This window comes from Phoenix dactylifera, chromosome 11, assembly GCF_009389715.1.
Source record: "Phoenix dactylifera cultivar Barhee BC4 chromosome 11, palm_55x_up_171113_PBpolish2nd_filt_p, whole genome shotgun sequence".
Lineage (NCBI taxonomy): Eukaryota > Viridiplantae > Streptophyta > Magnoliopsida > Arecales > Arecaceae > Phoenix > Phoenix dactylifera.
The window spans coordinates 3,575,232-3,644,209 of NC_052402.1; the positions used below are offsets into that span (position 1 = coordinate 3,575,232).

The 68,978-nt window shown below is 38.6% G+C and overlaps 7 protein-coding genes across 11 annotated transcripts; 5 read left to right on the top strand and 2 right to left on the bottom strand.

Annotated features, from left to right (window-relative positions):
• Window positions 1-4,434: 4,434 nt before the first annotated feature.
• Window positions 4,435-7,145, top strand: LOC120112322 (protein disulfide isomerase-like 5-4). 2 transcript variants are annotated; one of them, XM_039131293.1, is made up of 7 exons: window positions 4,435-4,648; window positions 5,412-5,478; window positions 5,656-5,802; window positions 6,198-6,359; window positions 6,433-6,510; window positions 6,594-6,782; window positions 6,889-7,145. In XM_039131293.1, exons 3-6 carry the CDS (start codon window positions 5,659-5,661, stop codon window positions 6,669-6,671), a joined length of 462 nt encoding a protein of 153 aa, XP_038987221.1. In that variant the 5' UTR covers window positions 4,435-4,648; window positions 5,412-5,478; window positions 5,656-5,658; the 3' UTR covers window positions 6,672-6,782; window positions 6,889-7,145. The 2 variants fall into 2 exon arrangements, with proteins under 2 accessions (XP_038987221.1, XP_038987222.1); XM_039131294.1 differs by having other exon boundaries at window positions 6,433-6,480.
• Window positions 7,146-12,251: 5,106 nt separating this feature from the next.
• Window positions 12,252-14,262, top strand: LOC103720896 (acyl transferase 5-like). Its single transcript, XM_008810860.4, has 2 exons — window positions 12,252-12,775; window positions 13,253-14,262. Exons 1-2 carry the CDS (start codon window positions 12,365-12,367, stop codon window positions 14,093-14,095), a joined length of 1,254 nt encoding a protein of 417 aa, XP_008809082.2. The 5' UTR covers window positions 12,252-12,364; the 3' UTR covers window positions 14,096-14,262.
• A 1,847-nt stretch (window positions 14,263-16,109) lies between these two features.
• LOC103720903 (acyl transferase 5-like) lies at window positions 16,110-18,472 on the top strand. Its single transcript, XM_008810873.4, has 2 exons — window positions 16,110-16,756; window positions 17,402-18,472. The coding sequence occupies exons 1-2, from the start codon at window positions 16,352-16,354 to the stop codon at window positions 18,245-18,247; spliced, it is 1,251 nt and encodes a 416-aa protein (XP_008809095.2). The 5' UTR covers window positions 16,110-16,351; the 3' UTR covers window positions 18,248-18,472.
• Window positions 18,473-18,629: 157 nt separating this feature from the next.
• Window positions 18,630-27,973, bottom strand: LOC103720913 (psbP domain-containing protein 5, chloroplastic). Of its 2 annotated transcripts, XM_008810883.4 has the most exons (11): window positions 27,826-27,973; window positions 27,577-27,743; window positions 26,499-26,619; window positions 24,726-24,775; window positions 24,491-24,558; window positions 23,341-23,439; window positions 22,226-22,285; window positions 22,057-22,116; window positions 21,780-21,834; window positions 21,374-21,423; window positions 18,630-18,879 (listed from the first exon to the last, which is right to left on the bottom strand). In XM_008810883.4, the coding sequence occupies exons 1-11, from the start codon at window positions 27,903-27,905 to the stop codon at window positions 18,781-18,783; spliced, it is 909 nt and encodes a 302-aa protein (XP_008809105.2). In that variant the 5' UTR covers window positions 27,906-27,973; the 3' UTR covers window positions 18,630-18,780. The 2 variants fall into 2 exon arrangements, with proteins under 2 accessions (XP_008809105.2, XP_026665947.2); XM_026810146.2 differs by lacking the exon at window positions 27,826-27,973 and having other exon boundaries at window positions 27,621-27,743.
• A 310-nt stretch (window positions 27,974-28,283) lies between these two features.
• LOC103720927 (dnaJ homolog subfamily B member 1-like) lies at window positions 28,284-32,051 on the top strand. 2 transcript variants are annotated; one of them, XM_039131295.1, is made up of 3 exons: window positions 28,284-29,088; window positions 29,688-30,106; window positions 31,371-32,029. In XM_039131295.1, the coding sequence occupies exons 1-3, from the start codon at window positions 28,924-28,926 to the stop codon at window positions 31,423-31,425; spliced, it is 639 nt and encodes a 212-aa protein (XP_038987223.1). In that variant the 5' UTR covers window positions 28,284-28,923; the 3' UTR covers window positions 31,426-32,029. The 2 variants fall into 2 exon arrangements, with proteins under 2 accessions (XP_038987223.1, XP_008809124.1); XM_008810902.4 differs by having other exon boundaries at window positions 28,296-29,088; window positions 31,390-32,051.
• Window positions 32,052-34,264: 2,213 nt separating this feature from the next.
• LOC103720936 (centromere protein C) lies at window positions 34,265-43,498 on the bottom strand. Its single transcript, XM_008810911.3, has 12 exons — window positions 43,262-43,498; window positions 42,480-42,667; window positions 42,015-42,103; window positions 41,803-41,905; window positions 40,615-40,838; window positions 39,867-40,534; window positions 39,596-39,790; window positions 39,460-39,511; window positions 38,843-38,925; window positions 35,399-35,513; window positions 35,176-35,283; window positions 34,265-34,652 (listed from the first exon to the last, which is right to left on the bottom strand). The coding sequence occupies exons 1-12, from the start codon at window positions 43,418-43,420 to the stop codon at window positions 34,537-34,539; spliced, it is 2,100 nt and encodes a 699-aa protein (XP_008809133.2). The 5' UTR covers window positions 43,421-43,498; the 3' UTR covers window positions 34,265-34,536.
• A 2,584-nt stretch (window positions 43,499-46,082) lies between these two features.
• On the top strand, window positions 46,083-66,748 carry LOC103720943 (N-terminal acetyltransferase A complex auxiliary subunit NAA15-like). 2 transcript variants are annotated; one of them, XM_008810923.4, is made up of 26 exons: window positions 46,084-46,241; window positions 48,387-48,465; window positions 50,476-50,558; window positions 50,660-50,809; window positions 51,214-51,329; window positions 54,500-54,605; window positions 56,669-56,740; window positions 56,944-57,059; window positions 58,351-58,483; window positions 59,406-59,483; window positions 59,648-59,701; window positions 59,814-59,884; window positions 60,889-60,943; window positions 61,045-61,140; window positions 62,023-62,151; window positions 62,267-62,349; window positions 62,432-62,662; window positions 63,536-63,668; window positions 63,751-63,861; window positions 64,145-64,276; window positions 64,922-64,978; window positions 65,063-65,160; window positions 65,273-65,331; window positions 65,409-65,520; window positions 65,614-65,714; window positions 65,854-66,748. In XM_008810923.4, the coding sequence occupies exons 1-26, from the start codon at window positions 46,191-46,193 to the stop codon at window positions 66,051-66,053; spliced, it is 2,706 nt and encodes a 901-aa protein (XP_008809145.3). In that variant the 5' UTR covers window positions 46,084-46,190; the 3' UTR covers window positions 66,054-66,748. The 2 variants fall into 2 exon arrangements, with proteins under 2 accessions (XP_038987225.1, XP_008809145.3); XM_039131297.1 differs by having other exon boundaries at window positions 46,083-46,241; window positions 64,922-65,160.
• Window positions 66,749-68,978: the final 2,230 nt, after the last annotated feature.

Below are 68,978 nucleotides of genomic sequence, written 5' to 3' on the forward strand. Positions count from 1 at the left end.
CCCCCCCCTCCTCTTCCTTCACGAGCCGATTCCACGCACCCTACCACCCTCCTTCCTCATCGGGCCCAAACCACCCGCACACCCCTCTCAAAGCCCACCCTCACTCCGGCCCGCCCACCCTGCTTTCTCTGCTGCGGGCCCCTAACCCGCAGGCCTTTTGGGCCCAATTTCAACAGGCCCTTTCTTGCGCAAGCCCACCAACCAGAATTGATCAGGCCCATAAGTTGCAGAGATCAGACCCACCGAGTTGCTGTGCTCAGACCCGATTTGCGCTATTTGCATCTGATCGTCACCCCAACCCAGGTCAGGTTTCTTCCTTACTGCAAATTTTATTTGTTTGTCTAAATTTAGAATTAATTAACTCTTATGTGCTCTATTGATATTGCTTCCTAAAATTCAACACATCCACTCCAAACAACCCCAAAACCCTAGTAGTGGCCTGTCTTTGTTATTAATTGTAGGGCTACCTAATCTTTGGAAGTTCTTTGAGGCTCTGTGCAATCCTGCAACACACTGAAAACTAGTACTATTTGACTGCAACTACTTATCTGAATTTGTTACGTAATTCAAAGCCAATTTCAATTGCTTGAGTTAGCTTCCGATTATATTGAGTATCTACTTTGCAATTTTGAATTCATTTCATGCATTAGGTCTACTTAGGAACATTTATAGTTGGTCGGATCATACATTTTGACATTCATTTTATGCATCTACGTAGTGGTCGTGACGCATCTCATCCTGAGTCCCAATTAGGCATGGATTCCAAAATCGAAGCCCTATTAAAAGCTATCCAAGACACTAATGCTCAAGTCCAAAACACTAATGCCCAAGTCCAAAAAACTAATGCTCAAGTCCAAAATACCAATGCCCAAGTCCAAGCAAACAACTTTGATAATAGGCATGTTCCAGGTCACCATTATGCCTACCCTCGCCCTAGAGGACCAGGTCCCTTTCCTAATATGAATAGAGGTTACCGACAAAACGTAGAACCCAGAGCTCTTCGTGACCCTGATGAAGACGTAATGAGAGGCATTAGGGTGGAAGCCCCCACTTTTGACGGTCGTCTTGACCCGAAAGTCTTCTCCGATTGGTTACACGAAATGGACCACTTCTTTGAGTGGTACAATCTGTCTGAGAACAAAAAAGTTCGATTCGCTAGAATGAAACTCCTTGGTCGAGCTAAGCTGTTTTGGCAAAACACTGAACAACTATTAGCTAGGAGACATCAACATGAAATAACTGATTGGGTAGAGATGAAAGAGAGACTTAAAGAAAAATACCTGCCCCTTAACTACCAAGACGATCTCCTAAACCGATGGAACACTAAGTCCACATTTGTAAGGCGCCCTGACACACGGAGCACTCCCACCGGCCTTAATTCCTTAGGGTCCAAACCTTCTGTAGGGTCCACTACTCATAGGCCCCCTCCTATTGCCCATGTCACAGGCCGAGACACTAATGGCAAGGGAATGCTTGGTGAGCCTCCCAAACCACATTCCAAAATTCGGTGTTACAAATGCCAAGGTTTTGGTCACGTTACCTCCCAATGTGCGAACAAATTTTTCGTTATTGCTCAGCAAGAGCAGGGAGGTGACATAGATGACTTAGAGGAGCAAATCTATGAACCAAACCTCGATGACATTCAGGACATTGAGGAAGAGTGTGATGACAAACCTGAAACCCTAGGATGCACCCACACTCCACCTAGCTCGCTTGCACAGTCAGATAACGAGTCTTACCAGTCTACCATGAGTGTAGTTGGATATGCCCTCGCACAACCCATCGAAATTGATATTAGGATTTCTGAGCCTGCATATGCATTTACACAACACATTCATAAGTTGTATCAGGAAATCCATAAGGGCATTCATGCATGTACTGCTCAGTATAAGATGCAAGCTGATTTCCGTGCTAAAGAATTTCAAACTTGGGGTTACGTAATGATCCATCTTAAGGAATTGCAGTCTCTTAGTATTGGACCATTCAGGGTGTTGCACAAGGATGGCACTGACGCCTATGCCATTGACTTTCCATTTGATTTCGGTCATAGCCTTACTATTAATATTAAAGATTTGGTTGCAATCCCTGATGACTCTTTTGCTGCACACTCTCCTGCGCCTGATGTTTATCCTATTATTGATTCCATGCCATCTTCGTTTCCTTTTACCCCCCATCGAGCACAAAAAGAGTATATTGATTCTATTTTAGCCGAGCAAATAGTTTTTACCAGTGATGGAGGCATCCAACATTTCCTGGTTCGTTGGCGAGGACGACCAAGGTCCGGCTACACTTGGATTCAGCGCGAGGAGATACCGCCGATTGACCCGGACTTGTTGGAGTACTACCGGGGCTTTACCGAGCCGCTTTCGTTGAGGTCGACTTCTTTCCACCCGAGGAGAGTTGGTGCGGACACCAGTGCCAGGTCAGCCGGTCGCCACAGGATCCAGCCAGCTCAGCGGGTTCCAGCCGATTCAGCCAGCCTGATTTTATTTTAGATTGATTTATTTTATGTTGATTGGGTTTATTTGCATATTGTCATTTGGGTTTATTTGCATATTGTCATTTTAGGAGCTTTTTGAAATTATTTTATTTGTAGGGGTTATTTGTTATTTTGTGACCCTATATATATGGGTCCATCCTGTGTTTAGGGTTTAATGAATTAATGCATGAAAATTAGTCTTCTTCTTCTTCCTCCTCCTCTTCTCCTCTTTCCCTTCTTCTTCCCCTCTTCTTCTCCTCTTTTCTCTCTGTATTTCAATCCGTACTTCCGTCCTGCATCATCAGTGCTCACCAAGCTGACTTCGCTAAGTATATGTTGCGGCCTCCAAGCGAGCCCGACCTCGCCCATGGCCAGATCCCCGCGCGCATACACGCGCATGCCTACGCCCGCATACGCGGCCGTACATTACAATCTTATCGCGCCATGCTTTATTTACTGGCCAGTCCACGACATGTCGACCAGAGGCCATACCTTGCTGCCAAGGGCCATACCCTGCCACCTCTGTCAACGCTATGCCGTTCACAAGAACGGCCTACACCGTGTGCCTCAAACAAACTCTGGCTACACGCCACCTGGCCAAGGCCATCTCCTCCCATGATGAGGACGGGCCATATCTCCACCACCTGTGCATCTCTGTGAGGACTATAAATAGCCCACATCAGGTAATGTCTGAGATTTTTTGGACCAACTAAGATCCACTCTAACTTAAGCATCGGAGGGCCCTCACCGAAATCCATCGGTGAGGCTTTGTGCAGCTATGCCGGCGCACGGGAGATGCCACTCTTTTTACGGCCACTACCAGAAAACACGCGTATAGTGACGGAAAATTAGTGACGGACCGTTATCAGTTACTATTTGTGACGGATTAGTGACCGACAGAAATTTGGTCACCGTGGTGTAAACTTAGTGACCGTTTAGTGACAGACCGGTCACAGAATGCGCGGGTAGGATGGGCGCCAAACCTTAGTGACCATCATAGTGACGAGGTATCTGTCAGCAATATGATAACCAAAATTGCAACCAGACAGTGACAAATGCAGCCGTCACAAATATAGTAACCCTAGTATTTATAAATTTTTAAAAGATTATTTTTGGCAGTAACAGATTATTGACAAAAATTTCTGTCACCAAATTTAATTTTTAATTCCAAAAATATTAAAAATATTATTTTTGAGTAAACCTAAATTAAAAGAAAAGATAAAAGGAGGAATATCCAAAATGAAACTAAGTGTGCCCGCCGTTCCGCCCAAATTTCTTCGATAATCCAAATTCCAATCACTCTCTATAAAACTCAAATTTCTTCTTCTCATTTTAAAATCTCATGGTGTCGGCCATGACCCATTTGCACCCCTATTGCAAGTTTTCTGCTTTATAGAATTTTTTTATCATGCTTTATATATATATTTTTTTTTTTTTTTGCTGAGAACGGGTGCTTCATACAGTACGGGTATGAATACACCCAATAAGATCAAAATACAAAATCTCGCGGAAATCATGCTTTATAGTTCAAAAATATTTTTGCCTTGCAAGTCCCGTCCAATCAGCCTTATAAATAAAAAATAATTTGATATGAAATTTGGCTTGCAAACCGATTTAGCCCAAATCAGCCTTAGATATACAATTTGGCTTGCAAACCGACTTAACAAAAACCCTAACCTTTCCCTTCCCTTCCCTTCCCCTCCCTCGCTGAGAGCCGCCGCCGCCGCACCCACCCCCCCCACTCCCTCGCCCCCCCTCCCTCGCTGAGAGCCGTCGCCGCCCTCCCTCGCTGAGAGCCGTCGCCGCCCTCCCTCGCTGAGAGCCGCCGCCGCACCCCCTCGCTGAGAGCCGCCGCCGCACCCCCCCTCCCTCGCTGAGAGCCGCCGCTGCCTCCCCTCCCTCGCTGAGAGCCGCCGCCGCCGGCCCCCCTCCCTCGCTGAGAGCCGCCGCTGCCTCCCCTCCCTCGCTGAGAGCCGCCGCCGCCGGCCCCCCTCCCTCGCTGAGAGCCGCCGCCGCCGCCGCCCCCGCCCCCCCTTTTCCCTCGCTGAGAGCCTGATAGCCGCCTCCTCTCGGTGTCGTCGCCTCTTCAACGACCGGCCGGCGGCTCTTCGCGTCCTTCTCCCCCGGACGGCAACCTCCGCGGCTCCGGTCACCGACTCACAGTCACCGGTAAGAGTTTTCTCCTCCTCCTCCTCCTCTTCAAGCTCGATCCCGGTAGATTTTGCCCAAGCCCGGAGAGAGAGAGAGAGAGAGAGAGGTGGTGGGGCAGCGAGAGAGCTCGGAACAGTAGGTCTCCCAAAAATAAGGGTTCAATGTAACAGGTATCAGGGAGAGAATATTATTTAGTTTTAGTCATACATTGAATTATCTTAAGCATGCTCAAATTCTATATGTTTCTTTTCAACCCTCCTTTAGCACGACCATCTATTTTGATCCCTTAAATGGAGGAATATTTAGCCTGAGATATTTTTATTTTTTAATATGCCTCACCTCTGCTTCTAGAACTCCTATTGTTTGAAAAGAAATTGTGCTAAAATTCCTCTATATGAGCCTTATGCAACATAGATATTTAAAAATCCTATTAATGAAGGAAGAAACAAGTGAGCACTGAGTAAATACTTGATGTTACGGGCAACCTAGTCCTCTGAGCTTCGTGCATAAGTAAAATTTGCCTGCAAATTTGTTTTATGTACTTTTGATATGTTTAAAATTGTCTTAGTTGCTTTTAATTGTTGTCGTTCATGCTTATAAAATTTCAATTACTACATTTTCTACGAGGCTGAATTAGCTTTTGTTGATGTTGTCAATTAACTTCTGCTGTCTTCCATTTTCCTGGGCTAGCAAGTAGTCTTTTAGAATGTTAATGGTCATGTTGTTATATCTTATTTGCTGTTTAGTTAAATAACTGTGATTACTATATCATCTGCCACAGGGAAAATCATGGCCACCATGAACATGAATCTTATTATGGAGAACGGGACACAGAAAGTTTAGTTGTGGTATGCTTATTGTTTCGATTTAAATTTGATGTGCAGTAATTAATCATCGGCACTGTCATTGCACATCATTGCCTTATAGTGTACTCGTCTATCATAAGAGTTAGGCATATGCATTGTCACTTTATTTGTTAGCCCTGTTAACTGGTTTAACTGCTTGTTTGGAGTTCTTAATTTTAGGCAATGGAAACTCTGGTTGCACCTGTTCCAAGAGAGTTCCATAAACTAGCATTGGATGACAAATCTGGTCAAACCATCGATACAGCAAAACGGCCTGCGCCATTGACTAGTGGGTGTAGAATAGAAGGTTTTGTGCTTGTCAAAAAGGTAAAATAAGCTTCTGCATTGAATTCATTCACCATTTTGAGTTTGCAGAATCTTCTATGATGTTAATGCAAATGTTACTGTAAGTCTCGGAACCATTTCTATGTACTTAAAATTTTTTGATTGATCAGATACCTTGTTACTGTTTGATGCTCCATCATGATATCAGTAGTTGACGCTTAGTTTAGCATTAGCAGCACGAACACCAAGCCATAACTTATTTTCGAGGAATTGGACAGGAAGTGAAATATTGACTTCCTATATTTACACTGTTTTGATGTTTCTAATGTTAATCACCTGTCAGATAGCAATGAACAGGAGTTACCTATTTGTACCATGCCGATTATGAAACAGAGGCTGTGAAGAGAGATCTAAATGTACCCTCTTTGGATTTGCAGATTGAGCATTACCTTCAATTGGTAAAGACTGAGATAGCATCAAGAAAATCTTCTCGGGAGTTTAAATTGCTAGAGGAGTATGAGTATACAGCCCACAGTAGTTTGGTGCACAGTCTGCGTATTCCTGCTGCCAAATTCCATTTTGAGCCCTCTCCTATGCAGGCTGGTTTCTGACACTTGGATACACATTTACCAAATTCAAAATCTGTGAGCTCATCGTTATTTTGAATTTCAGGTCTTGGTAACTGAAGTTCCAAAATCCTTCTCGCACTTCATTACAAATGTATGTGCTATCATTGGAGGCATTTTTATGGTTTGCACTCGATCTCTTTAAATGATATCTTCGGTTTTGTACTGCCAAATGCGTATGAAAAATTTGACCTTATTGGCTTTCAGGTGTCTGGAATATTGGATTCTATCCTGCACAATACGATCCGGCTTATGAGAAAGGTTGAATTAGGAAAACAATTTTGATGGGCAAAGGTGAAATATTGGTTGTACAACGGGTCCAAAGTTTTGCTCATTCCCCTAGTTAGCAATTCCATTTTGAATGCTTTCACTCATAAGAGAAGTGAAGTTGTCATGGTAAGTATAATTTTTTTATAATTCATAAATATTATTGAGCTTGCTCATGTTTATCTCTTGTTTGATCCACCATAATGTTTTTCTCTTCTTTTAAATCAACTTGCAGGCAAAGTATTCAGCTGAATACTCCAAAAAATATGGTGATGCCTCCACCTCAGATGCTCCTCCACGTGATTATGACTTGTGGTTTGACGCAACTGATGTCCCAACTCATGGCCATGTCTATGGCTTTAGTCCCCTAGAGGATCTCACTGGAATTATTGGGCAATCATCATCTGCTTCCACCTCTACAGGTCAAGCTCCAGAGCTGTACACTCATGAAGACCTTCTACGTATTCTTGAGCAGGAAAAGAAAAAATGGCAAGAGGAGGTTCTTCAAAAGATGAGAGAAGAGATTGGCTTTGGACCAAGGCATGCAGATCGGGAGAGTAATGGTGATTCTGATTCTGCTGATCATGCTTCATTATAATTGTTTTTGCCTTAGATGATAGGTCTTTGCATTCCTAGGAGGAATGAAATCTCTGTTGATCTTTATGACATATTTTTAGACTTTGATTTTGATGGATTCAGGACATGTTGATGCCAATTTTGAATGACATTTAAAATGACTTTTGCGTAATGTTGAATGCCTTTGCTATTAATGATATTACTATTATTATTATTATGTGCCAATCAATGTACCAAATGTACCAGGTTATTAGATTGTGATCGGTGACCAAATTTTGGTTACTAAATTGTTTACCAAGTATTGTGACGGATTTTGGTCAATAAAAATTGATTTTGCTCAGCGCGTTTGTAACCAATTAGTGACCGTAAACTTATCACTAGGTCAGTGACGGAATTAATGACAAATGTAGTGACAAAATGTGTGACCATGTCTGTGACGACTAAATCTGTCACTAAAGGTCGTGACAGATTAGTGACCAAACTTGTGACCGCATTCTGTGACAAAATCAGTGACGAAGTTGCCTTCGTCACTAACTCCGCAACTGGATAGTGACGGGAAATACATAATTTCTTAAATATTTAATTCTTGAATTTGTAACGGCTTAGTGACGGCGGTTCTGTCACGGAGGTTAGTGACGGAAATCGCCGCCGTCACGGAGAATTTAGCGACGCGTGTTTTTGTAACGAAGTCAGTGACGGGAGCTCCGGTCACAAATTCCATATTAGTAACCGGAAACACGGTATAGTGACGGAAATCTCCGTCACTATACGCGTGTTTTCTGGTAGTGGGCCCGCCCGGCGGCTCCTCCAGTGTGGTCACCCTCAGGCCAGATTTCAACCACAATAATATGAATAAGAGCAAAAGAGCAATGCTATGGTAACTAAGAAAATCGCTTTAAAAGGTCACTCAACCGTCCAACATTCATGTTGCTGGCACAATGCAAATACCGAGCGAGCAAGACCAGCCGAGTGCCTTGTGGAGTCACCTTTAAAAGTCACTGGAGCTTTTTTTTTTGCCGCACTAGTTGATATAGGTTTGATACTAAAGTTTCTCTGTCATTAATCCAGAACTTTCTAAAACCATTTAGGCCACTGAGTGTGCATGATGACCGTCGTCAATTTTGTTTTGAAACCGACACTGTTTACTTTATTTCCCACCGTTCTAGTTCTTTAAGATATTTTGGGTTGGGAGGAGTTGAGTTCTAAAATAAAATGTGCAACTCTGGTTGCCGTTAAATTCTGAACTGAGGCTGGGATGTTGCTCGGCTTACTCCGAAATTGGCGATAACTAAAGTGAATAAGGTTGGATAAGACCAATGTGAGAAAGAACCGGTCACCTTCGAGACCAACCTACAAGAAGTCTATTTGCCAGAAAATTTTTGGTAGAGGACCATTCAATGCTTAAGTCAGAATAATAAAGCAACAGTGGGAAAGGCAGAGTGCAAAGATGTGGAGCGGGCTCTAAGGGGGCATTTGGTAACCCCAACAGGATCACCACAGTGATCTAAGATTTCCGGTGATCCGAATGCTGGGGTGATTTGATCCCTGGTGATCTAAGATCAATGTATTTGGTAGGCCATAGTCCAGTGATTAAAAATCTCCGGATATCCATAAGTAACTTGTTTGGTATAGTATAGAGATCCAAGATCACTGACCACATAATACCACAAATACCCTTGATATATTTTAGATGATTTTTTTATGTATTTTTAATTCTCATGAATTAAAAATGGAAGTCAAAATTACTAATTTTTATAATAACTCCGTAATTTTGTCACATATTCTACTTTTAGTAGCCCCTTATCATATATTTATTAATCATATAAAATATATTATAATAAAATATTAATATATTTATCAATATATTAATTATTAATATATTCTATAAAAATATATTTATTACTCCTATAAATTATTAATCTTATAAAAATATGTTATTTTCATTATAGAATTAATATTTTTATTTATACTTATAATAGATTTTTTAATACTAATCATTATTTTGATTAAAAAATAAGGTAAATAGAAGTAATATAGTAATATATTAAAATATTTTCATTATATAAATATAAAAATAATAATATATTTCTACTAGAATTTAAAATTATCCTTCAATAATAATAGGATAATAATATGATTAGTAATATATTACAATATAATATATATCATTAATATAATATATAATATCAACATAATATATATATAATATTGACATAATAGATTGATGGTATATTGATATATCAATTTTTCTGCTAACTTGAGGGGTATTTTTGTCTTTAACTTTCAACCCAGGATCACTGCCCTGGGGTGATCTTGGATTTCCGACCTCAAGGACGGGTATCCCATTACCGAGTTGGAGGATGATTTGAGGAGTGGAGGTGATTTAAGATCATCGCCACGTAGGATCACCATGGTGCAACCAAACGCAGTGATTTCATCACCTCCACCCACATCACCCTTGATCCTACGACTATCACCCCATACCAAATGCCCCCTAACAATAGTAGAGCTGTTGTGCTGGACGAAGGATGGGAGGGAGGCGCCGATGGAGCTTGCTTTTCCCTTTTTTTTTAATTAGAGTAAATTATAAAAACCTCCCTTAGATTAGGAGTAAATTATATTTACACCCAATAGTATGAAAAATCTACGCTTACCCCTTTAAGATTTATTTTTATCTAATACTTTAGCCCATAACTTAACGGAACATTAGTCAAACTGTTAACTTTTAAAGGAACCCAAGTACTATGTCAAAAAGAAATTTAAAATGACCAAAATAACTTTACCATAGTCTTCCTAAAGTTTACGTTTATTACACTTACACCCAATATTTTGTAAAATCTATAGTTATGTCCAATTAAATTGATAGCAGTAGTGAAACTATTTATCTATTATAGAAAGTCAAAAATACCTTTAAAAGTCACTACAACATTTTTATTGCCGCACTAGTTAATATAGGTTTGATACTAAAGTTTCTCTTTATTATTAATTCAGAACTTTCTAAAACCATTTAGGCCACTGAGTGTGCATGATGACCGTCCTCAATTTCGTTTTGAAACCGACATTGTTTACTTTATTGCCCACCGTTCTAATTCTTTTAAGATACTTTGGGATGGGAGGAGTTGAGTTCTAAAATAAAATGAGCTACTCCGGTTGCTGTTAAATTTTGAACTGAGGCTGGGATGCTGCTCGGCTTACTCCGAGCCGGTGACAATCGAAGTCAATGAGGTCGGATAAGACCAATGTGAGAAAGGACTGGTCACCTTCGAGACCAACCTATAAAAAGTCTACTTGGTAGAAAATTTTTGGTGGAGGACCCTCCAATACTTAAGTCAAAATAATTGAGCAACAGTGTGAAAGACAGAGTGCAAAGATGTGGAGCAAGCTCTGCTAGTGGTAGAGCTGTTGTGCTGAACGAAGGATGGGAGGGAGGCGCCGGTGGAGCTTGCTTTTCCCTTCCTTTTTTTTTAATTAGAGTAAATTACAAAAACCTTCCTTAGATTAGAAGTAAATTATATTTACATTCAATAGTATGAAAAATCTGTGCTTACCTTCTTGAGATTTATTTTTATCCAATACTTTAGCCCATAACTTAACAGAACATTAGTCAAACTGTTAACTTTTAATGGAACCCAAGTACTACGTCAAAAAGAAGTTTAAAATGACCAAAATAACCTTACAATAGTCTTCCTAAAGTTTAGATTTATTATACTTATACTCAATATTTTGTAAAACCTATAATTACGCCTAGTTAAATTGACAGCAATAGTGAAACCATTTATCTATTATAAAAAGTTAAAATTACCCCGACAAGAAAATAAGGCTCTTCTTTCACTTTTTCGACTCCTTGATCTCTTCAAAGTCTTCTGTTTTTAAGAGTCTTCTTCACTTTGAGATTGAGTGGCTAAGGTTTCTTTCTCGCTTCACCACGCACCATGAGCGTCCTTTCCAACGAGCGATTGACAACAAACTTCCTTCCTAATCAGCATCCGGCGATGAGTATCCTTAATTTCGACCAGCATTCGGCAATGAGCGTTCTTTTTTATCATATTTTGTTCTCACTCCCCAGCCCACCATGTCACAGAGATTAGAGATGCGAGTGTTTCATTTGTTAATTCTAAGTTCTCTTTGTCCGATATTGTAGACATTATTCCTTAACCTTGTCGCTTTGGATAAGGATTCTTATGTCTACATATAGAATTATGATAGCTCCAGCAGCCTATCATCAAAAGGATCCAAATCAATATATGCGTGAGAATTCTTCTTTTTGGAGAGTGCATCAGTTACGGCTCCACAACCTGGCTTGGATCATGAATAAGTTAGCTCAAGCGACAAAACTTTTGATACTAGTTCTCTACAGCAGAAAATTTTAGAGGCATCCACTTATCTAAAAGATCTAAATTACTTTTTTCTTGGTACATAGCTCTTTTCTGATGATTTATTAAGATCAAACTTCAGACCCATGACGCCTCATAGTTGTTCTTCTCCTTGGATAGATGTTATAATATTACTTAAGTTGTTCTTCTCCTTGGTTATTTTCTAAATATTTTCTAATGTGGCATTTAGGCCATTTAAGTTAACGATTTGGCTATTATTTTGTTTAGTTACAAGTTAAAATATTGGATAAAAATAAACTTTAGAAAAATTAGAATAGGTTTTTCAAATAATTGGATGTAAGTATATTTTATTCTTAATTTTAGAAAGTTTTTTTTTTAATTTACTCATCACTTAAAGATATTCTTGATTTTTTACATTAGATAAAATAATTTACTATCGTTAACTTAATTTAACTACATATAAGTGTAAATTTTATAAATTATTAAATATAAATATAATAAACATAAATTTTTAAAAAATATAATTTATTTTTTTTAAATATAATATATGACGCTTTTGATCGAACTTATCCGTGCTTGGGTTGGTGCCCCGGGTCCAACTAATAATTTCTCCATCTCTGTGACGTGCTAGCGACGTGACAACTGCAACCTAGCTCACCTTGGAATACTTAATGCGCCAATGCGCATCCCAGACCCACACTGCATCGATCTCTATAAACGCACCAAAAGCACTAGCATCTCCCACATCAAACAAAAGAAGAAAGGAAAACTCGAAACCATTCCCAGAATCCCACCACCGTGATGAGCTTCTCCGTGACAAAGTTGGCTCCGGCCATAGTCGGCCCCTGCGAGCCCACCCCGTCGGCCAGCCTTCCCCTATCCCCCATCGATCGGGCCCCGGGCATGAGGCGCTTGATCGACTTGTTCCTCGTGTTCGGCCAGCCTGCTCAGGACCCAGCAAAGGTCGTGCGGGAAGCCTTGTCCAGGGCTTTGGTCTCCTACTACCCCGTAGCCGGGCGGTTCGCGGTGTCCGATAATGGCGAGCTCGCCGTGGCTTGCACCGGCGACGGCATATGGTTCGTCGAGGCGTCGGCGGATTGCAGCCTTAAAGATGTTAACAATCTCGAACGCCCTTTCATGATCCCAAAGGAAGAGCTCATTCCATGTCCTCCACCTCAGGTCAGCCAAGAGGATGTGTTCTTAATGTTGCAGGTACGCTAGCTCTCCCTTTGTTCCCCACCTTTCTTTTTTTTCCTTGAGTATTTACTCGTTTATTTTTCCTCTTGATGTAAAATGGTAAGCTTACATGCTTCTAGACTAGACAGGGATGGCCAACCTAACACGCCTGGTTGTCCTCTATTCTGTCTATTAGTATTGAAGATTGCTTGTCTTTCCTTTCACATGGGGCAGCAAATGGTGGACCTGCCCATTCGAGGTCTGATTAAATTGATTAGAAAGTTGGATCCAGCCTCACATGATAAGACTTCTTTTTCTTTTTAATATTGGCCGGGAAATTGCCTGCCCGCAGACTACCATAATAAAAACAAAAACGGTTGTTTGGTCCAACTCGCTAACACGATCGAAGGGACATAGGAAATATTATGCTATTGTTACCAAGACTGCTTGGACTTTCATACACGCATCTCTTTTTTTCTTTTCTTTTCTTTTTTTTAATCTTTTGATGATCAGGTTACCCAATTCAGCTGTGGAGGATATGTGGTCGGCATCAGATTCAATCATGCAATTTTTGATGGTGTCGGCGTAGCTCAATTCCTGAAAGCAATCGCGGAGCTGGCCAAAGGTCTTGCACGGCCCACCGTCGAGCCAATCTGGTGCAGGGAGGCCATTCCTGACCCTCCAAAGCTCGTGCCGCAGGGGCCTCCACCAGTCTTCCAACCTTTAGCCCTGGAGCAAAGTATATTAGATATATCCCTAGACCGCATCGACCGGATCAAGAGCCAATTCACAAGCGAGACGGGCCAAAAGTGCTCCACGTTCGACGCTGTGGGTGCAGTGCTGTGGCATTGCCGGACACGAGCGATTAATTTGGAGCCCCAGGCCGATGCCCACCTAGCTTTTCCGGTGAGCACCCGTCGCTTGCTGCAAGAGGTGCTGCCCAAGGAGGAAGGCTATTATGGCAATTGCGTCTATCCAATGGCAATCACAGCGCCCGGTGAGAAGATAAAGAAGGCATCCGTTGTTGAGATTGTGAGTCTGATTAGAGAGGCTAAAGAGAGTGTGCCGACCAAGTTTTCGAGATGGGTGAAGGGAGACCCCAGGGAGGGGCCATGCATGGTGCCGCTGGAGTATGGATCGCTTTGCGTGACGGATTGGAGTCGGGTGGGGTTCTATGAGGTGGACTTTGGGTGGGGCGGACCCATCCAAGTTGCTCCACTGACTGAGGATGACCTCATCCCTTGGTGCATCTTGCTCCAGTCCCCTGCGCCCATGCGAGGTGTGCGGCTGCTGCTGCGATGCCTCCTCAAGGAACACTTGGAAGCATTCCATGATCAAATGAGCAGCCTGGTCTAGCAAGATTTTCGCTCGTTTAAACCTTCACTGGAGAAAAATTAAATGGAGAGCTTGTAATACTCGATCCTCGTGCTTTGCTTTTAGATATTGTTGTCATAGCTATCAAGCCTTACCGTAATTAATTTGGAACAGCTCTATAAATTCTATTACTTGCATGCTTTCCTGCTTGGAACTACCTCTAGAATTACAAATTACGGCAAACCAAACTGCCAAAGCCAGCATGCTCGAACGTATGGCCTATGATGCGAAGCAGGTAGTAAGTGTAGATATTTGCAGGACAGCCGCTTGATCTTTCTTTAGCTGATTTCCTTGGATGCGTGTTCTAGATCTACGACTATTCCAGCATTGCGCCATTACCCCCACGGCCCCACCTACAAAAATGGTCGGACCCACCGTGCAAGGCCTAGTCCAACGACCCGCAAGCTGATTGGTTAAAGGAGAACACAGCCTGCGGATGGCCAAGAAATATCAGCCGCCCGCCACCCTACTCTGTCGGTGCCAGCTGGTGGAGGAGACCTTTTTTTTCCTTGATAAGACTCAAACATGTATTGTTCGCCATATATATATATATATATATATATATATATATATATACAAAAATATTTTTTTTAAAGTTGATATCAAAATTATAAAATTTTTAAAAAATAATTTTATATGTTTTGTTGATCGCAAAAAAATAATATATTTGAGAACAGGTTGAGTATTTATTTTCTAAAAAATTATATAAAATATCTGTTATGTTTTCGATAAAAAAAAAATTTTATCCCATTCTATCTAAAAGCTTAGAGATATATTTGGTAAAAAAAATATCTAAATTTCTAGCCAGCCGAAATTGGGCTTTTTCATATCCTACGAATATGTAAATCTTATTTCCCATATAAATGCTATTTGTCCACGTTTCTCTTTGGAAAACTCCACTAAAAATGAAACTTTTCTTCATTTTTCTACTAACCATATTTTTTCTCTTCCTTTTCCACAAACCAAACAAATTTTTATTCTTTTTTCAACCTACAACTGGCACATGCATGTCTTCTATCAGAAAATAGACAATCGTTAAAAAATAAACGCCAATTATGACTTGCTTGTGAACTATCTTGTTTAACGGCCATCTATCTCTTGATAACAGCTAGCGATAATTGCGCAACGTTCTGCGGTGACCCCATAAGTACCACAGAAGATCCATGCTCTTTGTCAACCAGGATCCTCAGCAAATATTTATGGACTGTCTTATTTCATGACTATCTATTTCTTAATAGCGACCATCTACGCCTGCTGCGCCATCGCACATGCACTATAGGGGATTTGTGCTTCACACCTTAGCAACTCTGCCACGTTCGGACCGTTGCACGATATCAAGGCAAAGTTGCTTCTCATCTACATAAAGAATCACTGAGCAAAATCCGGGTCATGAACGTGCCTTCTAAGGCCTGCCGGCCTTAGAATAGTATGGCCAGTAAGAATAGCGAAATAAGGAAAACAAAAGGGCCTATATAAGGCTTTGGCTCAGATTGATCTACACCCAATCAGATTTTAATGGGTGACGGTTACCTACTCCTAACGGACAAAGTGAACCTTTTTAATTCAATCTTTTATTTTTTAATTAAGAATTAATCAATTTTTTTGGGGTAGTATTTAAACTTACGACCAGTCAATTAACAGCTCAGCTGTATCCAAATTCTACGTGGTCAGAAAATTGAATTTATATACAACGAGCACGGGCCGACCACCCTTTTTCCCATCCCCGATTGGCCCGACTTGTGGAATTTTCCTTTGCGCCTCAATCGTTCATATAGTGATACATGCTCGAACGTGCCTTGCAAGGTAGAGGGTAGTTGACGGAATCGCACCTAAAATTTTCGTCCTGCTTTGATTGCAAGGCCAGCTGTTTATTATCAGGCCCATCAACCATTAGCTGGATGCTTGTCTTCTTCTGGGCCCTTTTTTTTTTTTTTTTGATTTGTGCTACTCCTTCTAGAGTAGAGAGATGGCAATTTGCTAATGGATCCAAGGTCGCATATATTAATTAATGTGCATACAGAGTCATGCGTCCACCCCCTGTCCTACTCTTTGCCTTGATGCCCCCTTCAAAACCGCTCCACTCCGTTTCCTAACTCGCAAAAGTCCAACCAAACATATTGAAATCCAGCAAGTAGACATCTATCTTCCCCTCTCATACCAATCTTTAGAAGAAGGCACAGACACTTCACGCCGACAGAGAACACGAGAAGGAGCGGAGCATTTTCTTTTTTCCCAAGCATGAGCTACAGCGTGACCAGGTTGGCTCAGGGACTGGTCGTCCCCCGCGAGCCAACACCAACCGGCAATCTTCCCCTCTCTTCGATCGATCAAACTCCGGGGTTGAGGGATGTCATGGTCGACTCCATCCATGTTTTCGGCCTTGGGGTGGAGCCGGCGAAGGTAATAAGAGATGCGCTGTCCAAGGCCCTGGTCCCCTACTACCCTATCGCCGGCCGATTTGTGAAGCATGACGATGGCGAGATGGAGGTTGCTTGCACCGGGGAAGGCGCATGGTTCGTCGAGGCCACGGCTGATTTCAGGCTCGAAGATGTCAACAATCTCGAACGGCCTCTCGTCGTCCCCAAGGAAGAGTTTCTTCCGAGCTATCCTCCCGACCAGGAGGGGTTAATTTTCATGATGCAGGTACGATGCTCCCTTTCCCATCTGCATGTGTTTATTAAGGGATTTTGACAACTCGATAGCCCCATGTAAGGGATTCTGAAGCCCGGCTTTTCTTTCTAGAGAACTAATTAGAATCAAACCATGATCTCTGGCATATGCGCAAGAGGGTACCACACCGAGTTGCTTGGTTTCACCGTTGTTCATGCTTCTATTTTAGAATTTAGATAGATACATGCCTCCGATCTGTACCTCAAGAGTCAAGATAGAATGCAGTACCACCAAAGGTTATATTCTCTTTGATCGAGAAATTAACTTTTTGTTTTTTTTTAATTGGCTAGTAGTGCTAATCTATGCGCACCCGTCCCTCGAAGCAATCACTTTCCTCAAAAAAAAAAAAAAAAAAAAAAATCTAGAAAAGCCTGGTCTTTCAAACATTATCGTTGTTTGTATTGGCTCCACTTGCGGTGATGCTCCTAGGTGGGGAGCGTTGCTTTAATTGCACCGCTGATCGGACTGTAGTGTCACATGTCATCCTGACAAATTAGTCAGGATAAGTCACATCGGAATGATCCATTTGCAAGGCCTTACCACCACTTATTTACCGGAAAAAAAAAGGGGCTCCCAAATCCAGTTGGAATATCATGCGGTTTTCTTCCCCAAATCCAGGTTACACAATTCCGTTGCGGTGGATTTTCGGTGGGCATCGTGTCCAGCCACGCAATGTCGGATGGCCTCGGAGCAGCCCAGTTCGTCAACGCGGTAGCGGAGATGGCCAGAGGGCTTCCAAGTCCCACGATCGAGCCCATCTGGTGCCGAGACGCCATCCCCAAGTTGAATCCAGCCAAGCTCCCTTCCGGGCCGCCGCCAACCTTGACAGCCTTCGACTTCCAGTATTCCATATCGGACATCTCCTTGGACACCATCAACGAGCTCAAGAACCAGTTTACCAGCGAGACGGGTCAAAGATGCTCCACCTTCGATGTGATCACCGCGATGGTGTGGCGAGCCCGAACTCGAGCCATCGGGTTGGAGCCGCACCTCGACGTCAACCTTGGTTTCGCCGCGGACACCCGTCACTTGTTGCGCCATCTGCTGCCCAAGGAAAAAGGTTACTACGGAAATTGCGTGTTTCCCATGTCCATCACGGCGTCCAGCGGGAAGATCGCGGGGTCGTCGCTCGTGGAGATCGTGGGTCTCGTGAGAGAAGCTAAGGCGATGCTGCCCACCAAATTCTCGAAATGGATGGCGGGCGACAACGAGGACGACCCCTATAAGGTGCCCTTCGACTACGGGACATTTATCGTTGCAGATTGGAACAGGGTCGGATTTTACGAGGTAGACTACGGATGGGGAGAGCCGGCGCATATCGTGCCGTTCAATGACAGTAGATTTATCGGGTCGTGCATCGTGCTCAGGCCTCCTAAACCTAAGCAGGGTGTCAGGCTGATGATGCTTTGTGTCGTCGAGGAACACGGGACGGCCTTCAATGATCAAATTATGAATTTAGCTTAAGATCCCTCCTCTTAATAATGCTCTTGAGACAGTTCCTCTTGGATAACAATAAACCGAGTTGCCGTTCTATTGGTCATCGATCAAGTATCTTGTCATTTTATTCTCTTTTTTTTTTTTGAGAAAAAGAAGAATGCTGTATCAACAGGTGGTTTGTATCATTATCTTTTACGGTCTTGTGATTCTCTATAGCAGATCATAAATATATAATCTAATATCGATTTGGTAGGTTCGTAAATCATGGATGGCCGTACTCGTGGACAGATGCCGCCACCTCACGACTCTCTCGAGATGGGTCGGCAGCTCTGCAAGACAGGCAGTTAGCATATTGGCTTTATGAATCCTTTACCTTCTTTATTCGGGACCGCCAATCTCAAGTCAAAAATTTAAGCATAAAAGGTTCATTTCATTGAGGTAATGTGATATGAGAAAATAAATTTCAAAAAATGCATCGCACCAGGTCATGCTACCAAGACCAAGACCAATTCCAACAATCATCAAAATGGCATTTTTGGACAAAATATAAGAAGCTTACATCACCAAAATCTCCATGGATCCTTGTATGGAGGGACATAATTTTCGGAAGGGACGAGAAGGCGAAAAGATGCCACGGTTTTCTCTAGGAAAGGTCCCATCTGCATTCCAACAACCAAACATGCTTTCTAGTCAGCAGCTGGAGATTGTTATTTTTTCACATCATGCAAATATACCATGTCAATAATGAAAATAACCGCATCATTCAACCTGCCAAAGATGGTAAAGTTTAATTTGCAACTCCGTACCCATATTTTACCTTTCAGTCTCTTCTGTAGGAAGTGTCAGAAATTCAACACACACAGAAGAGCCTCATGACAGATGAATCAGTAGTCATCTCACTTGAGCAATGAAAACCGTAAAAATAGTTACCAAACAGAAAATCAGGAAGCAACAAACTGCTCTTCCTCTATGAAGTATGCTTCCCTAAACACCAGATCCAATTGAAAAGTGAAACCATATTGACACAATTTATCCAATATCTCCTTGCAATAGAATCAAACTCATCCAGAGGAAAAACGAAAACTGAGGGCATCTATTATATTGCATGATCATGTTGTCATGATTCAGAAACTACAATAAGCCCACAAATTGCTAATCTTCTCAGAATCTGCCACACAGTTTTAACAGAACTTCCATCTGATAAAGCCCTTAACTTGCGCTTCAAAATTTACACGGCATTTCAGTGGAAAAATAGTATCTAGCCACGGTTAGAGCTGTTGGTTATAAATAGTTGTATATTCATATTTTGATGTATTAATGTCAAATTATGGGTTGTAGCTTGTGTATACATTCAAAACTGCCTGCCATTATTGGATTAATTAATCCCAATCTATCAGTTGGAACCAAATAATTAAACTCAAACGAGTCCTAATATGAACTGATTTGTATATCACGGGGACTTATTAAATGACCATAGAGATTGGTGTGTATGAACATGTATCCAACTAGCACGAATTCTGATGTATCATTTTGCAGTTAGTGAAGACAGTCAATTCATGCATGCACTGAGAGGAGCACACAGAGATGACATAGCATGTCGTTGAATATATGGAGAATGGGTTCGGTAGGCATATAAGCTGAAGGTCATCTTTAATGAATATTGGAGGTCAATCGGATGTTTACATGCATGTGTTGTTTGGAGTATAAGTAGTAGTGACAAAAATAGAAACAAAATATGGTTGCAAGATCAAGTCTTCTGCTAGAGTATGGCATGGCTGCAACATGTGAGCTTCCATACTCCATAGACTTTTTTGTTGGTAAACAAAGTACACATAGCTCCCGGCAAGGAACTACATAAGCTTTTTCCATAGAGAGCATCTTTCTAGTTGAGGTACCAATATATTGTGATAACTGATAAGCTTTAGAGTAAGGCAGCAACTCAAACCACAATAAGAGAAAAAATATAGAAGTGGCTTGTCATTCCACTTGTTAAAAAGTTGAGGATAAGGAAGTTTGCACTCCACACACTAAGTCAAAGATCTACTTGTAGAAATAAGCCATAGAGAACATAACTGGTAAAGTGTTATACCAAGATCGCTTGTCATGATGTCCAGCTTCAGCTCAAGAGATTATGTTGAGGACAGTCCGATTTAGTGCATTAAAATTCATGCAAATATGAGTTATTTGGCTGGTCTCATGTATGTGCATTTATATTCAGGTTATTGTTCCTTTTCTAATGATAAATTTGTGATTGAGATAAAATTTGAGGGCTCCCATCAACATAACCATAGCCACCAAGCCTTGTCCCAATTACTTAAGTGGGCTTTACAAAATCTTATTAACCAGTTGTTCCTATGAAGGGCTACCTCCATTGCTATTGCAAAGCTTTTACAAATTCTTTCTCCCCAGTTCCATTTGTGGTCAAGTCTTTCCATGTCTTTTATAACACTTTTACATGATTTTGAGCACCTAGTTTACTCAGATCTTTGTTTCATAGGTCTGCATCAACATATTACTGTTGATATTGCAGTCCAGACAATGACAGAAAGTATTTGGATACTTTGACTGAGTAACTGTTGCTTCAATGGATATAAAAGCTGCAAGGATTGAGCATTGAGTTCATGTCCTCTCTTTCTATTATCAAACTCATATTGGATAGGCACTTAAAAATGGTACAAGAGTAAAATCATACTGCTGTTACTCTTTCTATTTTCTCCTTCAGCATCTGTTCACCCCATTATTTTAAAGTAATTTAACCAAAGTGTACATGGCATTTTCATCAACTATCAATCAAGATGCATTTGTAGGTTGGAGAGAGATCTTGTAACAACTCCTTGAGACTGAACCCATGGATCTAAGAAACTTGGTGGTTTCCCACTATGAGTAGTAAAACCAATACCAAGATGAATGGAAACTTGGACACATGCTCTAACAACCATATTTAATGAAATGAAACATTAATTCAAAATGTATTGCATAATATCAGTTCACTCAAGCAATACAGGCATATCTACCTATTAGAAAGATAACTCTTTTCAGCAGGATAGTGGCAAGAACTAGTTTTATTCAAATGGATAAGAATTTGCAGCTAAGAAGATAGTAAAGGATGGTAAAGAACAAGATTATATGGGGAACTGATATAGAAGAGCTTACATTTTCCCACTGCTTGCTAAGTGTTGAAGCATTCAAAGAGTACAGATAGCCTGGAGGAAATGAGGAGCATCATTTTAAATACCATAATAACGCACAAAAGATTGCACCTGAGAATTTACTGGAGCTTTTTAAAATTAAAAAAATGCTGAAAGCATTAGAACTTGAAACTCATAAGCTTTTTCTTAGTTATCTCTTACAAGGAAGGCCCGTGATTATAAAAAAACTTCAAATGGGTAAAAGCATGCCATTGCAGGCACATCTCATCAGAATTCAGCAAACACCAAAATTTAGTGTTACATGGCAAACACAATTAATGATAACCATCAAGCCTTATGCCAACTATTTTTTGTAGACAATAGTTAACACTATATTACAAAGTTCAAAATATTGAGAATTAAATCAATACCATCTCGTTCAGCAGTTGAAGCTACATTGTGCCGGTAAAGGTTTGGTTCTTGCACCTGCAAAAAAATTATGGGATCATCAAAAATGCCATAAAAGCCTTCTCAAAGCACAAGCAAGGGAATAGTTGATTCTAATTGACTGTAGCCAAACAATGAGCATTTTTGGAAAAGGACCATAAGCATTTGTATTTCCATATATCCAAAGTTCATGACAGAATCATATTAAATTTCTAATTATCTATTTCTATTTTTTCCTATAAACAGATGTCAGAAACTTACAGATTTTGTTGGTGATCTTCGAACAAGGTATTCGTAATACCAATATGGTTCACCACCAATCTACAAAAAGCACTTAGTAGGTTCGCATCATTATAACTAGCAGAAGCAATAGCTATAAAAAAGAAATCCAAATTAGCTCGCAAGTGGAACAACACAAGGCAGAGCTTACTTTCATAGAATGTGCATCAAGAACTGAACTCTCAGCCATACGCTGGCCTGTTGTTACGCGCTGCACAAGAATTTCCTTGATGTCAGAAGTGCAGCACATACAGCACACATAAATCTCTCCTTGTTCTTCACCTCAACTTTTAATGAGACTGTGCCATTACGCTTTTATTTAATATGTATAAGAGAACAGTTATAAATATGGATGTAACTCACATATGTGTACTAAACCTGGTGGTCTTAACCTCTCATCTGCAAGCCACATAACTTCATACGAGTTTATCTATGATCATGCTTGTCTGCATGCATATATGGCTGTAAATGAATATGGGTGCATAAACATGCGGCTATTTTCCAAATACACACATGACGATTTATGAGATAAGGCTTTAGGTTCATATGCGTGCACCTACAATCAATGTTCTAAAAATCTTAGTGCTTAACAAAAGGTATCATCAGGGTTGATCTTTTTGCAAATATAACTAGGATCATTAGTTACAAGAAAGAGTTGATGAGTGATACTTTTGAAGGTGACTCCAATTGATATTGCTTGAGAGAAAAGGGTTTACGAACCATAAAAACTTATTGGCGATACAACGAATGTAGGAATAGTTGCAAGTTATTGCAAGCCACATTTATTATGGTCATTAACAAAGGAAGCAAAGCTCAACCAAGATAATGATGTTGCTACCCACACTGGACAAAGTGGAAAAGTTTCTTCACTAAATATTGTTTTGACAAAATTCAGCTCTGCAATTAGATGTATATATGCTATTACCCCTAATACCCGATGTGCAATCAAAGTCCATTTTCAATCACATAATGCTTGATTCATATATTTTCCAAATTATAAATTCCAATTTATATATAAAGCTTAATTCATAGAATGACATCATGCATCATAAGACTTCTTTTTAGCCAACCTGAACTGCTGAAGATTAATTTGACTTGGTGGAAATGGGACTTTGTCAGGAACTTTAGGTTCAAATCATGTTGTAGAAATTAACAGCTTTCAGAAACTATGCATATACTTTTTCTGATGCAGTTCCTTTCTGTAGGGATATATTATGCTACAGCATTTTTACATCAAGTAAATGACGGAGTGGAGGAAGTACATACCAATGCAGACTTGTCAGATAAAACAGAATCAGCAACATCTTTTGCTTCCCATGTATTCTTGTCATTTGGAGTTAAAAAGCGGGAATTGGGAGGACCAATCTGCATCAAAAACATTAAAGGTGCAAAGATCAAACTGGAAAGTTGAACAGGCATTTGAATTCATTCAACAGAGATCCTCCACTTGTTATGGTCATTTGACTTGGTGGACTATGGCCCCGTTTGGCAAAGTTGTTGGAAGTAGAGTTTTTTTGAAGTAGAGCTTTTATAAAAAGTTATTTGCTGTTTGGTAACTATATTTCTAAAGTGCTGTGAGACTTTAATATGTGTTTGGCAAACAAATTGAGAAAGTACTTTTCGTATGACAAAATAACTATAAAGGACATTGCATAGTATTATACAATAGAGCATAGTAATATATAATATGTATTAATACATAAATATATAATATAGTATAATATTACTGTAATGTAATATAATATTATTATAATATAGTAATGTAATATTGTATATTATAGCATAATAATATAACATAATTTGATATTATATAACATAATATATCAATGTATTATGACATAATGTAATATAATATTATATTTATAGTATAATACAATAATAAAGGTATAAAATATTATAATTACTATTATTATATATTAATATTATCATTTTCTGTAATTATTATATTTTATCATGGGTATTTTGGTCCAAAAAAGAAAAAAATTTATAACTCAAAACAGCTTTCCTACGGAGCCTAAAAATGCTTTTCCGGAGAATTGGAGTTTCTCCCAAAAAGTTGTTTTAGCTTTCCCAAAAAGCTAAAACAACTTTCTGATTTTTTTACCAAACACCTCTATTCTATCTAAAAGTGCTTTTGGAGGGCCAGACTTTCTGACCCACTTACTGGCCCTCCAAAAGCTCTGCCAAACGGGGCCTATGACAAAATCAGTTGAGTCTCACAACACAAGAAGATCTATACCTTGCTGAAACTTCTTGGAAAAAGGAAAAAACATAACTGGGTTTAGTTGTTAGCATCTTTCAGGTGCTTGTCTTCCTGTCAGTGCAATAGGACCAAACTGATACAGTAGGATCCCAATCCATATAAATTGCATTTCTCAATTTTTGCCTAGTGCCCGTGTAGTTATTTTAAAATTACCGAGACTGAGATGACAAGGTTATCGATCATGTCAACGCGCTCAGACACAATGCGTTGTCGTGCATCAGCTGTATAAAATGCAGTCATTTAATCAGAGACTGCTTCATTTTGTGCCTTAAATCATTGAAGAACCAGAGAAGCAAATATTAAAACTCATCCAGTAATTGCTTCAAAATTTCTAAAATTGCACATAAGATGCTTTCATAACTCTTCTAAATCAAAATAAGTTACTTACGTGATAGTGGTGCGGCAGATGAGTATCTTTCCGGCTTTCTGGATTCCACCCTTTGGACAGATGAAGTAAGTCAGGTTTCACAAAGTTCAAACAGGAAAATTTTCAAATTTTTTACTTTAAAATACATTTCTGGATTGGAAAAGCTTGCAAACTTTATGGGGTTTGGTTTAATGGTATAGAAAAACAATGGCTGCAAAATATTATTGGAAAAGATAAAAGAAGAATATTAAAGTAACGGGAAGGCAGCATATCCTGTGTGCCCCAATCATATGAATAACATTTCATTTACTCAAAAGTATCCAAAGGTGTCCATTAAGAAATAACCTAATGTTAATTAAAATGACATTAGAGCAAAAGGATAAAATTAATGGCAACCAAAATATCACCAGAAGCAAAGGGTACAAAAAGCGCTAACTATGGTAATAGTTATAAGTGAGAATGAACTACAAAATTTTAGAAGAAAAGAAATAACAGTAGTCAAGGAAGGGTAATATGCCAAAAACATAAAGTTAGACATGTGCTGACCAAGAGAGCATCCCAGTTCTCTCTCCAGGAAATATCGAGGTGGAACAGCAGAGAAAAATAAATTACTTCAAACAATGAAAAACAAAGAAAATCCATGAAATGAGAAATAGTTTATGGTCGGATCGAAAAAGAAAGAATCTGAAGGGACCAGGCATCTGTACTATTTAAGATTACAAATACCTTAAACACATTAACAAACTCTCATAATGCATACATCAAATTCAGCACGCTTAGTTGCAGACAAATCACGGAAATTTGTTTGAATACAAAAACCAAAAAGTGAGGTGAATGAGATATGAATTATTTGAAGTATCTTCTGTTTCCAGAAAACTTTAGATAATTCGATAGATCTTTGAAGAGGATCTAAGAGGAAGAACAAAATACTACTAAAGCACTCTAATATCACTATTTTCATGACAATTATGATGCTCAAAAGACCCAAAGGGCATTTTGAACTAATAGGAAAATAATTCAAATCTTAAAATTGGAGCATGCAAAAGTTGAACAGATTAATCTAATAGTTACATGGAATACAGGCCACGGGTTTACCTCACATACAGCAAAATAAGTAGAGCCTGAGACACATCAAAACAGTAAGAAAATGCATGTTCATTGGTAGTCATCTCTAAAGTCATTTGCAAAATCAGAGATTCTCAAGAAGGGGGTATAAGCTGATGGAGATGAAAAAATCTTAGTGGGTTCATAAGGATTTTTTTTTTTGCACGTACAAGAGGCAATCAACATAGCACAGAAAGCATGGCATGGAAGCAACCTAAGTTAGAAACATGCATAAACCGCAAAATGTAAGAAACAAAAAGTATTTGCACTCAACTTTTAGTATTCAGATAAAAGAGTAGTGTGGGTACTCTTTGGTATAAATCCTAAACCGGCATAGATGAATTTGGATGGGGACGAATTATTGGATGATTAGGAAACAAGATTGATGGATTTGATCTGTGGTATTAGAAAGAGAAGATATGGCGATTAATTTGGCACAAAAACAAAAGAACCAAAATGTCAAAAATTTACAAGATGCAACAATTTGGAGGATTCTTCTCTTTCATGAACCTGCTAGTGTTTGTGAATTGAATGGTTCATGAATGCAATTGAAAACATGGATCCATTTGTTGCTAATATTTGACATAGAGCTATTCTAAACACCTTAGATTTTGCATTCTTGAGATAATTATTGAGTGTAGTATGGAAATATAAAGTTTTGCAAACTACCACAGAACTTGCAAGATTTACCATTTAAAAGCAAACTTCTTTGCAGGCAATTCCACAGGGTACTGAAAAGAGTATGCATTTATGTCATCGACTAGTAAAGCCATCTTTACATCTTCACCCAGCTCAACCACAGCTTGCAAATCTACAAAAATATAAAAGATACAATGAAAAATGAACAAGTTTATGTCAAACAAGTGAAACAAAGTTAAAGCATATAAAAAACACGTGAAAGAATTTGTGAAAATCATGTTCAACAAATTCCACGAACTATGCATTTCCTTCTTAACAGATGAACAACTCATTAGTTTACCAATCACCATGAACTGCAGCCCTTGTTAATGTCTACTTCTAACTGTAATTTGGATTCAAGCTCTGCAGAAGCTAATTCGCACTACCTTAAACCATCTTACGAAGACCAAACATGACTTGAGACATATAGCCGTAAAAAGATAAGGTCCTCTCAAAGGGCAAAACATCCAACACAATGTCTTCAAGAGAAATTACAATGACAAACATGTTCTTGTTCTAATAACCACAATATTTTAAAGTGACAATGATTTCTATTTCTTTTTGATGTAAAGTTTTGTAGGTTCACTACATTAGGAAATTATTAGCCTCTTATGTCAGAGTAAGTTCAAAACATTCCTTAAGCCAACACTATACTGACTTTGTCTTCTTATATTTTGGAAGATGATAGTACCAATAAAATCCCCTATCCCAACTGTTGGTTTCTTGTGATAATTTTCCAACATAACAAATTAGCCGAAGCTCCAATATTAAAATCATTGCTAAATTCCTTTCAGAAACCTTCCAGCCTATGATCCAATTCTAAATAAAACCTAATTCACAGACCTCACAACAAGAAACAGATTTAAATTCAAGAAACTCTCAAATCTTGGATATAGCTATCCTAGATCCAAGAACAAATCTTACATATTTCTGAACCATCATATACACGTCTTACATTCAAGAAACCAAGAAGACCAATCCCCCCCTTCCTTACATAAAGAATTCATAATAGATGAAACATATACAAATATAGAAAAAGGCAAGAAACAGAAAAGGGAAAAATATTAGACTGATGTAAGCTCAATATTACCAGAAGTTGGAAGAATAAGAGCAAACGAAGTTGAGAGGCCATACAGCACCAATTCCCTTCTCTGAACGCTTTCTATCGAAATAGGCAGCAAAGAAGCGGAAACAACTAGACGGCTTCTCCTCAAAGATCGACGTGTTCCCCTGTTCAAAGAACTCTGGATACAACCCCTGCCGAGATAAAGATCAAGAAACTTGGTACGAGTGTGAGAGAGAAGGAGAGAAAGAGAGAAAGTTTTCTCGAGAAACGCACCTATTTGTAGGGGTATTGGAGGGGAGAGGAGATGAGGAATGGGAGAGGGAGGGAGGAGGGGAGAGAAGAGCCACTGCCATTCCCCTTCTCACTTTTTCTCAGGGCGGTGGCCTCTGGGGAACTCTTCGGGGATAGCGATATCCACTCGACTTCGGGATAGGAAGTCGATCACCGTATACGGGATAGGTTACCGTGTGAGTCTAATACATGATAGAGCATTGTACTTTCAATCTCTGAGTGATTCCACAAGGTGGACGGCAGATCTGACGGTCCGCATATAATTATGCGATCCAAGCGTTTGCATGTCAAACTCGCCGAAAGCTTATCTTTAATCCCCGTGAGTGCAGCCGCATAAACCACGACCAACGCGCGCCGGGTCAATCGGGTCGGATCGCTTGTACCCGGAAAACAAAAAGCGGGGTCGGATCGCGATGCCAAACTCTTGTTTTTTGAAATGAACACCCATGGAGTTTAAAAAGGAATGAAGCTAGTTGTCAAATTATACGGAAGAGCGGGCGTATCTCTATCAGAAAAGTAACGGCTATTCTATGCGCGCGCTTACCGTCCGTCGAGGCGCGTACCGGAGGGAGTGGGCTATTGATTGCTTTAAATCAACCTCGTCTTCCTTTCTTCGCTCCAAAACCTTCGTTTTGTCTTCTCCGTCTAAGCCTGGAGAATTTGTAAATTATGACTTTGTCACAAGAAAAAATTTTAGAGCTATTCATTTTTAAAGTTTTACGAGTAATTTTTATTAGAAAGATCGTAAATTTAGGTGTATATAGAATTTTTATGATCGGAGGTTTCGGTCTGATCGAATTTTCTTTTTGTTAATACCGCTTTCTTTTTATCTTTTGGTGAAAATTGAGGAGTTTTCGGCGCAGTCGGTGAGGATAGATTCCGTGGATTGGTTTGCTTCTTCTTTGGATTTTTCCAAGAATTTCGATAGTAGGCAATGAGATTGGAGATCTTCCGACGTTGACCAATTTATTTTGGAAGAAGAGGAGCTCATAGGAGAGAAGCGAGAGGGAATAGGGTTAGGGTTGTTAGGATTTGGTTCCATTTTTCTATCTGTGGGGTTTTTGAGGTTTGGGGATCGGGATGGGAGTGGATTACTACAACATCTTGAAGGTGAACCGGCACGCGACCGATGAGGATCTGAAGAAAGCGTACCGGAAATTGGCGATGACGTGGCACCCCGACAAGAATCCGACCAACAAGAAGGAAGCTGAGGCTAAATTTAAACAGATCTCCGAAGCCTATGAGGCAAGTCATTTGATTCCTTCCTCCCTCCGTTTTGGTCTCAGTCTTTTTTAATCTGATTGTTTCATGAGTAATAAAAAATGGAGTGTGTAATGTCTAAATGTGGTTCTTTTTCCAAGTTCTCATTTTTAATATCTCTTTTCTGATGTCTTTTCAAAGACTTTGCGATTTCTTCCAGATATTGATGGGAATTCTTTATATTCTGAGAAAAGGGGGGAAAATGGAAGGACGAATCAACAATCTGAGATGTTTTAGTGGGTTTTTTTCCTCAATTTATTTTCTCTTTGTTGGAACCCTGCAATGCATAAAAACAAAGTGAATTTTGCTGGTTTCAAGGCATTTGTTTTTGGTTCCAAAAGCTTCTGGTTTGCATCTTGGTAGCATTGGGTGAACAGTTCTTTTCTAGAAGTAATTCTCTGTTTGTTCATGTGAATATTTAAGATTAATTTTGGAAATTTTGGTTATTCGAGGTCAAAAAGAAACCAAATTGAATCACCTCTCCCCTTGGAAGAAATTAATTGTTTGCACTAATTCAGACAAGAAATTCCAGATGGTATTTTGGATGATCATGTGTTGCTCAATTCTTAATGGTTTTAGTGCAGGTCTTAAGCGATCCTCAAAAAAGGGCAATCTACGATCAGCATGGAGAAGAGGGCTTGAAGGGCATGCCCCCTCCTGGTTCTGCAGGTGGAGCTGCTAATGGTCCTGGTGACTTCCAGTTCAATCCCCGGAATGCAGAAGATATATTTGCTGAATTCTTTGGGAGTAGCCCATTCAGTTTTGGGTCCATGGGGCGTGCAAAGTCCATGAGGTTTCAATCAGAAGGCCCTGGCCTCTTTGGAGGTTTCGGTGGGCCAGAAAGTGTCTTCCGGTCATACTCTGACGGTGTCGGAGTTGGCGGGGGAGGTCAGGCTCGGAAAGCGCTGGCTGTGGAGAGCAAGTTGACGTGCAGTCTTGAAGAGCTTTACAGTGGGTCGACAAGGAAGATGAAGATATCACGGAATGTCATGGATGTGAATGGGTAAAATTCTTTCTTGTCCATCCGACATCCATTTGTGTCCTTATGATCTCGTCTTTCTCATCTGTTAATTGTGTTTTGTGTAAATGCTTGCATTTTGCCTTGTATCTGCAATTTGACTGCCTGAATAAAAGTATCTAACACGGTTCGATTGAATTATTCATTCTGCACTTTCATTTCACACTCTATTTTCGATTACATTTGTATCTGCTATCAAATATGTGATTCTCAGTGTGTCTGACTCTTTGCTGCACCTTAGTTAATACATGGTTAGTACATGCAAACATGAAGCATGCACAATAAATTGCAAACTTACCTCATGGAAGATCGGTGTTTGATTTTTCCTTTTTATTTGCTGGCAACTCATAGAACTGCCGGCCATGAATCAGCATTCCGAGCCTCTTGTCTTTTTAAACTAATTTGACCACTTATTTAATCAAAAATTTTGTGGCTGAAACTTTCTGTGCTATTATTATTTCTAAGCTTGTAAGTAGACTAAAACCTGAAATTTGTAAGATGGTCCGAAGCTTGATTCACATTTCAAATAGCCTGGGGGGTTCCTCTTTGCTCAGTGCACCTGCATTAGAGCTGCCAGTCTCGTGCAGCCCGGCAGTTTGGATGTAGGATAAATACTTTTTTTAGTGTGGAAAAGACAATATTTTTTTAGTTTAGAGTTCTTTGTAGCAGTTCATGGTTATGCAGAATAACAAGAAAAGCTACATTCTTCATTTATATCACTTGATCCCTTCATTGAAAACTGATAAGGTACCCTATGAAATTTTTTGAAAATTTTGGAAAGTGGTAGCTTTGCTTCAGTATGATCATCAGTTATCGATACCTTTGTTGTCAATTTGCAATCATAATTTGCATGTACTATGACTTTGACTGCTAATTAGCGGAGCAAAGTCGTCGTATTTTATTATATTTTCTCATATTGGTGGGATGACTTTAGAATCATGTTCTCTTTTCACTGGAATGTGCCTGTAAAATGAAAATTCTTATAGGTTGAGATTTTCCTTTCAGCATGTTCTTTATAATTGTAGAGCATATGCAGAATGATTGGTTGGGTCCAACTTGCAATTACCAATGGTTGATCATGTGCTGGAAATGCATCAGGCTTGCACCTTCATCTAGTGAATTACTTCCAAATGTTGTCGGAAAAATTAATAAAAATCGTCAATTTTGGTCTATTCAATCACTAGCTCTTACGCTTATTGGATTAATACAGCATCCTTCTGAAAAGATTTTAATTTCTTTTTTGCTTAAGCGTCTTGAAAAACTTGCAGACGAATGGTACCAGAATCAGAAATACTAACTATTGATGTGAAGCCTGGGTGGAAGAAGGGGACCAAGATCACATTCCCTTGCAAGGGAAACCAGCAGTTCAACCAACTTCCTGCAGATCTTGTTTTTGTCATCGATGAGAAGCCCCATGAGGTGTACAAGAGGGATGGCAATGACCTGGTGATTAACCAGAAGATTTCATTGGCAGAGGCACTTGCAGGGACCACCATAAACCTCACCACACTGGACAGCCGTTGCCTGTCAATCCCAGTAACTGATGTTGTCAGCCCAGGCTATGAGCTTGTGATAGCAAAAGAGGGGATGCCGATCGCTAAGGAGCCAGGAAGGAAGGGGAACTTGAAGATCAAGTTTGATGTGAAATTCCCATTGAGGCTGACAGCTGAGCAACGGGCAAGCATACAACGCGTTTTGGGAGATTAACTTGACAACAGATGGAAATCTGTATCTCATCTCATCTCATCTATGACAAGTTGTTTTTCTGAATACTTTCGATATTGTATTTGTTTCTTCTCTGTTTGATCTGATCATTCATCTGTATTGTTTCCAAGTGTAAAGTGGTGGTGATTAACCATCTAATCTATTTACTGAAAATATCGGCATTCTGGATTCTAATTTGTTGAATGAAGGTAACTCTATAGTGAAATATTCTGAACTTATGTGTGATATCCATGAGTATAATCCAGCCTCAAGACTAGGATGGAAAGTTGTAGAGCAGATGGTGCAAGCAACTCAACATTCTTGACATCTCTTGGTAGTTCATATAAAAGACATCACAGAAAGTTATCGTCTTCACTTTCTAGGTCAAGACTCCAATCCAACCCATTCACTTGCAAGTCCTAGATTTGGAGTGCTTTTTCAGGCAAACCTCATGTCCAACCAAGAGGGTAATTTTTGCAATCTTTTCACTGGGGTTCGATTGTAGTTAGGGCCTTATTTTTTTAACCAATATCGATCCATGATTCTAAAGTCAGTTTAAACCTAAATGATCCAGGTTAAACCTAACTGAGTCCGTGGCTTATGATCAAATTTCAAACCCAACAAAAGTTGTATCTGGATTCTATCCAAATTCTTGCAAGACATGTCTCAAACTAGATGACCCGGGATTAGCAAATTAGCTCACAATTGCCCAAATCCTTGACCAGTCCTTCCTTTCCCTCAGCCTTGATTTAGCCTCCTTTCCTGCCTTTTCCTCAGCCCCACCCAAGCTAGTCGGTGACACACTCTCTCTCTCTCTCTCTCTCTCTCTCTCTCTCATGCACACACAACAGAGAAGTAGTTGTGACCAAGGGACTTGTACGGTTAACCTAAAGGCACATACATATAATTTCTTCTCAACATATTCTATGGTAATCTTTGGTTGCTAGTTAAGTGGTGGTTACTGAATGGTTATCCACTAAAGTCAACGCAGGTTGACTCTAGGCAATATGGACCAGAAAGGTGCTTAACCTATCTAAACTTATTTCATCCCCCAGGATAAGTGATTAAGACCCTTCGGAAAAAAAATGATAAGTGATTAAGGAATGGTTACTTGGAGTTGAAAATTATCATATAGTTCTTTTAATTTAAGGATGTTTAAGTAATTTAATGTTCCACTAAGGAGTTTCATATTATTTTTCCTCCAGTTATTTTATATGTAATGAAATCGGCAAAAATAGTGAATTATTTGAAGCTTGTAGCTCGGGACCTCCATGTAATTTACTTTCTGAGGACGTCTTTTATAAATCCTATGTAAAATGGCGCTTGCAATTGCGTAATTTTCATGCAATTGTTTTCATTTACTTTCTGTAGAAAGATGTGACCATCTGAAATTAGTAATGGTCCAAGAACAGCCACCTCGGTCTTCAACAAATAACCATCTGGCTTGAGCAATTGATGTTGGGGTGGCTTCATTCCAATATATGGTGCTTCTGCAAATTAGGACGGGATGGTTCGCTGCAATTCATCAAGTTCATTGAGTCGGTGCAGATGTCTGTTTCAGAAACAAATAAAAGTGTTTCTCCACAACCTCTTTTCCAGAGTACAGCAAATTGCTTGGTTCGAGTGTTTTGTGATCGGACGAGTGCTATTAAAATTTTTAACAAAATTGGAGTTTTTGCCACCAAACTGTTGACTTCGTTAGATTAATTAATAAATCATCTTTGTGATTTCATCTCAAGTAGGCTATCTCGGTAGAGTCCTTAAAATGAAGGTTAATAAAGCAACATGGAGCGAGAGAATCATCCCCAGTACATGGAAAGCTGTCCTGACCACGGTCAAGATCAGGCAAGATTTATACCAAATCAATTGAAACGTAATGCCAGCCAGATCTCTACCATGTTGGCCCAAGGCCATCCTCCAGTGTAGCTGTGCCCATGGCAGGCCAATACATTAATTCCGCACGGTCAATGCTTTGGTTTTTCCTGATCAAACAAGAAGCTCTTGCTAGAAAATTATTGCTCCTAGGGCAAGGCAAACACATCGCCAACATGTTCGAAAATAATTAAATTTTACACCACACTGAGCATGGTAAGTTTGCTCAGAATCAGATCGGCTAACAACCCTTCTAACTTCAAGAAAATGCAATAAAAATCATTTCCTGCGCCTGATCAATTTTTTAATAAAATAAAACTTTCAAAATCTCAGCAGATTTATGGCTCGTGTATAGGTGTTTGAGAATTAACAGACTGAAATGATGGCAAGAGAGTGACATCCAGAATTTTGCAATAACCGCATCTGCTGGCACAACATGCACGGTGTTAGCCATCTTTAATTTTGTTTTAATAACAATTCTTCTCCTGTTATCATGCCCAGAATAAATTTCATATTCCTTAAATGGTAAAAGGCTCGCAAAAGTTGCCAACCAAACAATGGTAAAGCTACAAACCCATATTGTATGCCATCCCAAAAATCACTTGAACTCATGCAACAGCCAGCAGAAAGAACATCAATGCAATATTGATACCTTGCAAGAGATTTGACCTATAGCTCGGTGCTCAAGAGACCTTTTGTTGTCCAAGGTCAAAATTGAGCAACAACCCATCTGAATCCTGGGCAGCACTTCAAGGTGATTTATATACAGGTCATTAGGGTGCGGAGAAAACTAGAATAACAGAGTGCAAGTCATTAAATGGAAACAGAAAAGTAGTAGGTTAATGGAGTCCTGCTTGAGCTACGAGGTCTGCATAATCCTCGGAGACAAATGACTTCACCTTAAGTGCTGGGTTACCCGGAGATGCATACTTCACCCCAATAACCGTTGCCAAGCCTGCAATACAACAAAAGTTTGAATCTACAAAAGTTTTCCATATTAAATCTGCAGCATACTCAAAAGAATCGGTACTATTTGTGGAGGTTCACAAGAAATTAATTTTCCCCCAAAAATGACCAAGGCCGTAAAAGACTGATATGCCCGTTAAATTAACAAGGCTGGGATCATAAAATAAAAGAAGCATGTGGTACAAAAAAGAAAATAACTCCAGCATATGCTAATCATATATAAACACATCTTTGTGATATGTTGGGAGTAAATAATATTTGAACTCATGGAAAGCATTCAGTGAGACTTCTGAAAAATACAAAAGCTACAACAAACACAAGATGGCATTCACAAGAGAATGAAAGACATCAGAGGTAACAAAATAGATGAACAAGATCTAACTAAAATTCACATTATTTTTATAAAGAAAAAAAAAACATATATTATATCAATTTACGGATATTTATTAATTGGTTAGCACATAAAACAGATGAAACTGCATTTGAAAGACTACAGATATTGTGATACTCACTATCATGTATGCGTCCATATAAAAATCTTTCCCCGCACCAATACTGCAGAGGCCTTGACCTAATTCTGGTGCTGCGCCTTATGCCAGATTTCCATGTCATCCCAGCATCTGACAATGCAGAAAAAACATATTGATTAAGCAATAGCTTCAAAGGTCCCATAAACAAAGTCATAGAACTAAACCATTATAATTTGAACTTCAACCACACGATCCTTAACAATACCTGCAAGGCTTTGTCTTCTTGAAGTTAATTTTTTCCTGTTTTGTTTGCGTCTTAGTGCTTTTTGTCTCTTTTCTTCGTTCTGAGGTGCTCCAGAAGCTTCCTGAAGACCCTGTCTCTGCAAGTCCAAAGAAAAAATATGGCATAATAATCAGTATGACAAACATACTATCCACCTGATGCTGTAACTTATATAACAGAATGGCATTATGAATTCATGTTCAAGCAAGATCACAAAGAGGTAGGTCCACGATATTTTTGGCTTTATAGGTGTAAAAATTTGCAAATAGACATGTATACAGAATAAATATTCATCTAAAAGACCATATTATAATAAGGTACTAGTTCCCATTAAAGCATGCATAAGCAAAATGTAAACCAACTGAACATTTTCAAGCAACCTGATCAACAAAACTACACCCTCTAGGTAGCGAGTTTCAGTTTTCAGAGTGCAGCATAAAATATAGGGAAATGACATGACACTACAGGTGAATGTCGTTGCTATAATGCAATTGGCTGAATGGAACTACATGACAAAATGTTTGTTTATATAAATTTAAGGGAAAATTACAGTTTCACCTCATCAAGTTTGGGTGATTCCCACACATGTCCCCTCATCTTTAAAAATTTTCAAATGCATCCTTCAAGTTTCTAAAATGATCCAAAGTGGTGCTGCCATTCATTTCTGTTAACTGAGTGGTGGCACATGCCCATCACTAGATAGCATAAAGTTGTTGTAAGATGAAAATGCCCTTGGTATCGGTTGTTGGGGTAAAAACCTTAACCTTCTTCATGGAGCAAGGAAAGAGGTGGTTGGAGGCTTCATGAAGTCACAGTAGGAGGGGTCGAAGAGAGAGACTAGCTCCTACATGAAGGCGGACTAGTTGGTACCACTACCGATATCAAAGTTGACGATGTGGATGCAATCGGTGCCAGTGAGGCTCTCAAGTGGGATCAGCCAATGGAGACAAAGTGGTGGTGGTGGTGGTCCCTAGCAGCAATGGCGAAAGGGGAGAGAGTGTGGCAGGGTTTTTTGGGATCGAGGGAGAGGAATGGAGTTCATCACATGGGAAAAGTGCGTGGAGGAGGCCACCACCGACCTTGGGAAATAAAAGATCCAACACCAAGAAGCAAACCATGATGAACACACAAGGTATGAACATAGGTGTCCGCCTCGCATGAAATCCAGAACATGATGAGGTGCTTATCGGGATCATACTCGAGAAGCTTGCTTTCGTAGATGGTTCGAATCAGGAGCTGGAGCATGACAGTCGAGATGAGCGATGTCCGCTAGAACACGTCTTTGAGGATCTCCATCACCTGGGCGACGACAGTAGCATCAGAGACGGCGGAGTAGAGCCAAGCGACGCAGATGCGCCCCTTGCTAGCACTCTACTAGAACTTGATGAGGCGGGTGGCGCGGTCAATGCAGACGATAACGTTTCTAGTGACCTTGGGGTTGAGGGTGCCACCGTGGCCAGTCTTCTCAATGCTGGGCAAGATTCACCGTCTCGATATCGAACCCCGTACTGGTGTCACACTAACACAATATCGGTATGGTATGGTACGAAATTACCAAATGTCGGTACGCCACCCGCACCGAATATCGGTACCGAATTGGTATGATACAGTACGCCCCGTACCGCTCGGTTCGGGCCGATACAGCATACCTTGGCGCTGAAAATGTGCTTGATCCAGACGCCGATCTCATGGGAGGAGGGGTTAGAGGGCTTGTCAAAGTTGAGGACGCCATAGTGAAGGTATTCGACGAGGGGACGCTTAGGGAGAGTGGCCGATGGGGAGCAGGGTGTAGTAGCTAGTGCGGATGTTGAGACGGCCGTCGTTCTCGAGGATGGGCCACTTGAAGGTGTCAATGAAGGGGGTGAAGGACTTGGCCTTGATGAGGTAATCCTTTTGGAAAGTGTCGGCAACAATGGTGGAGTGTGTTTCTTGTCCTTCATTTTCTTCTTGTTGGACGTGGGGGAGAGGTCATCCCCGATGGTAGCGTCAACAAGGTGAGCAAGGTTCGAAGGGGAGAAGAAGAAAGTGAGAATGGACAATGCGAGTAGGGTTTTAAAAGGGGTTTTGGATGATCAACATGAGACAAGCATGCATCAAATGTCAAAACAACGGTTTATCATCTATGGTGCATTAAATGTGAAGCATTTTAATGCCATGGTGTTCCAATCCTTGGTCTTTATTTTGTTTCATTGTTAACTTCATTCCTCAGTATGCCATCTCCAAGGGACCGAAGGCCTCCACTGATTAGGGAAGGAGCCTTGGAGGGAGGGAGGCCATTGGTGCAGGGGATGTCTTGAATGAAGGCCGAGGAGGCGATGGGGAGGAGGAGGGAAAGAAAGCCTAGGAGGATAAGGGCTTGGGGGAGGGCATTTTTGCCTTTTTAAGGTGGCACGCTAATAGCATTGGATGGTTCATGTTCTACAGGACCACATTGGATCATTTTGGCAACTTAAAAATCCCATCTTAAAATTTTTAAAGAAGAGGGGTGTGTGTGGGAACCACCCAAACTTGAAGGGGTAAAACAGTAATTTTTCTAGAATTAAACATATGTCAACTAACTATTATAAATGGTGGACGATGACACATTGAGCAAGATTTAGTAAATTGTGTACACGTGCTACTTGGAGGAATCATAATTTGGCCAATTCTTGCACATATAAGAGGCCATATTTGGGAAATCTATTGCTGGAATTAACAACCTAAACGAAGTTGTTTGGACAAGAGGAAGTTAGTCTTGGAGGGAACTAATAACAACTCCTATCCAAGAAAAGTTATTTCTAGAAGTAACTTCATCTTTCGAAATAGAAATAGAAAGAAAACTTCATTTGGGGTTGTCTTAAATTCAACGACAACGATAATGATCTCTGCACCTGTTTCTACACCGAACGGGATCTCTTAACCTTTTATCCAAGGTATAGGTTTTTTCTCTAAAGTAAAGGTCCAATAAGCTTTAGACGCATATCTTGATTTTTATCAATAATATGTATTAGATGTAACAAGGATATCTGAGTTCGGACCGAATGAGGGTTGATTTGTTTCCTTTCTTTTAATCTTGTTTGTGTCTTTGGCATACTTTTATTTTTCTTTTCATTATAAAACTCAACAAATATAAGTTTTTTGCATCAAAGGCAAAATAAAGAACCACTCTCTCTCATCAACCTCTCCATCAACCAAGTCAACCATTAGAGAATAAAATGGGCAAACAATATTCGTCTTCCAATTATTACTTTTTATATAGGTAAAGCTGCAACCAAGAATCAAAAATAAAGAACGGTTCCCAAATAATCACATACACAAACTTCATTGAAGAACATAGTACTACATTGTCATTGGAATAATTGGGTGAACAGATAAAAAGGGCAAGAATAGGAATTAGACCTCTAGCGCAAAATAAAGTAAATCAGAAGGAAAGAGAGAGCGGCCAACCTCATTATTTTCTTCTAGTAAGCCATGTGCACTTTCTGATTGCACATCCATTGGAAGGACTGTTGTCGGAAGACTTGAGTTATCTGTCCATGAAGGGTATAGATAGATTAAACTTTCAACAAAGATCAGGAATTTCATCATCATTGACTATGCACCGGAGTGGGTGCAGGGAGTGGTCTTTGAGTTAGAAAAGTTAAATAACTGGTGCATACTCTTGGCAGTAATCAAATATTTAAAATAACACAATCTTTGACAAGGAGACTGGTCTTATATGCTTTCTTCTATATCAGCTCGACAAGCTAAATTAGGGTTGCTCCTCCACCCTAACCTGCTATTCACAAAACATTAAAAGAACTCGCAATTCAACAGCAACCGCATGCATTAAGGTAATAGATAGGTCATGCCTCCTGCAGCTGGTAGAAAATTGATTTACCATAAGACCTAATAGATGTTAGAAAACTAGAGGATATCACACATTTTGTTTGAAAATGCAATATTCGAAACCATGCAAGTCTAAAAAAAATTACAAGCAGCATGATATAGATGTGATCTTTTAGTATAGTGCAATAAGTGCAAGGAGAGAATCTCAGCCAACTTCGCAGCATCAAAAACCATACCTTTAGAAGCCTCTGCACCTACTACGACTTCTTCTTGTGCTGGAATTGTTGCCTGCTAGTTATATCAGATAATTAGTATCGAGCAATTTGTTAAGAAACTTTACAGATGAGCAAATCAGGAAAAAAAAAAACTTGCCTCATCTTGCAAATTGTCATCTGGACCATGTAAGTTAGCATCAACATCAGAACCACCATGATTTTGAGGCATGTCACTACCATGTGGGCTGGTCAAGCCTTCTCTTTCAATGGGATCCATAGAACCACAGGTCCGATCTTCAACTTCAGTACCTGACTTATCAGAGACTAAAGCATCCAGCTGCATATTATTCTCCTGAAACATACAACATAACATCAAAACCGTTAAGTACCCAGTCCATAACATTCAACTCAGCATCAGAAGTACTTGCCTCCTCTTCCATATGGCCATAAATTCCAGCAGATGCATCTTTGCCATTATCAAGTTTATTGTGGTTTTGCTCTGTGGCATTTTTAAGCAAGCATGAGGAATATTCTGTAAGCTCTTCTTCTACTGTGATCTTACTGGCAACAGTTCTATCTGCTTCAGAAACTGTTGTGTGCAAGTTATCCACCAAACTCAATCTTTTGTCATTTACCATCACTGATGCAGAAGCATCACCAACAATTGAACCATTCCTATCATGATGGCTGATATGAGCAGCAGGCAAAAGAGAGGATTCATCTCGACCTTTACTTCGAGAAGATTCTCTGGAAGTTGGTGAACCATCAATAGGAAGTACTGAGTATGGATCTTTCAGTGAAATTCGCCTCTTCAAGGCCGAAATTGCAGCAAGTTGGTTTCTTGCTAGAGTTGGTGAATTTTGTGAAAGTTGGCAGCCCTCTAATTCCTTTCTCATCACACTACTATCAAGTGCTTTAATATCATTCTTCTGAACACCATGCAACTCAGGGAGGTGCACTTTGCCTACATCAATTGACTTGATTTGCAAGCTCTCTCGCAACAGAGTTGCCCCTTCATCTTCATCCAAATCTTTAAATGAAAACAATAATTTATCTAAAAGATCATTGACCTTTTTCTCCTTATCTGTTACAGAACCTGGTAAAACAAATAACCATCCACTTAGGAAAACCAGCCCTGGTAGTAACCAATGAATTGTAGCAACATACCTAACATACCTTGTCTTTCTGTAGCATCAAGGAGTTGACTATTTGTTTGCCTGAATTGTGAAGTGTCAAGTTGGTCAACTGTTCTGGGATGCAAAGTATCACTCGACTCCACGACTGTCGGAGTGTTGGATGGGCTATAAGTTCTTTTATCAGAAATTTCTTCTTGTGATTCCTTGAAGACTACAGCAGTATCAACTTTAGCAGGAAAATGATGTCTATAGCTTGCTGTCTTCCTGATAAAAAACAAAAATCACAGGTTGAATTAAAGATCTCATTAAGGACACTCCGTCTTAACGAAATTGTATGACTGTGACAAGCGTGGCAGATTTAGTCCTCATTGGACAAGTTTCATGAAATTAAACCCACCTGCTGTTGATCAAGAAGTAAAAGTTTAAAATAAACTGCTGTTATATGTCATACCATATGGGACAATATATGTCAGGTATGGGACTCAATCCACATGATATAGATCCCCACCCAATATTCAAGCTCAGTAACTATTATGGATCTGCTGAGAATGACCAATCAACCTTGTATACTAGAATCCCAATTGGTGTGCAACTATGTAAAATAATACATTTCACAATAATTTATACTTAATTCAACTTCAAAATGCAATTTCCTCGGTAGAATAAATTTTGATGTTATGTGACAGTTTGAACTTGTTAATAGAGTGCATTGTGCTTTAGATAGGTCAATCAGGATCACCATATATGCGTATGTTTAGTTATTTTGACCATCTTGGTCTCTATCAAGCATATATCTGTAACTCAAAAATGTAACTAAAGAAGATAGAGAAGAAGAAAAGATGAGGAGTTACATTAAGTTTATATTGGTTACCTTTATATCTCACTGTTAGGATTGTAATTGTAAGCTAATAACTAGCATCCTACCACATGATATGCTAAATCTCAAGTGGACCAACACAAGCACAATTCTTAATGCTTTGAACTTTGTTCCTAACTTTCAAACTCGATTTCAGAGAAATATTCTTTTCTTCCTACTTATTACTAAGAATGAAAGGTGAGGAGAGTGTGGAGGAGGATGTTCCCATCCTCCTTTATCAAGATGACATGGCTTCATGCAAGTAGAGGAGAAATAAAGTACTCAAAACAACTATAGTCCAATGATGATGACAGGGCGAATGATGGCAATTCATGCATAAACAAACCAGTTACCAAGTAATATGAAACATACCCTAAAATTCCAGGACGGCGTTTACGAGCTGTGGCAGACTGGTGCTGCTGCAGTAGGTCAGTAGAGACCTCTCCCCTTAGTTTCTTCAACTCTTTGTCAGCATCTACATTCCAAACATAAAAGTGGACGATAAAATTTTCAATGTCACTGCAATCTACACTACAATTATCAAAAATACAAGAAGTGCAACTTCCTGAGAAGCAAAGGATTACTTTCAAGCTGCTCAAAGGCAAAGAAATACTCCTCTGGGTCTTCGATGTGATCTATGCCAGAATCAAAATCTACATTTGGTACAGAATGACTGTCAACAGAAAGAATTGCAGAGCTCTGTGAGCAATTATTATGGATTAAATAAAGAACAATCAGGTACATACAGAATAGTAATACTGTGACAAGCAATACAGACAAAAGGTATGCTGATATCGACATCACATTCATGCCATGGGACAGGCAGGTGGCCAATTCCTATTCAAGTAAGAATATCATTCAGATCAGACAACCCATTCAGCACCATGGTGCTGATATTAGACCTCTTCCAAGGACCCAGAAACTAAAATGAGCAAATCCATAACAAGCAGATCCTCAGCAGAGAGGATATCATATACATTGAATCTGGGCCAGTCTAAAAACAGTGATTAATATGGTAAATTGCTAAAATCTGCTGACATCTGCTTTACCTTGAGATGGGCTTTAATGAAAACTGAGCCCGTTTGCGACCCAATGCTGGTCTTCGTCCTTGGGGACGGTCCTTTCCCGTTGCAGCAATGGCTTTGTCTCCATCGTTGGAATGTTGAACTGGAAAGTTTGAACAGCTCTTCTTGATCTGTTGTGCCTGTTCCAGAAACTCTTTTGAGCCCTTTAGTGCCTGGACTCACAGGAAAGATAGTATTTTTTCATTAGTTCTTCCAATAAACAATAGGAAGCATATAAAATTGGCTCAAAAAGATTTTTTTTTAAAGATGCAATTGCTTTGCTAATTGTAGATCATTAGCCGCAGGTCACGAGAGCCTGATACCAGCTGAACCTCAGAGCCCGCAACAACTATTTTCAAGAAGACACGAGCCTTTGAGCTGTTGGAATCCGACAGTCATGACTAACCATGATCTAATTATCTACTTCAAAATTCGACAAAGCTGGACTGCATCACACCATGATGCAACTGATATAAAGAAATCCCTATTTCTATCGATTTATGTCCAAATGGAGAGCGCTTTAACCGATAAAGAATGCAGTTCCAACGCATGCACATATAACTGGGCGAAAAAGAATCTAACCGAGCCCTAGAACTTATCTCTAGTCCAAGGTTTTTAGCGCTACACAACAGAAAATAAAACCCTAATAACTCAACCCAGAAACCCTATATTTTGTGAATCAGATCAAAGATCCTGGTCATCTAAAAGATTAGATTCCAGTGCAAATGAAGTCTGTGAGATTTGAATTTAGAGTAGGAGGTGGCAACCATGGATTTGAAGATATTTCGGATCGCCTCCTCTTCCTGCGCCGCCGACAGAGCGGGTGCGACATGGAGATGGACTTCGAGGGTTCGAGGGAGGAGAGAGAGAACGGAGCAGTCCGCGAAGGGATCTTCGAGGTCCGGGTGCTCCAGATCAGCGGCCATTCGTGGCGATTTCGGACAACAGAAACCCTAGCCCGGCGAGGGGACGGGGAATGCGCGCTCCTTTCAAAATGAGGAGCGGGAGTAGAGTTTCTTTATTAAAGAAAAAATAAATCTCTTTTGGTACGTGCGAGTCGTGTACATCGGAGTGAAGTGGAACCACCCCTGATCGCGTTCGTCCAACGCCGGGTTCTTTTTGCAAGACTAGGCATTGATTCTGCCATGTTATGCATGTAGAATTTATATATGGCATAATTCACTTATTTTAATATGTTTTGCTGCCTATGCGTTTTGCAGTGAGGTCCTTCGTCAAGAAGTATTTTCGCACCAATAGCCGTTACCTGCAAAAATTATTGCTTTCTTTGTATTGTTTTCAATTTTTCTTAACAAATTGTCTCCATATTGATATCATTTAAAGCACAGAATCAAGTAGACTTGTGCACATATTGTACGTTACATATATTTAGATTAACCAGTCCACAAATTTAGGCTATAGATATATTTAACAATTTGTTTATACTTAGGATGAATGGTTTTGTACATTTAACATTTTAGATGTCTATTACATACAAATGATTCGCCGTACATAGACATATTGATGCATAATAAATACAATGCGAATATCTTTTCTAAGAGAAAAATAATAAGCATATTAAGATGGACCTATGCATGCATTCATAAAATAATGCAATCAATATATGCATCATGAGTATACCAATGTTCTATCTTAGTACTTCCACTTCTTTATCTAGTAACTAAAAATTTTATATTCAATTCTCAGGTGGCATATTTTGTATATTTTTCTTGATCAAAAATCATTGTGTCATGGCATTCTCAAGACGTGATATTTGGACATTCATGCTTCTTTGCATAGGACACCGGATAAAAATTTCTTTCTCTTCTTATTGCATGCGCCTATTAATGGATATTTGGGCTAGTCAATTAATGAAAAAAAGGAAAAAATAATTTTAAAATGCTGTGCAGCTTGCCAAAACCAACAATATGTTTTATAAATTTGGTTAGCACAATATAAATCCTAGCACTGGTTCGAAAGATATTGATCTATGATTCGTGATCTTGATATTATTATAATCAATAAATTGTGATCGCGATTTGCAATTTATGACATTATGGATCATGCATGTAGAGTCACTCTCTCGTACACGGCAGGTGACCGAGCAATTAAAAAACTATCATGCATCATATTTTTTTTTGTCCTTGCCCGTGTTTTTCCAATTTTAAATACCACCATATTCCATCTTTAAATCAAAGTTGCCTATGATCTCTAAATTTTCACCCATCTTTGTTTGTCTTCTCCCTTTATTAGCAAGAGATTTCTATCCATGTAGCATTTGATTTTTTACTTTCTTGATCCTTTGTCTCAGGATTAGTTATTCTATTTTTCAATGGAGCTGGAATGGGAGCAGTGAATCTATAGGAAAACATAAAGAGCCAGCAACCTCAAATGAAATCAATCTTGCAACACATGGGACTCATTTGGTTTGCAAAAAGAATTTTTTCTCATCGAAATATTTTTTTCTGAGAATTTGATTTTAAAGAATACGATGTCTGAAAAAATAATTTTGGTATGTTTGGTTGATTATGAAAAGTGGCCATTACAGAGTGACTTATGTTTGATTAAGCATTTATTTTTCTAAAAAAGTTGTATGAAATATCTATTATACATTTATACTCTTAATAAAGAAAAATGACTTATCAATTAATTTTGATGGCTTAATGATAATTTTGGAAAACAAAAGTATCTCAATTTCTAACCGATAAGCAAGGAGCTTTTTTTATATCCTTCCTGATTTTCTTTTATCCATGAAACATAAAAAATTTATTTTATAAAAATATTACTTTTTTATCTCTTTTCTTTTCTGAAAAAACATTCGAGTGCAAATAGCTAGTTTGTTTGGTGTTCTTCGTAGTAATGTGTGTTCTAAGAAACTCCCACGAAAGTTTAACGTAGGTACCGACAGGTTCGGCCATGGACTCTGATGCTTTGTGCCGCTTCCATTGCCCGGCTACGAAGTGTCCTAGAAATTGGCTGACCGAGTACTTTTGGGAAATTTTCCTGTGAAGTTCACTGGCCTAAAATTATGGTCAACGTTGGAAACTATAAAGAAAACCGATAGAAAGGAATGTTAATGAGATAGAACCATTCACTGACTGAAGAACCTATCAGAGCGAGGAACACCGTAATCTAAATGTGCCAACAGGATCATCACCATCAGCGTTTTACTCATGCACGCGTTTTATAGCCGACCAAACCAAGCGATCATCGATCCACTCATCAAATCCATTCTGGGCACCAGGTTTAGCTCCAGCACTGGTCGTACCATTCGACGGTCCGACGTAGTGATGGTCGCGTATCGCTCGCAGACGTGCGTGAGGCATACGCGACGTGTAATCACGCCGTATGGAGCATCGATTTAACGGTGATCTGCGGTCGATGTTTCGTCCGACCATCAAATGGTCCGAGAGGTATCGGACCCAGCCCGGCCGGTCTCGCGAGCCGCACCGTTTTAAAGTGAGCCGGTGTGGGGGCTCCAAACGGGAGTCGACCGGGCTCTGTCTTTTCGTCGTCGGCCGGCTTGGTTCGAAGGGTAGGGTTGCAGCCAGCCCAAAATATTATTTACCCCCTCGATCGCTCTGGGTCGCTGATCTCTGAAGGGCGAGTCCTTCTCTAGACTCCTATCGTCTTCTCTACCCCCCTCCCACGCCCCCCCCTCTCTCCCCGCTAGGGTTTTCTGCCGCGGTTCCGCCGGAGATGGGGTCCTCTCTCCCCCCAAAGGAGGCGAATCTATTCAAAGTCATCGTCGTAAGCTCCAAGGACTCCTCTGTCCTCTCTTTCCCTCACTTCCTTCCTTGATTCTTTCTAGTTCGATTCAATCCGCATCGGTACGTTCTCGTCGCAATTGTAAGCCTTATTTGTTTTCAGGGAGTTGCTTCGAGGTAGTGTTTCTGACGGTTTCGATGCTAGGTTATTTGTTTCTTTGATAGAAAATCGGTTTCTTGAAGCTTTCCCGATTCTTGATTGCCACGAGTGTGAAAAGAATGAGTTCTTTTTTAGTTTGAACTGGATTTTTGAGATGGTTGTGATGCATTTCACAAAGTTGATGAGTTTTTGTTGATTCTTGGCATGCTTGAGCTCTAGGTAGAATCTTCTGCAGCAATTGGCGCCTGATATAGCTCTCGAATGTTTATATTCCTATCATGGCTCCGTTTTGATTTCTTCTGCTTGATTGGGGTATGTCTTGAGCTGAGGACCGAGATAGGTACCTTTCATAGTGAGGATCTCGTTGCAAGAATCTTGTTTGAACGTATTTAATTCTGAATCGAAATTGGTCTTTCCTCATGAAATATAAAGATACACTGTCAGGGGTTGCTTTCAAAATTGTTTGCAGTCAATTTACTGAAAGTAATGACAGAGCACCTACCACATGGCTGGCGGTTTGCCTGTCCATTATGCCTTTGCATCCTTGAAAAATCTTTGTTGGTATTGCATGCCTATCTTTTGGGCGAAGTACTATGAGATATAAAATACAAAGAAGTGTTTTTGCTGATCATTAACGCCTGGAAGTTTTACTTAAGAATGCTCCATTGGCTGCAAAATTCAATCTTCAAAGGGAGAATTTAGTTAATACGCTTTGCATGCATTGCTATTGTCAATGACATGGATATACTGCAAAGAATTTCATGTAGTGGGTCCTGTGCTACTAATTCTGACTATGAGAAGGATTCATGCACTACCATTTTTCCCAAATGAATGCATTCTCTCCCCCTGCAGTTGAGAATTTTTATGTGGAAAACACCCAAAATTTCTTTTTTTTTAATTTTACTAAATTGTTTTTCTACATGGAGCAGGTGCTACAACCTTCTCTTTCTTGACCATTAATTTCTTTTGGTATTACTTTGTGAACATTTTACATCTTAGTCATTTTTTCCTCCTTGCTGGAAAATTATCATGGCACTTTGTTAATTGCTTCTAGTAGCAGTTCCAGATATCCATTCAACTTTCATTTCTTTTCTAAAGCATCTTGTTACCTTCACAATTGCTTTGTCTCAAAGCGAGAAAACTTGCACGAACAGGCGAAGTGTGTGACGAGTACTACAATTATCATCAGTGCTATTTTGCTGACATTTAGTATATCGGTCCTAAATTCTGGTCGGTGACAAGTTTTACTACCTAAACAGCCCTCAATATAAAATTAAGGAAAAACAGTCCTTTTGCAGCCTTTGAATCCAGTCACCAATCAAAATCCCTAACTGGAAAAAGTTTATGATAGAATGACTGAATTTCTGACACAATCCATACCCATGGGTAGTTTAATGTTTCTTATATTCATCCATGTCATTATATTTTCTTCCCTTCTAAATAGATCAAAGTACTTAATCTACCTAGTTGGAGGGGGATAGGCACAGCAAATGACCTCCAAAAAGCAACAACATACTGAAAATACAAACAGAGATACATAAGCCTATATTAAGAAAATAGTCAGCAAAAAGCCATTCAACAATAATAGACCCTACAAGCTTGGCTGAAGTCGTCCTTTCCACAATATCAGTTCTAATATCTGTTGGAAATTTTATGGTGATATGGGGGTTTTATTTGCAGACTACAAGCTATGATGTATGCCATGAATTTTGGATTGGAAAAGTTGGTGGAGTGAATTCTGAAAATGCATTAAAATAATGTTTTATTTGGTTCATAAGGGCTTTTATGTAACTTCAAAAAAAAATTTGGATGCTACTTTCACCTTGTGCGCATATACATATTTAACAGTGAAATCTGCAAATTTGATTGTGCAATTTCTCTTCTCTGGCTATATAAACAACTATAAAGAGTAATCCACTATAAACCAGATTTGAGAACATCAATCAAATTTAGTTTATCTGCTAATTGTCTAGCAGTTTATGTATACACGCATATACATATGTATTTTTTTTTCTTTTTCTAATGCAGAAATCTTATGAAACCAAACAATACAAGAAGGGGCTGAAGGCTGCAGATGCCGTATTGAAAAAGTTTCCTGAACATGGAGGTATGCTTATAATTGGCATACGGGAAAAAAATATTTTTTGCCACTTCTAGTTTCTGAGATATATTGGGTGCATATCTTTTTTTTTTTTACCTCTTTATTCAGTAATTTCAGTGTTGTTCTCGATACATTAAAGCCTTGCAGTATGTTTTGGCTTATTTGATTCAGAAAATTCTGTTAAAGTTGTTGAAACTTTTATAAGTTTTTTTTGGCAGAATTTTATTCTAATGTCATGAAAAAGAAATAGAATGTTCTGTGCAATATACTCTTTTAATATTGGGAATTCCTGTTGTTTTTTGTAATTGAAGTTAACTTGTTAATTGCTATAATTAATTTACTAAGTACATCAATATGTCACACAACTTCCTATGTTGTCCCTCCATCAATGTCCTCTTCTGGTACTTCTGTGTGGTTCAATATCTCTTACAGATCAAAGATCAAGAACACATTAAACTTGAAAATCTTTGTTCTAAAGATTGTTTCTTTAGTTTCTATTATTCGGTGGTTAAATTCTTTTATATGTGTTTAACAAATGATTGCCAATAAACAGTTGGCTTTTTATAGAATATTCCATCACCTCAAAATTGACTGTGATGCTTTGCAAACATGTAAATGCGATATATAAACACACAAGTTTGAGTCCTTTCTGAAATTTAAGGAGAGTCTACTTAATAAATAAGGTTACGAAATGGAAAACGTACAGCTGGTTCATCTCCAAATAGAAATTAGATATGTTTGTTAGTAGGGGCGGAAATATTTGATGTCATCTGGGGGAAGATATCCTAGTGGTTGCGAAAGAAGGAATGAATGTGTGTGAAATTTTAAAGGATCAAGGTGGTTTGTTGTAGTTCAAGTGTTAGCGGGTTTTAGGCCTGATTTATTCATGATTTAGGAGGTTAAATGCAGATTTAGGTTTCATTTAAATGGACTAGGGAGGTTAACTATTAAACGATCATGGGATTCTGTTTTGACATATTATTTATTTGTAGGTAGGCCTGTTCACTAAGCTATACTCGACTTTAAAGGTGGCCTAGGAGTGTCTGGCTGCTCAGTTTTGGCAGTCACTTCAAATCATAAAAAAGAAATGTATGGGCTGGCCAAACACGCGAGGGAAAGAGGAAAAGGGAAATTTGGTTCTACTCAGAAGGGGAAATAGGGAGGCATCCAAAAGCAACTGAACCAAGTGGATTCCACTTCTGGTGTCTGAATTAACTACCGCACCTTTCCACTTTCAAACTGTGAGATTCAGATGTTAAAAGTTATTCTTTGTTTCTTCTCAGTAGGAGGTTGAGTAAAATGCAGTCCAACTCCTAGTCTCTGGTTATGAAATAAGAAGTGGAATTTTATAGTATCAGTTAGATGTGGGTTGTTTGATTTTCTAAGTTACAGATGCTTGAGTGATCCAGACAAATCTGAAACTGGTTTTCAGAAATGGTATGGTTGATTCGTCAGCTGTGAACGGCTTTGCATTGGCTGGCATTTTCTTAACTGGCTGCTGGCTCTTTTATTCGTTGGAACTACTATGTGATGCCCATGTGAGCTGAAATATTATGATACGCTTCGGTTGCTTAAATTTTGTGTTTGCTTATCGTTTAGGAGGGTTATTGAAGTAGTTGGGCCATATAGATAGCATGATGTTTGTGTACCATTTCTGTGCTGCAACTATGTTAGTGCTAAAAGCTTATGAAAACTGCATGCAAATCTTTGATGGAGGGTTTCAATCAATCTTTCAAGACTTCGAAACTAAGTTGTCTTGTTTTTTGATATCATGTTAACTTCTTTGAATATTCTTGATGTATTCCAAGGCTTAAAGTATCTTCCTTTACACTCTTTGCTCATCCTTTTATGCATTAAACAAAACCATAAATTATGAATCTGAGATTTCATATCATCACCAGTTGTAACCATTTATGCTGACATTTAATTGGGAGCTTCTCAGTGCAATTTCGGTGTAAAATGTTTTCATCATTAATGCAACTTCATTGATGCATTCTGTTTTTTCTCTGCTACTAGAAACCTTGTCGATGAAGGGATTGACGTTGAACTGCATGGATCGAAAATCCGAAGCATATGAACTTGTTCGCCGTGGCCTCAAGGTTCATTTCTTGTTTTGTTGACTCAGTAAAGAAGTTCCTTTTTTGATGTATTCTATTTTCAATGAAACATCTCTTGGGGTAATTCTTTCACCTATTTGCAGAATGATCTTAAAAGTCACGTGTGTTGGCATGTTTATGGTCTGCTCTATCGATCAGACAGAGAATACAGAGAAGCAATAAAATGCTATAGAAATGCTTTGAAGATTGATCCTGACAATATTGAAATTCTGCGAGACTTATCACTCTTACAGGTGGATATGGGATGGCTGACTTTGTTATTGTTTCCTTGTATGGAATTTTTGTTTAGTAAGAGGAATTTTCATTTCATCAAATGAATGCTATATTGCTTTTTTGCATTGCATCTTCATTGTGATTCTCCATATTGTAATATATAACTTTACCAAAACTCATAGCCTTTCATGATATGACTTTGGAAATCACAATTTTTGACCGTTTATTTTTTTGTTGTTCATCAGGTCAATACACAACAGTAATGTTCTAACTTGTCCTTTATCTATAACTAATACCCTGTTCACTTCCTCCATAACTTATTACATATTGTCTTGGCGTAGCAGAATCCCAATATTACAGATAGATTTGTTCAAATACCTATTGTATCGATATTTCTGTTAATCCATCCTTTTCATTTATGCAGGCTCAAATGCGGGATCATACAGGGTTTATTGAAACCAGACAACAACTTCTGACATTGAAACCAAATCATCGAATGAACTGGATTGGATTTGCTGTTTCTCATCACTTGAGTTCCAAGTAAGTCTTATTTCTTGTATCATCTTTCTGATTATTGAGCAAAATCATTGGTTCAAGTTACATTATCACTTGGCCATCTCTTCTTTATAGGTTGAGTGAAACATTGATATTTGGTTTCCATTATGAATTGAGTCACCAAGTATACTTTTTTTTAAAAAAAAAATGTTCTGCTAGAAATTTAGTATCATGCGCAAGTCATTTTCTTGTTTTTTAGGATGATGTAAAATTATTACAGGTGGTAGATTTGAGTGAGAGGAACACATAAACAATACCTCTCATTGATCTCCTATTTACATAATTGGAGAGCCTTGCTGTAACTATTTAAGCTTATATTTGCAAGCAGCATAATCAAAGAAATGGGGATCAACAACAGATTGCACAAAGACGAGAAATGTGACCATCAAAACATTAGCTCAGTACACCTTAGAAATGAATAACGCATTTCCATAATTACAATTTTAACTTTTTTCAGGTTTCAGTCCATCTGTGCTGGATCAAATTTTATAATCTTCAACTGTTTTTTTTATCCTTCCAGACTGTCTATGGAACCGCATGTAGGATCAGTTCTGATGCTTTATCTTTTTTGCTATGACACATGGATGGTTGTGTTCATACTTTTGTTACTCCATGATGAATCTGTGATTGCGATTTTGGTTTTCTGCTTGGTCACAAGCTAGCTCCACAGAGAGGTACAGAGCAAAAGATAATTATAAATAACAAAAAACACTCTATAAATAACTATTTAAAGTTTTAAACACTATATAAATCGAGGTATGCTGAGCCAACCCATACCGGCCGGTTCAGCACGTACCGTACCGGTCCGGAAAGCCCGTATCGGCCGGTACAAGAGCAAATCGACACCGGCTGTCATAGAGTGGCATTTAATGCAATGCACCCACACGCGCTCCCATGCGGTTGTAGGTAACAGACGGTTCGGTATCATTCCGAACCGATACCGTACCGGTCCGGTAGGCCACCGGCCTACCGGTACCAGTACAGCGGACCTTGATATAAATAGTTATTTGTGATCTAGTTTTAGGGAAATATTTATTGCCCTTGGCAGTAGCTCCTGCGTTTTAAGAATTTTGACATTGTTCCATCAAGTATGGTATGATAAATGCCTTGTTTCATTTTTTTCCATGTTTTTTACCATCACCATTTAACATTATGGGATATGAAATTGCCCGCCGAACTGTCCTTTTAAATTAGAATATTACAAATGTGAAGTTGCTTCTGTTTCTGTCATTGAAATTCTCTTCAAGGTAGCAGAGATGTTTTGGACTTTATCTTTTGATATGTGAGCTGGTTGCTTTCTGGAGCCATAATTCAATGTAAGTAGTAGAAATAAGTACCTCAGATCATCTAGATGGCAATTTTGTTTGCCCAGTCCTATACTTAGTTTTTGATGTAATTTGTGGAATTTTATGTTGACCCAGCAGTGTCCGTAAATTCTTTTTCCCAGCAGGAATGAGATCACCTTTTTCATGGGTTCTGTAAGACCTGAAGTCAATTCATTGGTGATCCCTTGTATCTTCTCCGGTTTCAACCTTCCTCCACTCTTGCACTTTACATTCGAAAGCTTGCCTGAATCTTGCAAGGCCATTGCTTAATGCTGTGTAAAAGTACTGAGAATCTTAAAAAATACATACATGACAAGCAGATTAGATCAAATTATTTTTGATCTGGTTGAAATTTTTAGTAGAAGGCGGGCCTTGGCACAATCGTTAGGTTGCTCCATTGTGACTTGGGTGTCATGGGTTTGAAATACAGAAACGGACTCTTTGCACACCGGGGCAAGGCTGCCTACATCTGACCCTCCCCAGACCCCACAGTGGTAGAAGCATCGTGCGCTAGAATGCCTTTTTTTGAATTGTAACTTGTTTAAATATCATTTTAATAAAGATCAGGAATGCCTTTTTTTCGCTTTCATGAATAATTCTATATGTGAAAACACTTTGTGGTGCTAGTGGAGATCAAATTCATTAAAAATGTGTCTATTATTATTCAGCAACACTATTAACCACATTTACTTTCTTGTTTTAATCATTATAAACATGAAAACCATGGAAGGTTTATTTATTGCATTTTCTTGTTGGGCTGATATATTGGATCGATTTTATAGGAGTTCTTACAATGTTTCAAATCCTCTTAAAGAGCAATACTAATGCATGCAGTGATATATATCTTGGCTTCCATATTTATTGCATCGTTAACTTGCTTGACATGTCTTGTTTACCTAGCACAATCTACTTGAAGAACTTTTGTTTCATACTGTTTTTTGTTCTTCATTTATCCCATATATGCGCTAGCCTAGCACCCATTTATGAAGCTTGCGTGAACTTACTTTGATGTTCTTCTTTATCATCCCCTCTCTTTCCCTACCCACTTAGGGCTCGTTTGGTTCGCGGAAAAAGGAGGAAAAGTGTAGTCAACGGGAAAGTAATGAGATGCCTCTTGTTTGGTTGGAGTTTTCAAAGAAGAGAGATGGAAAAGTTGCATTCCCATGGGAATATGATTCCCACATTTCATGGAAAAGTCTTTCCCATGAGAAACATGAGAAAGTTACTTTCCCATGAGGCGAGAATCACTCCATCTTTGTTTTTTCCCAAAAAGACCCTTCAGCATTAAAGAGGCATTAAAGACCTAATTTTTATGAAGGGTATAATAGGAATTACACATAACTTTTTCAGAAAAGTAGGTGGTCAACCAAACATAAGCCCTCTGGAAATCTATCACTTTTCTATGTTTAACCAAACATGCCAAAAGTACATTCCCAGGCATTCTCTTTCTAGGAATCTTCTTTCCAGGAATCATATTTCTGGGAGGGAAAATGCTTCCCGCGAACCAAACGAGGCTTTAAGGAGAATAAACTTGGAACCTAGCATCCCCGATAATGCGTACTACTACTCCTATGTTGTTAGTATTCATACCACTAATGGTAATAGCTGACCTGCAGTCTTGTTTTTGTGCTGTCCTGATACCGAGGTTGTAATGGTAAGGATGGTAGAATATCTTCTATCTGTAATAAACTTCTTATTTTACCATCTATACCACATGTACACGTCACCTTAGAAGTAAATTTTGATCATTAATGATTGTTGACATCTTTTCTTCATTGTAGAATATATTACTGTACTTGATTTTTTATTCTTATTATGCATGTATTTTAGTGTTTCAAAGGCGATAGATATCTTAGAGGCTTATGAAGGGACACTAGAAGATGATTATCCTCCAGACAACGAGCGCTATGAACATGGCGAAATGCTCTTGTATAAGGTAATTAATATGTTATTATTTACTGTTGTTTTTTTAGGATGTAACTTCAAGACCTCCATATATTTTGCTATAACTTCTCGTTGTTTTCTTTTCTTTTACAAAAGAAATTGATGGCACAACTAATAATTCCCACTTTATCATAAGCACTCTAGCATTTTGTTATGAGCAAGATTTTAGCTATTAGCATAGTGCACCAGTGTGATGTCGTGAAAAAAGGCTACATCATCATTGTTCTAGTTCTTGGAAAGAACTTGAAATGCTTTTGTTTACTGCACATTGAAATAAATTTTTTGCTTATTGCACATGGAAAATTTGATCTGCAAATAGATACAGTAGTTAAACCATATATCAAATTATTTAGATCTTTCTCACGATCAACTAGCATGAACCATGGTATCTTACAGGAAAAAATGGTGAATGCTAATGTTTGAAACGCTACTTATTCATCTTGGGAATAAAAAAGTAGTCGTATTTATGTGGCTTATGTAGTTCAAAGTGGGTTAGGCTTGTGAGAATCTCTGATGGATTCAAAGGGAACTTTAAACATTAGGAGAACCACATGCTCCATGAGTAGGTCATATCTGACGCATTTAGAATCACATAACTTTGGTGATTACGGCGAAATTCGTGAAAAATAAAGAGTATGTTGAGAGTTAGTTAATGAGGATCACCTTAAGGAACTAATTCAATAGAAACTCCAAGCTTTGGTTAGGGGAGCTGGATATTGTTCAGTCTGTTAGAGTAAGGATTTTTAAGAATGATTTAGAAGGGCAAGATATGTTGGCATGGGCAAAATTATCATACTATTCTTTAAAATTATGAGAGCTTTGGTTGTTAATATACATGATTTAGATCAAGGTCTATCGAACCTATACTGGGGCTTGTACTGGTTGGCAAATAGTTTAGTACGGTACGAGTTTGTATTGTAGTGTGCTGGAGCGTACCAAAACAACGAGAGGGAGGGGGAGAGGGAGAACGAGAGCAAGGAAGAGAGAGAGAGGGAGGGATAGGGAGAGGGAGGGAGGGAGAGAGGCCAAGGAGCTTTGAGCCATCGATGGGGAGCTTCGAGAGCTTCAGATCCAGCGATAGGGATTGAGAGAGATAGAGGGAGGGGGAGAGAGAGAAATTGAGCGATCGAGGCTTCAAATAGGGGTTTAGGGCATTCACATAACTCACCACAGGCATTGAACGAGATTGGAGTGCTGTTGCCGTCGTCCCGGTCACCGGACTCATGGGGATTAGGTATTCAAACATGACCGGTCTTTTATAACCTGTTTCGACCGTGCTGGTAACCAACTGGTCTAGTTTGGTACGCCGCAAACTGGACGGTTTAGCATGATTTGGCTTACCCTGATTTGGACCATATGTTCATGTTAATTTAGAAGAATTAAAGTTAACCTGTGATGACTAACATACTAAATTATGAAGTTAAAAGTTGAGGATGGTGCGAACATTCTTTCTTGACAAGTGGCTCTGATCTCAAATAACCAGAGACTTATTGTAAAATGGAATTAACTCTAGATAGGAAAGAATGGCAAAGATAGATTTGTGAAGCTGGCTCTCACCAATGGAATGTGGTTCTCCTTTTGGTTTGGTGCTCAACTAGATAGTTGATTTAGCAGTGCGACCATACTTTTATGACTCTAATAATTCAGGAAGCTGGTTTTACTTCAGGCTGAGATAATGAACAAGAAATGTCTTTATTTATTTGGTTTATGAATCTTTTGCTTATATAAATTTGTAGGTCTTTTGCTGAAAGTTACAGTCAAGGAACACCTTGATTTTTACACCTCTGGATATCTATATATTGCATGACAATCTTTCATTCCGAGAAGTTTTTAACCTTTTAAGTTGATTAATGCATCTTTTTTTTCATGCTTAAGACACAGTTTTCCAAGAATTTTTCACTGTCTATTAGTAGATTGTCACTTGCATGTTCAATGCTATCTATATCTGTGCTCTGTTTTTTGTTTTTAGCCTTTATATTGATATGGAGATTTCTTATGTCTTCACTAAGTTATCTTGTGGATTTTGTGCTTGCACTTAAAAGTAATTTAATGCAGATATCTTTGTTAGAGGAATGTGGGTTGCTCAAAAAAGCGCTTGAGGAAATGCACAAGAAAGAGGCCAAAATTGTAGGTGCATTCATTATGTTACTTAAGTTGTTGAATATGTAATGCTGTGTGGACCAAATGTGTTTAACAGAAAAGACAACATTATGTAGATAGGTGCCTAATTTTATATTAGTCATTACACTTGCAGCAAAAAGCAGTTGCTTCTGCATATTCTCATTATCTGCTTTCTTGTTAATACGGCTTTCTTGCTAATGTCTCATCAGGTTGACAAATTAGCATACAGGGAACAAATGGCATCTATACTAGTGAAACTTGGTTGCCTAGAGGAAGGAGAGAAAATATATAGGTCCCTGCTCTTTATGAATTCCGACAATTATAGGTAAGTTGTTTGGTTATTTCTCACTTCAGGTTGAGATGAGCTTTTATAATCTGAATGGGAGAAATTTTTTGATTTTTCACAAAATTGTTGATATTGTAAAATATTTTTATTTGTACTCATCATGCAGAATAATATTTTTTTTGCATTTTTTAATTTTATAAAAGTTGAGCAATTTTGAATTGCCTACTAAATGCCTTTAGCGGTCTAGCTATTTGCCTCACTGATTGATCCTGCTGTGGGTATTCTTAGATTCTTTTCTTATTGCGGCTAATCTTCATGTAAAAGGAGGTTAAACCTTTAAGTTTATCTGCAAGATTTTCACCGTTGCTTGTAGTTTCTTTTCCTATCAGAAACAAAATTGTCAATGACACTTCCAATTTCTCTTTCTTATGCCTTTTAATGATTTTAGTTGGGGTATCATGTATGACCGCATTGCCTTATTATTAATTGGAAGTCTGGAACATTGTATTTTTTTTTTTTGCTGTGACATGCTCTTCAAATATTTACCTTAAACATCATCATAGTGGGAGGATTGACCGAATCAAATTGTGTAACTAATTGTGTGAACATAAATCATATATGTTTGACCTGTTTTTCCATCGTGCCAATTGGATATGTAGATACTGTTTGTTCAGTACTTGTACAGGTTTTTTCTTCTTTATTGATCAAACTAGTTAAAGAATACAATTAGCTGGTAATTGAGAAATTTGCAAAGTGGGCATATCAGATTTAAAGAATACATGGATAACACACCTGGTATATTGGTTCCAATAAGACAGCAATGCTCTGAAGGAAAGTATTTTGTTTAACGACCAGCAAACAACCGATTATGATGAGTATTACATTGTGTGAAAATTTGTGTAGTGCAATCACCTCAAAGGTACTTTAGAACCAAGTGGATAAATGTGCTGTTTGATAAACATTTTTGTGTGGGTCAGTCCAGTCAGTAATCTGCCTTCAATGGTTGGCTTTACGCGACATGACATATGTCTATATGAAGAGTCAGCTCATTCCATGGCTGGTTTTTGTCATATTTTCACCTCTAGGGAGAAGGGAAACCTGTACAATGGTCTTGCAATGCTCTTTTTAGCACCTGGTGCTCTAGCTTAAAAAGTTTTATCAGTTGCAACAGTTTCAGTAGCTCTAGTTTAGTTGTTATATACATGTGCATGATATTGCGACATGAAGTTGAACTGTCGAAGGACTAAAGTTGCTAGCTTTAAGTCTACAAAAATAATCAAGCAGGGCGTAAGTCATAACTTGACTGATTGTTGTTACTTATTTTATTTAGGTACTTTATAGGCCTGCAAAAATGCCTTGGTTTATATTCTGAAAAAGGTCAATATACATCTGATGAAATTGAAAGATTAGATGCATTTTATAAATCACTTAAGGAGCAATACAGTTGGTCATCTGCTGTTAAGGTAAGCTGTTCTTCCTTATTATCTTTAGCCCAGGATCCTGGTCTCATTTTATGTGCTGTTTATTCTGTGTTAAATCATACTTGTTTCAACTTTAAAAGATCATTTTTGGTACATAGTGGAGAGTTCTGTCCAATCTATTTAATGTGACTGCCTATCATGGTTGTTGATTGTAAATTCATGATTTGAGATCAAAATTTTTGGTCATTATTTTTGGGGGATTAAATATTCAATCAAAGCAACAACTTATTTAGACCACGTTCTTTAATTATCAACTTGTTTAGTTTGAAGCGAGTGAGAATCATATAGGGTATTCTTATCAAAAGGAAAAGCTCAAAGCATGCCTTGTTGAGCATGTAATAGTATACAACTGGATTCAGACTCTTGATCCAAAGAATGGCTACCTCTGACAATGATCTGGTGCTATATTTAGGTAATAGCTTCAAACTTATTAATAGCATAGAAAAAATGATCAACTGTACAAAGAAAATATGGAATAAATTTGACACTTTGTTTTCTCCCCATCATTTGAAGGCGTTAGAACCATGCAGGAAGATAGGCATAACTTTACTTAATTGGAATACTTTGTGGTTGTCGTAATTCAATACTTTGTGCTTGTTACCGTTATCAGTCATGTTCTAGAACTTAAATTATAGGTCTTCAATTGGGAGCTTTGTGGGGGCAATGTATGCATGACTATTACGAGCAAAGTAGTGAATGCATAAGGATAAGGGGCTCTGGTTTTTATAGTCTGTCATTTTCGGCATTTTCTTAAACCGGTTAGGTGAGCCTCTCATTTGAGCAACACATGTTTTTTCCTTTAATCTATACTACTGTTTTCCATATCATGCCTGTCTTTCAATCTGGGTAATATTCTACTTATAATTACTACAATATTTAGTGTCTTTTTTTTTTCTTTGCTCAGCGAATACCACTTGATTTTTTAGAAGGCGACAACTTTCGGGAGGCAGCAGACTGCTATGTTAGGCCTCTATTAACTAAGGTAATATGGATTTTTTTCTCCCATAAACTTATTGTAGTTGTATGCACTGTTTTGTGCTGGATTATGCTTCTTTGTGAGCTGTGTATTTCTCATCATTTCACTTTCTATTAAACATATGGTAAACAATTATAGCTGACACAGTTATTTTTCTTATACTCATTCAGGGGGTTCCTTCACTGTTCTCTGATCTTAGCCCCTTGTACGACCACCCTGGCAAGGTTTGCTGATTTGTTTGTCATGCAGCATAAAGTATTAAACACATTTCTTTTTCAAGATTATAGATTGTGTAAAGGAAACTTAATGTGCGAAACTTCTGAACCCTCTTGGCAGGCATGCATTCTTGAGGAGTTATTTCTTCAGCTGGAAGATTCAATAAGAATGACAGGATCCTTTCCTGGAAGGTAATCCTGGGACTGCTGTTATGTCGTGGTGTTTTGGAATCATTGTGAACTTACATTTTAAACTAACTTCTAAAGTTTGAATGGAATGGTAGAACCATATCATGTTGAGTTGTTTTAGTTGGGACCCTGGAAGGTATCATATTGTTCAATTAAACTAGCCACAAATGTCTAGATTGAAAGAACTGCAAACTATTTAATAATTGTTTAGTCATACATGGTTAATTATAATGTTGTATGATTCGTCCAAGCCATCTTTGTCTTTCTAACATGCCAAGGGAGTCAGTATGAGTTTGTTGCATGTATTTGAATGTCCTCTACTCCAATGAAAAGATAGGCCCTAAAATTTGAGAGGAAGCAACTATGAAATTTGGTTGAATTTTATAATTGATGGTGCTATTAAATTCAATCAGATGCGTTGGGTTGCTGCTCATATTTAGTTAGTTCAACATCCTCTCAGATCCTATCACTTCAAAATTTTGCCCCAGAATGATTACAAACTATAGATGTTTTTAGATCATTTGGTAGTAGCAAACTTTTTGATTGCATGCAGCAAGAGCTATAGTAGAGCTGACCAATTTAATTTACAAATGATAACTCGTAAAGGGAAGGCTTTGGAAAAAGAGAGGATGGGGACCATGATATTTATTGAAGCAGCGAGAGAAAAGTTAGGAAGGTTCCTACGATGGATCACCTGTTCTGAAACAAGCACAAATGTTGAGGTGTGGTTGACGAGGTTCATTTAAATGGTTCTGATTGTTATGACATTTATAACAGCCAGTAGTGTGAATACTTTTTCTGTATTCTTTGTTCTCTTCTTAAAATGGATCCTGATTGATTGTCAAGCCCAAGGTGTTTCTTGCTTAACTGTGGTCCATTTACTATGTTGTTGAAACTGCTTAATCACTGCAAATTCTGTTATATTCCTTTCAGGTACATATGTTTAATCTGCACTGCAGTTAAAGTTTAAATTGGCAAAAATGATCTAATTCTTATTCTGATCTTAGGACACGAAAGGAGCCTCCTTCAACTCTTGTGTGGACTTTGCTTTTGGTTTCCCAGGTTTGGCTTTTGCGACTTTGTGGCTTTTAACTATATTTTTTACTACAAATTATGTAGTGCATATTCTTCAGCTGTCATCTAGGCCATTGTATTTGGTGCAGCACTTTGACAGGCGGGGTCAACATGCTATTGCACTGGCTAAAATTGATGAGGCTATTGAACACACTCCAACCGTGATTGATTTATATTCGGTCAAGGTTTGTCACCTATCTTTGAGTTATTGATCTTTCTCAAAATTATTGACCATTCTTGACTATGTAATGCTTTGCAGTATTTTCTGAATGAGTAGTACCATGTGCAAGCATCTTTATTCAGTTAAATCTGTTCTGGTCGTATAGTTGTTATATTTCTGTTCTAAATCCTGCATAGTGCATACGCTTTAATAAAACGACGACTCTTGCATCTGCATTTATAAGAAAATTCAAATGTTCTTAAACTTATCATGCTTGTTCTGTGCTACCTGAATATGCTGATTTTACAAGTTTATGCCACTTCTTTACTTTTGACCTTCCTCCTTGCCCCAATTTCAAATATGTAATCCCTTCATTTCTTTCCCATCTCACTACACTAGTCTCCTAAATCACTAAGCTACTTTTCTTTGACATCATTTTCAGATTTCTTCTTTGCCTTTTATGTTATCTGATAAAAATGGGGATTTTTCATACCAGAACTAACTCTTAAGTTCTAATTTCCTCTCTTTTTTCGAAAAAAATAAAATTCAATTGGCATCAGACATGTTCTGCAAGGTATTTAAGCAGAACTGATTAAGAACCATCAACAAATGAGGTTTGACCATTACATCTTATATCTCCTTTGATCATCATGGTTCAGTTCATCTGAATTCGTCTGAGCTACTACTTAAGTGTTTCTATGTTTGACTTTCTTATTGATCATGAATTGTTTAATTTCAACAAGCTTGAGAAGTAAGGATCATTGAAGTCTGGCAATTGTAGTATACTACTAAATGGTAAAGTCCTTGGTCATGTGCTTGTATAACAAGTGTAATGATGTTAAGCTCCTTAAATTTAAAAAATAAATCAATCATCTTCTACATTAACATACTATCGTTCTGTTTACAGGGAAGAATATTAAAACATGCAGGTGATTTAGCTGCTGCTGCTTCTTTGGCAGATGAAGCTAGGTCTATGGATCTTGCTGACCGTTACTTAAACAGTGAATGTGTCATGCGTATGCTTCAAGCTGATCAGGTAAATTAAAAGATCCAAAAACTGGACTTCTCCTGCGTTCAACAATGCTTATTGTACAGTCTGTATTTTTTTCGTATCCGAAACTAAGTTTTCTTGGAGTCTTTGTTTGGTGAAGGTTGGGTTTGCAGAGAAGACAGCTCTGTTATTTACCAAGGATGGAGATCAGCACAATAACTTGCATGACATGCAGTGCATGTGGTGTGTTTTTGTTACCCTCTGTCTTTAAGTTTTAAGCATTTTCATTTATGCTATTTTTATATGATTCATGCATTGTGGGAAGGTATGAACTTGCTTCTGGTGAGAGTTACTTTCGCCAAGGTGATCTTGGGCGAGCTCTGAAAAAGTTCTTGGCTGTTGAGAAGCATTATGCAGACATGACTGAGGACCAATTTGACTTCCATTCTTATTGTCTACGTAAAATGACTCTGCGTGCTTATGTGTCAATGCTGAAGTTTCAAGATAAGTTGCATTCACATGAGTACTTTCATAAAGCTGCAGCAGGAGTTATCAGGTGAAGCTGCCGTTTTGTATATTTTGGATATTTATTTAACTAAATTATTGAATTTATCCTGCAATCTTGTTCACTGTAATCTTGAGTATTAGCAATAAAATTTTTACTAATATTTGGATCAATGCTGTCTTATTTATCTACAAGTGTAGTCTGATTTGATTTAGTTATACACTTATACTATGTGCTTGTTTCTTAATCAGTTCTCTTCTTCCCTTTTTTTTTTCTGTTTTTTGAGAATACGGTGGTTATTCACCACCACTCAGGTTTGAACCTGAGACCTCACATTTGGAGAGGATGGCAACGACCAGCTGAGATAACAGTTGTTGGTAACCAGTTCTGCATGCTTGAAAATAATTCTTTCCCCTGATGTTGGCTGCCCTGTTTTCATCCATTCCCTTGTATATTAGCTGCATGTCGTCTTGCCATGTTTAATATCTCTATGAAGCATTGGTCTTGCTTCACATTCTTATTTTCTTTCTAAGCATTTAATCTCATTGCTTGTATTTTCCTTCTACTGGGTGTTTGGTTCTTGGTATAGCTTTTAAAATGTATGATGTGCTGAAATTTGGATTACAAAAACAACAGGGGGCATGATTTTCCTGTTCAAGATCTTTAGGAAGTTGCTGGAAATTTTCTACAGTTTGTTCTCTAAGAATTTAAATGTTGAATGTAACAGAAGTGCTGAAGCTCACTGGAGTCATTTATTATGCTATATGATACTGGAAGTTGAATGACGGATTATTCCTACTTTGCTTTAAAGAAACGACTTCAGTTAGCTTGTGCTATACTGTTTTGTGGTTTTTTGTGTACATCTGTCTTTTCATGCAACTTTTAGAAAAAGTGATTAATTATATATTACTTGCATAAGTGTAGATGCTATATGAAGTTGCATGATTTTCCAATCAGAGCAACAACAGAAGAGGGTGATGAAATGTCAAGGTTGCCTCCTTCACAAAGAAAGAAACTGAGACAAAAACAAAAAAAAGCTGAAGCTCGTGCAAAAAAAGTACTCTCATTACTTCTTTTTTCCATCTTAAAAATTTGACAATTTAGATGTTTTCCATGATAATATCCTCAATATCTTTCAGGAGGCTGACGAAAAAACTGAGGAGGAAACTTCTTCCAGCACATCAAAACCTGGCAAGCGACAACATACCAGATCAGTTGATGTAGATCCTCATGGGGAAAAGTTATTGCAGGTAATTGTTTAATTTGGATTTTGTGTTAATCCGAGTCCTGTGTTTTATCACTCTTGCTGTAAAACCCCTCCAACCCCTTCTTTTGTGTGCACTCGAATATATAAACTCTCTCTGTGGTATGAAATGTCCTCATATCTCTGGACCAGCACCCAGTTTTTCTGAACATACATACAGTTGTTGAGGCAGTTGTTACTCAAATTATCATGTTAAGCAACTTTCAAGTGGTTGGCACCACACAGTTATCATCTGAATAAGTGTGTTGATATGTTATTTTGTAAGGCAGGTTGAGGATCCATTATTGGAAGCTACAAAGTATTTGAAGTTGCTCCAAAATAACTCAGCAAGCTCGTTGGAAACACATATACTTTCTTTCGAGCTAAACATGAGAAAACAAAAGATTTTGCTTGCTTTTCAGGTAACTCCATATTCAACAGCAAATGCTGTATTCTCATTTACGCCACCCAGTTTAGCTAGAATGTTTTTCTTGGGTTTTACATTCCTTGATACTTGACACCTGTTCAAGATATATGTGATGTGTGTGCATGCAGTCAATTAGTTAATCATCTAATTCTCTTTAGGCCTTGATATTTATGCATCTTCCAAATGCTTGGAAATATGGTTAGTTTTATTTAGATAGTTTCAGGTATTTTCCTAGTTACGTGTTGAAATGAACTAAGAAAAGAAGTATTCCATGTCTGTTATTGTACAATTGATTAATATAACCTGAGTCATCTATATACATGACTCAGTCAATGTGACGGAAAAAAGCAAAATTCAGGTGTCAAAACAGCTGAAATAGCTAGTCTCAGCTGTAATCTTGGATCTTTGCAAGTACTGACCAAACTTAAATTTGTGGTCATGAGTAAAACAGAAGCCCTGAATTAGGTTCATTTGCTTAATGTGCTTGAGTTCCATGAGGCTTGTCTCCTGTTGTATCAAACATGCAAAGTCATTGGTGCACTTTTCATATCTTCAATTACATTAACTGAGGCCTTACTTTATGTGCTTGTATAACTACTTATCTTTTATCTCTTTTATCTTAATGCTTTTATATTTTCAGGCTGTCAAGCAGCTGCTTAAGTTGGATGAGAATAATCCTGATTGCCACAGGTGTTTGGTATGTCACCCTGAAAGTTTCAACATGCCTAAAGCCAAGTGCTCTGGTTATTTCCATGGCTTATCTGGACATGCTTTTTCGCAGATAAGATTCTTTCATAAAGTTAGCAGCTTTCCTGCCCCAGTGACAGACTCAGCGATACTAATTTGGAATGTCTTAGAAGCAGAACTACCAAACATAAGGTTACCACGGCATGCCGTGCACCCCACCCGCGCACACCCCCCCCCCCTTCTCTCTCTCCTCTTCCCTTTTTCCCCAAATTTACATGGTTCTTAGAGTTCTTTTCTTTTGCAGTCAGTTGCACGGCAAGTCACTTAATGTAATTAACCAATCTTTCCTTGAGAAGCACAAAGGTTTTGTTCTCGCTCTTTATGTGTTTTCTTAAATTAAAATCCATAGTGGTGTTGATTCAAGTTGTATGGGCAAACAGATTCTTTGATGCATAGAGCTGCAGCTGCAGAAATGCTACTTGTTCTGGAGCCAGAAAAGAAGCTTGAGGCAATTAAGCTAATTGAAGATTCGCCAAACAAACTGGCACCAGTGTAAGGTTCTCCTGATTTGTGAATAGTCATATATTCAGCATACATTCTGCAAATTTTGAAGCAAAAATGAAATGGTCCTTCAATTCACGATAGGAATGGAGCGCTAGGTCCAGTCAGGGAATGGAAACTTGAAGACTGTATTGCAGTCCACAAATTGCTCAAAACAGTCTTTATCAATGAAAATGCTGCTTCCAGTAAGTGCCTTTACTGCATCAAGTTCACATTAAGCCTTTTATATTTGTGCTGCAGCATTTTTAAAATCATAGGAGTTTGATTTACAAGGTACAGAATATCTTTCTACCATTTGCTTTATTATATTTTCTTCCTCTGTAGGATGGAAAGCACGATGTGCAGAATATTTTCCATACTCGACATATTTTGGAGGCTGCAGGAGCTCAGCTGTTGCTTTTTCTGTAAATCACAACGTGCAGAATGCACCAGAAAATGGAGTTCTGGCCTATCAAGAAACTAAAAGCGAAGAATCTCACTCGTTGAATGGAAAATTGCAGGCCTTCAAGGACCTTACCATTTAATAGTATAGCATGTTCTTTTGGGCTAACACGTGCACTGGAGTTTAGAGGAGCTTGATTGATACACAGAGCAAGAGTTGCACATGTAGAATCCTGCTGCGCATGGGGAAGAAACAGAAGAATGCTCTCACAAGAGCACTGCTCTGGGACTTGTGTCAGCACATTGCAGTAAGGGATGCAATTGATTTGAGACCAACATCTCAAGTGGCTCTGTGTATCACTCATTAGCCGGTTAATTGTATTATTAGTTCTCATCTTGAACATGGTGGAAGGGAATCTTTACCTTTCATCATTCAATCAGCTAATGGTGATGGTGAGTTAAAGTAGCTGGGAGCTGGTTATGCCTGCAGGCTGAGCGGTCTGCCTGCTCTTAAGCATGATACTCTTTAAGCAGTGGGTTGATGGTAATTGTCTGGTTGTATTCAGCTCTTCTTATGGACCACCATATCTGTGTAATCTGTGTTGCCGTTCAATTAAAAATTTTGGCAAGAACTTTTTTTTGCTGTATTAGTAATTTGGTCTTCAAAGATGAAAAAATGTCAAATCTGAGCTTTAAATGACAAGTCATGCATTCATCATTCCTTTGGACCATTTTATTATTACATGGGGGTGGCAAATGGCAATGCCTGGATTGTATATATGATTTGTTGGATCTATAGCACTGAAGATGGAATGACTAGCCTGAGTTTCGTGTGTGATATCTTTTCTTTTTTCCGATAATACGTGTGAAATCTTTTTCAACATCAGGTGCATGAACTAGAATTCTCAGGGTGTTTTTTTTTTGGTACAATTCTCATGGTGTTTGCAGTGAATAATTCCTCCAACACAGAGAAATTGATATAGTCTTGTTGAATTGAACCTGCCTTTTTTTTTTTTTTTTTTTGTTATTTGTTAGGGCGGGTGACTCATACCTGACGAGTACGAATGCACCCAATAAAGTCAGTAACCTGCCAATTTTTTTTGATATCCTGCCACTTTTGCTTGCACTCTCTTCCAAAGTGCGTGTTTTTTAAACATTTGTCTTATAGTAAGAAAAGGAAAGCCCTTTGCCGTGGGGACAATATTGTTTTGTTTCCAGTGTATGGGAATTTTATCCTGTTTGTAAGTACATATTGGGATTCGGGACAACTAATATGATGCCTGCGTAGGGGAATATTTTAAGATATTCTTTTGGGCACTTTGAATCTTGATGTCAATGGTGTGGATTGCCGGTCTTAATGTTTCATCTTTATAATTTGAATACAGGGCATAAATGCCTGGGAATCATTAAGGTTCAATGGCAGAATAAGGGTATCAAAGAGGACCCGACTGTTTGTCCTCGAAGCCAGGTTCAATTCTGTGAAGGAGTAGAAGTGGCTTGGTTTTAACTTTATCTGATCACATTGAGCAAGGATCCATTTGAGAGTGCAGAAGTGTTTCCTCTCTTGCATCATGTCAAGGTATTAAAACCTTATGATAAAGAAACCATAAGATGTTTAAGAAATCTTAGTGTTTGACTCCAATTTCAACCATGCAACCTCAAGAAGCAAAACCACTCAATGAGCATGGCATGGTGCCACTTCTTGTTCAAATAAATTTCTATTCCTGCTTGTATTTACGCTTTACAAATTAATTTTAAATTTGGTTGAGCAGCACACAGCTGTGTGTGTATGAATCTGGCAAGTGACCGCACCCCTTAGTTGCATAATGTGCATGAAATTTCTTTTTTTTTTCAACAAGGAAGTTCGCTATAAATGATTCAATCTTCAAATGACTGCCATGTGCAAGGAATAGTTATGCAGGCATATCATTGACAATGGCAGGCAGAATGGATTTAACCTCTCCATAAAGAACCACTTGGAGAGGTCATGAAGCTTCATGCTGTTCACATACTTTACCTGATATCGGCAAAAGAGCAAATAGTATCCAAGACAAACAAACCTATGGTTCGAGACCAGAAGACTATATTTCAATAGTCTGAGCACTTCAAAGAGGCAGCAAAGATGATGCAACCAAAAATAAAACTAAACGAGAATAAAACAAAAGGAACCTTACATTGTCACTACTATCCGCAACAGCTGGAACCTTCTTCTTTCGACCTACACATGCATGCTTATTTCGCACTTATGAAAATATTTGATATGGATTTGTCAATGAAGGTCATAGAAGATTCTAATAAGGAAGGTGATTCAGATTTTGATTAAAGGGTCTTAAAAGCATAGGAGGCTGGATGGAAAAGACCAAATAGAAATAATGAGAAGGATCTAAGAAAGCAAGCAAGGGAGGCGAACATGAGTCAAGATTGAAATGAGTGCAGAAAAATTCAATCGACATGCCAAATGAATAGGATAAGATTTGTGGATTACGTCCTAATAGCGACAACAAACAATAAACAACTCACAAGGTTAAAATCACAAGATAATACAACTGAAAGCTGAAATAAGTAGAGAATGAAATAAGATTAAATGATACCAACCACTAGATGGCATAAAGAAATCTTTACCCCTAAAAATAGAAATATATGCAAATGCATCATGACACAAAAGGCTGTGTTATATACAGAAGCATAAAAAGAATTTTTTCTCATTCATCTTGGAAAACTAAAAACCATTTACTGAAACTGAAAAAGTAAACGCTGGAAATGATTGATAACAGCATAAAGCCACTAGTTGCTCATATTATTAATGGAAAGCAAAGCACTAGTCGAAGGTGGATCTTCATCACAAGGAAACAAGCTATGTATGCTTCACAATGAGGCTGGGCCTGACAATTTCCATGAGGGAATGAATAGCCCAAATATTGCATATAATTTTCCATAATTCACTATTCCTCGACCTGATTAGTTGCTGGACCTTGAATCATGTCCTCAAGATCATAATTGAGTTTCTCCCATGGCCTCCTTACTACTTTAATGTTGGAGTGCAATTTCTCAAAGATTAAAGAATAGAA

Excerpts from the sequence above, each read along its gene's own strand:
- LOC103720903 (XM_008810873.4), top strand. The coding sequence starts at position 16,352 with ATGAGCTACAGCGTGACCAGGTTGGCTCAGGGACTGGTCGTCCCCCGC. Across the intron at positions 16,757-17,401 it reads GGTTAATTTTCATGATGCAG|GTTACACAATTCCGTTGCGG; the intron begins GTACGATGCTCC and ends CCCCAAATCCAG.
- LOC103720927 (XM_008810902.4), top strand. The coding sequence starts at position 28,924 with ATGGGAGTGGATTACTACAACATCTTGAAGGTGAACCGGCACGCGACC. Across the intron at positions 29,089-29,687 it reads AGATCTCCGAAGCCTATGAG|GTCTTAAGCGATCCTCAAAA; the intron begins GCAAGTCATTTG and ends GTTTTAGTGCAG. Across the intron at positions 30,107-31,389 it reads AATGTCATGGATGTGAATGG|ACGAATGGTACCAGAATCAG; the intron begins GTAAAATTCTTT and ends AAAAACTTGCAG.
- LOC103720943 (XM_039131297.1), top strand. The coding sequence starts at position 46,191 with ATGGGGTCCTCTCTCCCCCCAAAGGAGGCGAATCTATTCAAAGTCATC. Across the intron at positions 57,060-58,350 it reads ATGAATTCCGACAATTATAG|GTACTTTATAGGCCTGCAAA; the intron begins GTAAGTTGTTTG and ends TATTTTATTTAG. Across the intron at positions 61,141-62,022 it reads TTGATTTATATTCGGTCAAG|GGAAGAATATTAAAACATGC; the intron begins GTTTGTCACCTA and ends TTCTGTTTACAG.
- LOC103720913 (XM_008810883.4), bottom strand. The coding sequence starts at position 27,905 with ATGGCAGTGGCTCTTCTCTCCCCTCCTCCCTCCCTCTCCCATTCCTCA. Across the intron at positions 27,744-27,825 it reads TCCAATACCCCTACAAATAG|GGGTTGTATCCAGAGTTCTT; the intron begins GTGCGTTTCTCG and ends TTATCTCGGCAG. Across the intron at positions 18,880-21,373 it reads TTAGCAAGCAGTGGGAAAAT|ATGGGACCTTTCCTAGAGAA; the intron begins GTAAGCTCTTCT and ends GTTGGAATGCAG.
- LOC103720896 (XM_008810860.4), top strand. The coding sequence starts at position 12,365 with ATGAGCTTCTCCGTGACAAAGTTGGCTCCGGCCATAGTCGGCCCCTGC. Across the intron at positions 12,776-13,252 it reads ATGTGTTCTTAATGTTGCAG|GTTACCCAATTCAGCTGTGG; the intron begins GTACGCTAGCTC and ends TTTGATGATCAG.
- LOC103720936 (XM_008810911.3), bottom strand. The coding sequence starts at position 43,420 with ATGGCCGCTGATCTGGAGCACCCGGACCTCGAAGATCCCTTCGCGGAC. Across the intron at positions 39,791-39,866 it reads ATGGCCATATGGAAGAGGAG|GAGAATAATATGCAGCTGGA; the intron begins GCAAGTACTTCT and ends TGTATGTTTCAG. Across the intron at positions 34,653-35,175 it reads ATATGGACGCATACATGATA|GCTTGGCAACGGTTATTGGG; the intron begins GTGAGTATCACA and ends GTTGTATTGCAG.
- LOC120112322 (XM_039131293.1), top strand. The coding sequence starts at position 5,659 with ATGGAAACTCTGGTTGCACCTGTTCCAAGAGAGTTCCATAAACTAGCA. Across the intron at positions 5,803-6,197 it reads GTTTTGTGCTTGTCAAAAAG|ATTGAGCATTACCTTCAATT; the intron begins GTAAAATAAGCT and ends TTGGATTTGCAG. Across the intron at positions 6,511-6,593 it reads TCATTGGAGGCATTTTTATG|GTGTCTGGAATATTGGATTC; the intron begins GTTTGCACTCGA and ends ATTGGCTTTCAG.